The sequence below is a fragment of the Equus asinus genome, chromosome 22 (genome assembly GCF_041296235.1).
Source record: "Equus asinus isolate D_3611 breed Donkey chromosome 22, EquAss-T2T_v2, whole genome shotgun sequence".
Lineage (NCBI taxonomy): Eukaryota > Metazoa > Chordata > Mammalia > Perissodactyla > Equidae > Equus > Equus asinus.
The window spans coordinates 56,657,861-56,711,713 of record NC_091811.1 but is presented as its reverse complement, the minus strand read 5'-3'; the positions used below and the strand labels follow the sequence as shown (position 1 = coordinate 56,711,713).

Genomic DNA, 53,853 nt, shown 5'->3' with positions numbered 1-53,853 from the left:
GTTTGTTCTATACTAGATCTTATTTAATCTTCACAGCTTTATGGCAAATTAGACATGGTTATCTCTTTTTTTATAAATGTGTAAATTGATGCTTAGAAAAGTTGACTAACTTGCCCGAGGTGTTGAGTTATAATAGCCAGTATGATAGCCTGATCTGAAAAAATAAAACAAAGTAAACAAAAAACTTGTGTTTGCTTTATTTTATACATATTTGAAACTCTGCAAGGCCTGAAAATTCCACATAGTTTTTACTAAGGACTTGCACAATTTTATTGTTTTTTGTCACTCACATAATCCCATTTGGTCATGATTATATTATTATAGTCTAGTCACAGAAGGTACTAAATCCTAATATTATAATTGGCATATGAATTACAACATTAATCAATCAAAACAAGTAACTCTTCAACTGCCATTCCTGGTGAGCAAGAGTGAATAGGGAAAAAAAGTATAAACAGTGGTATGCTACCAAAAATTCTTATTGGAGGGCATATTAAAAATAATGGAGTTAACAAATGTACTTAGTACAATGTGATAGATAACCAGATTAAAAGATGAGATGGAGTACTGGGTAGAGATCTGCATCAGGAATTCAGACATTTGGTTACTAATCTCTGTCTGAAAAATAATGTTAAAGGAAACAAATTCCTCATTTAGTGTTGTTGTTTGCTTGTTGGTACTTTTTCGTTCTCATTGGACACTGTCTCCCAAGCTTCCTTTTCCAATTTCAATAGTACTGTGTATTATGTTTCATATTTCTTAGTGTTATGTGTACATTCCTGTTCTGGCAATTTCGATTCACTGAATTATTCCTCTTAAGCCAGCAGCAGAGAGAACAGACAAAAAAATTAACTGGTTGTGCTACATAAAATCTGTGTAGAAACCACACCAGAGAGTTTTTAAATGCCTCCCGGTATTTTTTTCTCTTTGATATATTTGCTCCTTTCTCACTCTCTGTAGTCAAAGAAATATATCCCATCTGGATAAAATAGAAAATTTAAGACAAAAACATTGACAATAGAGAACAAATTTGTTCAACGAGAGCAAATATTTTCAGAAATGCTGGTTTCCCTGGATTACAGCAATGGCCGTTGCTAAAATTTTTTATAGTCTAGTTATTCTGAGTGTTAGTGAACCTGTATGAAAATCAGAGGTAAGTCGGACATACAGATGGCAATGGAAGTCTTCCAAGCCTTATCATTGATTTACTACTTATCAGCTCAGCTTCAATCAATTAAATAGGATATATTGGAGTTGTATTTTACAAATGGACATATTAAAAATTATAAAAATAGGTGAATATATTTTGTTTTATCCTATCAACTTATTCATTCTCTGTTAAAGGCAGAAAACTACTATCTCTGTCTCTGCGTGTTTCTAATTGAATGTAGGCTATGTAGTTCTTGCTTAAAAGAATAGATTTCAGTTTCAGGTGGTCTGAGATTATATTCGACGTTTGCTAGTTATAGGAACATAACCAACTGTATAACCTCTCTGAACCTAACTCTTTGTTTGGGAATAAAGACAAAAATTTCATAGGTGTGTTAAGATGGCTAAATGAGATAAAATGTAAAAGTACTTAGCATTTCACTGGAATAAATAATGTCTTTGCTAAATCACAATTACTATGAATGTCCTTCCCTGAGTTAATTCCAACTGACAGAAAAAATAAAGTAAATAAAACAACTATTCATGAAAACTATTAAGTGCCACATGATTTATAGAGTATTTTCATTTATTGTATTGCTATTAATTCTCAAAAACACCCTTGAAATTTCAACTACATTTTAAACAGAGAAAACTGAAGCTTAGAGAAATTAGGTAACTCTTTCGAAGTCACAAATTCATTAAGTGACCCATTTGTATTTTTAACCCATGTTTCTCTAAGTGCAAAACCCATATACTTACTGTGATAATAATTTACCCTAGAATTTCATAATAAATTAATAGTGTTTTGATAAGATAATCTTATTTTTTTACTTTTCTTTAAATTATAGGTGGCTAGTGAAAGAACTAAAAGTATGAAGTTATGAGTTGATAATTGCCATAAACAGATATTAGTTTTACTACTTCTGAAATTATTATTAAATATTATTTGATGAGCTCTGTTTTACCTTGATTTTATTTTATGAACATTTCGTGAATGCTGAGAATTGAATCTGTCCATCATTACTGAAATGAAGATTATAAATTATTCAGATTTCTCAGGGCTATAGTCATCTAAAAGAATTGTGAGAATAAATTTAAAAGTACATAATTAAACAATCTGTACAATGACTCAGTGGGTTTTCCTAAGGAGTCTGGCCTCATTCAGGCCAAGGGAAGTTCTTAAATGAACTGTGTGCCATGGCCCAAACCCCAGAATAATTGAGGAGCGCCCAAAGTAAATGCAGAGTACTTAAGAAGCCAAACCAGTTTTACTTGGAACATTGAATTAAGTAATTCTCCCTTTCTCTAACATCGTATCTGTCACCCTGAACAACTCTTTAAACTCATAAAGTAGAAAGAAACTGAGTGATATAATCAATAAAGCACATTGCTTTGGAGATAGGATTTATGAAATTTTTCTAATGACCTCTAATGAGATTTAACTGAAGAAAAGAGAATTAGTATACATAGAAAATGTTGAAACAGTTAGACTTTCAAAGTTATTTCATTACTAATGGATATTTCCACACAGTGGAATATAGAATATTTAAAACTACAACAGAAAAACACCCAGAAAATTGAACCAATTGAACCAATCTAAGTCTCTTCTCTCAGTCTCTCCAAGGAACATCCTTTGGTCCTTCCAACTTAATGTATCCTTTAATATAGAGCCCCTTTCTCACCTTGGGCATCAAAGAAACCATCAATAGATAGTTTATCTGAAGGATTATTGTTAATATTAACTTTGTGGTAGGGATTTTGGAAGGGACTCCTTGAATATACTTTGTAGCCATCTTATTTAACAAATACGAGATGTTGTTAATTTTCAGTTTGAATATCTCAAAGAGTCTGTCTCAGGGATTCTTAGGAGGCAAGTAAGAATTGATTTTGATGAAATGGGTGGAAGGAAATATAAAGCTTAATAACCTCAATCATGTTCACCCAAGGGGAAATATGGATCACCATTCAGAAATAAAAAGCTGAAAAGCCAAGTTAAATGCTGGAGATATCATTCATACTCTGAATCAGTACATCCTTAGGATGGGTAAGGCTCTAGGAACCACATCACCTTGTTAAGCATTGAAGTTTATTTCCCTCAAAAGGCTGATTAGTGAATAAATGACTGCAGATAATATTTATGAGCCTTATTTGATGTTGGTAAATGAACAGAATCTGCTGAATTTTCATAAACATTTTTACATAAAAGCATAGTATACTGTCTCCAATTCTGTACTATTGGGTCATCACTTGCAAGAGTTTCTTCAAGCCTGTTTTCTCTGGTCCTAGAAGACTGGTTATGTAAACATTAATTTTCAGTGATGCACTCATGAAGCTTTCCAACATCTATTAATATCTTTCTTCACGGCTCCTCATACATTCCTTCACAGGCTTAATCAGTAGCCAAAAAGTATAAGTTATGGTATTATTATTCAGAAAAGTGTTAAAATTAAGGGGAAACTGAAGAGGAAATGCAAATATGCAAAAAAAAGTTGAAGATTAAAAATCTAGTGTAATGATACATTATTCACTATGGAATCACAATGGTATATTTTTTAAAAGACCTGGATGCCAATAAGTTATTGCAGAAATTTCAATCATGAGATTGAAACCAAATCTTGTGTATTTGATGAGAATGCATTTTGTGACTTCAAGGTGTTATGAAAAACTAGCTCTTTCAGTGAAAAGCAAACCCTGATGAAGCAACAGTAATATTACTGAGCAGGAGGAAAGTTATTTAAAAGGATGAATTGTAAAGAAATTTAAGAAAAGTAATTTTCAAATAATGTTTTATGAAATTTTCTTTTAAATTATATATTAAAAACTTGGGCTTCCTTTACATGTCTTTGCTATAAATTTACTTAATACAGGAAATTTACGCCAAGTAGATAAATATATCTCAAGAAGCAGGTAAAGTAGGAAAATACACCTTGTAAAACAAGAGAAAGTACATAATGTACAGCCTAGAATTTGGCATAAAATAGAGAATTGCACCTGATGGCAATGTTTGATTCAATGGCAAGCTCAACCTTATTCAAATAATTCATTAGATAAATGCTTATTTTAAACCTACTATGACTATACGAGGCACTGGATTATGTTGCATTAATTTTGAAGTTAAGAGTCTGTCCTAACTTTCAAAAACACACAGAGCAGTGGAGGAGTTCACAACAGATTTCAGCACAGGATGCGTGGTGGGCTGGGAAGAACAAGTATAAGATCTTATAGAGCTCCTACAACAAGTATTAAACCAAGTGTTGGAGGAATGATAAAAGCAGTGATTTTTGGGGTGTCATTGGAATCTGCTCCCCACATTGCCAGTTCCATACCTAAATTGTATTTAATGCAAGCTTCATAGTCTTTCTCAGGAAAGTTCTGTTACTAAGGAGTAGCAGAGAAATGAAGTGGCCATTGGTGGCAATGTTGACATGCTGCAAATATCTAACTTGCCTCAAATGTGCTGATCAAATCCTAGCTGAAGATGAGAGCAGTGGATTGAGTGTGTGGGTGTGTGGGTGGGATGGTGGGTGGTGATGGGGTGGAGAAGGCAGATACAGCATGGCGGGAGAGGTCACCATGCACACAAAGTGGAAGAACAAGGCTAAGATTCACTTGCCTAGAATGCCTGACAGGTACTGTACAACCAGGTGGTGCTACCTCATTTTTGTTGTTGCGATTATTTCTATGTGGTTCTCTTGGTGCTAAATTTGTTCATTACTATTTATCTTAGACATAGCTTTTTACACAGGACACCATCTTAATCCCAAGGTTTTCTGCTCGGTGATTAGGGAATGTTTTCTACATTGAACAAAGGCAGAAAGGCTTTTATTAAATGCTAAGCATTTTTCTAAACACTCCACATGTATTAACTTATTTAATACTCACAATAACCTTATGTGATAGGCTTGTCTACAGAGGAATAAAGTTTGCATTTATAGATGAAGCACAGAGGGACTCAGCGATTTTCAGACCTACTGAGTGGCTTGGATTCAAACTAGATGTCCTCACTCTTCCTTATGGAAATATCTATGGTAATACCATTTAAATTTTATTTTTAAAAAAGAAAACTTAAAACTTACTATTCTAAAAACACATACACATAAAAACAGGAAACTATTACCCTAGCTTTCTGGGAGGGCACTTATCTAACTCTTTAATGGGAAATTCTCCATTGTAATAATAATAATCATCATCATCATCATAATAGTTCCTTTAAATAGAAAGAGATAAGTAATATAAAAACGTCATAAAAATGACACAGAGGTAGGCTGATATGTCATAAAATATTGACAGGGTTTCAGATGTAAGCAACGTCAATTTTTTGTGTGTGTGAGGAAGGTTGGCCCTGAGCTAACATCTGTTGCCAATATTCCTCTTTTTTTTCCTCCTCAAAGCCCCAGTACATAGTTGTATGTCCTAGTTGTAAATCTTTCTAGTTCTTCTATGTTGGATGCTGCTACAGCATGGCTTGAGCAGTGTGTAAGTCCATGCCCAGGTTCCAAACTGGTGAACACTGGGCTGTGAAAGTAGAATGCAAAAACATAACCACTTGGCCATGGGGCCGGTCCCTTAACCTCAATTTTAAGCTCTCCAGCTTAAATTATTTTCCACCTCTTTCTCCTCTCTATCTCTACATCCGAAATTACGCATCGCAATGACTTTAGTATTTCTGACTTCCAAAAAGGTAGTAGCAGGAGTTGGAAAATCTGAGTGTTAGCAAAAGTGGATAGATGGCTGAGGACAAAACAGTCACTTAAACAATAAAGCATCTTTCCCACTTTTGAGAACTCTCAATGTAATTGAACTTTTATATCGACTGAGAAAGTTGTATAACAATTGGAGGAATAGCATAAAGGGGGATCTCATTGGGAAGGAATATCCTGGGCATGTCTCTGAGCATTCACAGGTAATATTTGGAGTTAGAAAAGTCTGGAACGAATTCTTGCCGAAACATTTCAAACTTTTTGATATTGATTTCTTTTAAGGCTGCCTCAACCAAAGGTTTTCACCTGTAAAACAGAGGAAATCAGAGGATCGTTGCCAGTGTCAACTTGTTTTAAATTTCCCCTGAAGGTGAAATGACATCCTATTTCAGCCATGTTACAGCTCCACACTTGGATATGTGTTACACCACTCTTCAGGTTTGTTCTTTGTGATTTTTCCCATACATCTGGCAGGAGAAAAAATAAACAACTGAAGAATGAGAAACTACACAGAAATAACAGAGTTTATCCTCCTGGGACTGTCAGATGACCCACAGCTCCAGGTGGTGATCTTTGTCTTTCTGCTCATCTCCTACATGCTCAGCATCACTGGGAACCTGACCATTATCACCCTCACCCTCCTGGATTCCCACCTCCAGACCCCCATGTATTTCTTCCTCAGAAATTTTTCTTTATTAGAGGTTTCATTCATGACTGTCAGTATACTCGAGTTCCTGGATACTATTATTTCAGGACATAAAACCATTTCCTTTAATGGTTGTATTGCTCAGTTATTTTTTTTTCTTTCTCTGGTGAGTCACTGAATTTTACCTTCTGGCTGCCGTGTCCTATGACTGTTATATTGCCATCTGCAAACCTCTGCATTACATGACCATCATGAATTGTGGAATCTGCACACTCCCTGCCTTTGCTTCTTGACTGGCTTCATTCTTAATCACATCCCCATTACTTATACTTTTCAGACAGCTCGATTAGTGTAAGTCCAATGTTATAGACCATTTTACTTGTGATTATTTCCCCTTACTATACTTTTCTTGTTCAGACACAAAACTCCTAGAGATAATGGGATTTTCCTGTGCTGTGTGTACTGTTCACATTGGCATTAATAATTCTCTCTTGCATATATATCATCAAAACAATTTTGAAAATTCCTTCTACTAGTCAGAGGACAAAGACATTTTCCACGTGTTCTTCCCACATGATTCTCATCTCCATCTCCTATGACACCTGCATGTTCATGTAAATTAATCCATCAGCAAAAGACAGAGTATCTTTGAGCAAGGGAGTTGCTGTGCTAAACACCTCAGTGGCCCCCATGCTGAACCCCTTTATTTACAGCCTACGGAATCAGAAAGTCAAGGGAGCCTTCATGGACATGGCGAGGAAGACTCTATCATTCACCAAGGAATGTAAATATGTAGTGTCATGAATTAGAGCCACACTGAAGGGAAATTTAAAATAAAGATATGAATTTTGAGTAACCCCTTCAAATCAGCATAGCCTCCCTGTCATCCTTGTTTATCTCTTTCTTTTTTCTAAGACTTTACAGGCATATTTGTTGAATATACTTCTCATTCCATTAAAATACATTCTTTGTGTCTTTGTGATTCTCCTTTCTTTGAACAATGTTTTATATTACAGCCTTTTCAATAATTATTTTGAAAGTGAAATTGTCCTTGAGTTTTTTTCAGGAAACTAAAATGATCCCCAGAAATGTTGGAATGTCTTTATAAATATTGATAAGATATTTCACTTGCTATACACAGAAAATATAATTTTATGATTTTCATTTATTTTTGATAGAAATTCCCTTCTCTATGTTACTGATGTTCCAGGAAATATATGAGAAGTTTCCTTATAATTTAAAGAAAATGTAAATTCATTCATTTTAAAGGCAAAAAGTATTTTCATTATTCATTTTAATTGGGTATGCCCATGGAATTTATCTATTTTAAAGAAGCATATACCGTTGTCGGTATACACCTTTTTAGGAATAGGTACTATTTATATTTCCATTTGTTGAATTCCATGATATCTGTCTATAAAGAACGATGATGACAGATAGATACATATGTACATGTATGCATACATACATAGATGTTGTCAAAAATAGTGAAGAAATATATGTTAGATACCTAAGATGCATTCATTTTCTGTAATTGAGTAGAAAATAAACTATTTTCTATCAATAGCTAAAAACTAAATACATAGGTCTCATTCTCAAGTTTTGCACTAGTTTGAAAAGAGCAATTATTTACACCTAAACAAAATGATTTAAGGTTAAGTTTTGTACAAAATAAATGCAAAAGTTTTCCAGTACATATAAAATTATGAGTTAATCTGTGAAAATTTACTTAGACCCATTCTACTTAGTGCTTTAATAAATGTCCAAAATATTTAAGCAAGATGTGTCTTGTGTGTGTGTGTTTTCCCATGAAGTCAAAAGATAAACAAGGTTTTATGATACTAAATAATATTCTAAATTTCATCAATGGAAAACAAACTATAATTTTTAGTAATAGAAAGAATATTATAATTTTAACCATTAGAGCAAAATTCTTAATGACCCTCATGCAATATATCCAATTGGGAGACTTAGCACAAGATTTACTGAGGAAAAAATGGTAGAAAATTCAAAATGTTATACGGAGGTTAAGAATTGTTTCTTAACTTCATCCTTTCCTAGTAAATTTAACATTTGAGTGCTAAAGAGGAAAAATGGTTGAAAACCTGAGATATATATACCCTTTGAACACACATTTCCTTATCTATAAACCAGGCATAACATCTTAAATAAGATACTGCAAGGGTGGAATGAAATCTGTAATGCACATAACATAATGAGCTATTAATAAATATTAATAATTATCATTATTTTTATGTATGCTAGTATCACTGTGAATATGTTCAGATTCAAAATTAAATGATAATATTTTCATTCCTTTAGAATTTCAAGTCTACTATAACTGACAGATACATTCATAAATATAAAAATGAAATAGATTTTTATCAGTATTGGAAAGGATACATAAATAAACTCGGTAACGGATGAGGAGGAAAAGAGTTACTCAATTGGGGATATTTATGGAAAGATGACAGAGAAGATTGTATATTGACACAGAATTGAGAAATGAATTACACATTATCAGACTTGGCATGGATAAGAATTCCGAGATGTGGGGAGTTTTTAAAAGCCAGAGAAGGTGGAGTATCCTCGGAATGTTGATAGTGATGAATATTACAGCATACAGCAGTATTGGGGAATAGGTTATACGTGGGTGATAAACCAGGAACAAATTATAGAAATCATTGAAAACTAACCTGAAACATTTCTATGGTCTATAATAATTGATTTAGAGCTGTTTTAGACTCTTTAGGAGATTTTTCTGATTTTAGTCTTGAGGGTGAAAGCAAGTTAGTTAGGAGAACTGCCAGTGCATTTTACTGTTTCTTCCTGAAAGGAATTTTCTGTAACTTCATGAGAAAAAAAGCACACTCTTACCTTTCCCTTCTAACCCAGGCCAGTGGGAAATCCTCAGAGGCCAACTTGATGCATTTTGAAAATTGTCGAGAGGCATTAATAAACAAACCATAAACCATTTATTTTACACCTGGCCATATAAAATATAGTCCGGCTCTAACTCATGTACAATATGACCTATTGATTCATCCAAACAGATGGGAAACTCTGATTAGTGTGAATTTGGCTAGCATCTGGCAGGAAAGCAATAATTTTACATTCTATCCTTCACAGTAGAAATTTGACTATCTAAAATATGGAGGAAGGAACTGTCATAATTCTGGCAAACCAAATCTACAGCATAGTATATCCAGCACAGCTGGGAATTAACTGAATAGTTTAGGACAAATGGAAGAGGTTTTCCTATACTTTTCTGAGATAGCAGTCTTATGTGAAAGATAAATGTGGGACAGAATTACAAAGGAATAAAACATTTTTTTCCCAAAGCTTCATAGCTCAGAAAGAAGGATGTCCAACTGGAAAATGCACTGGGCTACAATCTGGGTGACAGAGCTGCTAAGATCTGAGGCAACGAGTCTTCCAATTTGTGTTTCAGTGCAAAATGAAAAGTAGATAAACACCGTATGACCTTTCAAGCTCAGAAATAAAAATGTTTCCATATATACACTTCTAGCAAGTCATAGAAGATGTGAAATATGAATGGTTTTGATGGAATTGTAAGACAAACCAATAAGTGAGCATGTTCTCTATTTTTTAAATAAAATAGACTATTGGTTCTATCTTATAGCAAATGTATGTATATATTTGCATAGAATGTATATGTATAGAATATTCTCATATTATCTTGATAATTACACCCATGCATATTAATATTAAAAATAAAATTAATAATTAAAAGTGAAAGTTTATTTGCTGAGAAAAACCTTAATTGATTCTACATATCATAAAAAGTGTAATGAATTATTAATTTGGTCTTCTAAGTTTCACTTTTACCTTTGAGGGAAGTAAGATCATCCATTTCTGATTTTAGGTGGTGGTATCCTATAATAAATACATGACAGAAAAGAAAGAAAAATACATATTTCATATGATCATTTCAACAAAAATGTAATGATTTGCATAAATTGGACATAGCAAGAAGTATCAATTTTATTTACCACCTCTCAATGATGTGGCTTACTGGATGAAGATTTCCTAACTTCTCCAGATAGATTTAAAATAAGAAAACTAGTAAATACAATAGGACTCACAAAAATGTATTAAAACATAATGCAAACAAGATTGTGAAAAGGAAATAACATTGGCATGGATTGTAGAAAATGTTTTAGAATTGCATCAATGATAATGATATTGATCATGGTGAATCATATTTTCATCTCCTCCCTTTTGTACTCTTTCCACCTAAATATCTTTAAAAGAAGAAAAAAGGAGAGAGAGAGAGGGAAATGAACCACACAGTGATCACAGAGTTATCCTCCTAGGCCTTTCTGATGATCCTGACCTTCAGATTGTGATTTTCCTCTTTTTATTTATCATGTACATATTAAGTGTCACTGGAAACTTGACGGTCATCATCCTCACCTTGGTGGACTCCCGTTTACAGACACTGATGTATTTCTTCCTCCAGAACTTCTCTTTCTTAGAAATCTCATTTACAACTGTATGTGTCCCTAGATTTCTGTGGGCAATTATCATCAGGGATAAGACTATTTCCTATAACAACTGTGCAGCCCAACTATTTTTCTTTATTTTCACGGGGGTGACTGAATTTTACATCCTAACCGCCATATCCTATGACCGCTACGTTGCCATCTGCAAGCCCCTTCACTACACAACCATCACGAAAAGGAAACTCTGCAGCCTGCTTGTGCTCTGTGCGTGGCTGGGCGGGTTTCTGACCATTTTCCCACCTCGTATGCTGCTCCTCCAGCGGGATTACTGTGCTTCCAATGTCATTGATCACTTTGCATGTGACTATTTTCCCCTTTTACAACTGTCTTGCTCAGATATCTGGCTCTTAGAAGTAACTTGTTTTCATTTTGCTTTGGTGAATTTCCTTTTCACTTTGACGTTAGTGAGTTTATCTTACATGTATATTATCAGAACTATTTTGAGAATTCCATCTGCCAGTCAGGAAAAAAAGGCTTTCTCCACTTTTTTCTCTCAAATTATTATCATTTCCATGTCTTATGGAAGCTGTACATTCATGTGTGCTAATCCCACTGCGAAGAAAGAGGCATCATTGACAAAAGGAGTAGCTATTCTCAACACCTCTGTGGCCCCCATGCTCAATCCCTTCATTTACACCCTGAGACTCCAGCAATAAAACAAGCTTTCAAAGGTGTGGTCCATAAAGTTCTATTTTCTGCAATTAAATCAATTGTTTTTTTGTCAAAAATAAAGGACATTCTACAGAGAATTTAAGTAAAACCTTGAAACTCCTAAATATCTGTATAAATATGCTTGTTTTTTATAGTCTATGTATATGCCAAATTACAGTTAATTTAATATTTTTCCAGTTCATTTTTTTCACTTCCATACCAATGTCTCTTCAATGTATTGTTTATTGACTCATTCAAAAATATAGTAAAGTTTATTTACTATGAACTACAAAATTTTCTAGAAGTGATCTTTAAGACATACCCTATGTACAATGTAAAAAATGGTTTCAATTCTGTTAATATCAATGACTAAAAGGTACATAATAACACGTATTTAAAATGTAAAGTGTCAAAATTAGTGTGTAATTTCTTGTACATTTTCAAGATGAACATTGATAATTTTGTAATGTTTAAAGAATCTGCGTGGTCTGTATTATTGTGCTTTAAATTCAGTGCTTGGAGTGAATATGTTCTAGTGTATTGTACTTTAAATATAGAGCTTTATACTTCGTGAAGTTTACTTCATATTTTCAAGATAGATACTGATCATGATATTAAGTATTATTTATAGGAATTCCATGTTCTCCATCTTCTTTTAGAAAATATTTTTATTTTGAAAAATTCAAGATAAGTGCAATAAGCTAAAACACATGCCACTTTCCTGAACTCACTGAGCATCTTTATGACAGTTATTTTGAATTCTTTGTCAGCTGTTCGTATACCTCCATTTCTTTGGAGTCTGTTTATGGAGATTTATTTTTTTTCTCTAATTGGGCCATTTTTCTCTTTTTCTTCATGTTCCTTGTAACTTTGTGTTGATATCTACACATTTGAAAAAACAACCACCTCTCTCAGTCTTTCTAAAATTTTGAATTCATGAAGGTGAAAACAATCACCATTCAGTCTACCCAGAGATTTTGGGGGCCTCTCAAATCTTTTCTGAGGATGTATTTTCTGAGGCTTGTGTTTGGAGGTTCCTAATTTGAAATTTGTTCCATTGTTTAAGAAGAAACTAGTCATCTCTTGCTCCTTCTCTTTCTCTGTGCTTTAACTCCTTACAGGCAAAGCAACACTAAGAGGGAAGTATATAGAGACAAACATACAGTAATAAGACATTTTAACTCAATATATACAAAATATTATCATTTAAACATCTAATATACACTAAGAAATGAAATCTTTTACTATTTTTGTACTAAGTCTTTGAAATATGACGTGTATTTATCTTCACAGTACATCTCAATTTGGACTAGCCACATTTCAGTTTTAGTGGCTACCATATTGGGCAATGTAAACATAGTTAGATAATGTAAACAATTTCTAGTTTAGCTTCTTAGAAACTTCAGAACCAGTTCATAGTAAGTATTAAAAAAATAGGGAAATTAAACCACACACTCATAAACTACCAATGAGTAAAAGAAGAAATCACAAGGGAAATTTCATGCAGGAAAAAAAAGTACTTGCTCATGGATACGATTCTGCAAAAATGTATTTCTTTGGTTGTCAGAATATTTTAAAAATGAAAAAAATCACTGTTATCACTTGTTTCATCATCTTTATTGTGTAGTTTTGGTAAGATTTATAAAAGTGAAATAACGAATTAATGGAGATAGAGTTCGTTGGGCTTGGACTTACAGATGAAACTGCTGCAAACTGTTATTTTCCTGTTTCTGTTTCTCAAGTACATGGTTAAGCATGATGGAGAACTTACCCTCTTTACTTTGATGAATCCTTGCTTAAATATTTTAATGTAATTCTTCCTCCAAAATTTCTCCATCTTGGATATTTCATTCACAATAGTGTGTCTTCCAAACTTCCTCATAACTATGGTGACCAAGACTAACCATTGCCTAGAGGGTTGGTGCAGCTCGATTATTTCTTTTATTACCCTCTTGGAAGCTTCAGAATTTTCTGTTTCCATGTCCTGTGACTATTCTGTTGTGGTCTGCAAATCACTTCATTATCTGATCATTATGTGCAGCAAGATGTGTAACTATCCAAGAGATGGGTGGGTTAATTAGCTTGACTTTGGTGATTATTTCACAAAGTACATGTATATCAAATCACCAAATTGTACACCTTAAATATATAAATTCTTAATTGTCATATATCTCAATAAATAAATGAAGCTCGTTAAAAAAACAAAAATTAAATTAAAAAAGGATACTGATTCTTTCATGTTGCTCTTTCGAATCACTGCTCTTGGAGAGGACAACTGACACGTATGAGATCCTCAAGCAGCCTTATGCAGAGGAACTGAGTCAGAGTCAGTTCTATACCAATTTGGGAAAACCGTCTCGAAGCAAATCCTCCAGCCCAGCCTAGTCTTCAAGTGGCTGCAATCCTAGCTTTATTGAGCTTTGTTTATCCAGCTTTAATATATGATAAAATATGATATAATCAACATACAACGCTGTGTAAGGTGAAGGTATATAACGTGATGATTTGATACACATATTGTAATATGATTACATCAATAGGGTTAGTTAACATCTCCATCACCTCACATAATTACCGTTTTTGTGTTCATGTGGTGAGAACATTTAAGAGCTACTCTTTTAGCAACTTTCGAGCATATAATACTTGTATAACAAGTATAACAGTACAAATAATACAAGAATAACAATACAATACCTGTTGTTAATTATAATCACCATGCATGCATTAGATCCCCAGAACTTCTTCATCTTATAACTGGAAATTTGTACCCTTTGACCCACATCTGTCCATTTTCCCCAAGCCCAGCCCCTGGGAATCACCTTTCTACTCTCTGTTTCTGTGAGTTCAGCTGTTTTAGATTCCATAAATAAATGAAATCACATCTCTTTAGCTTTTTTGTTTTTTTGAGGAAGATTAGCCCTGAGCTAACTGCTGCCAATCCTCCTCTTTTTGCTGAGGAAGACTGGCCCTGAGCTAACATACATGCCCATCTTCCTCTACTTTATATGTGGGAGGCATAGCACAGCATGGCATGCCAAGCGGTACCATGTCTGCACCCGGGATCCAAACCGAGGAATCCCCAGCTGCTGAAGGGGACCGTGCGTGCTTAACCGTTGCGCCACTGGGCCGCCTGGAGATCATATCTTGACTGCAACCTCATTAAAGGCTCTGAGCCAAACCCCTCATAGAAACTGCTCCTCAATTCCAGAACCACAGAAATTGTGAGGAGATCAAGGTTTACTTTGTTTTAAGTACTGAGGTAATTTGTTACATAGCAATAGATAATTATGACACCTTCAATAGATTGTTTACTGAGAGTTTTTATAAAGACCGGCTGTGAAATAGATTCAAGCCCTGTGTGCACCTAATGAAGAGATAATATTATTTCCTATGTTTAACTTCTTAAAATGGTAAGTTTTATTGTCTATTGTGTAGTTTTCCAATGTCAAATTTGATCGTTATTTATTATCGTTTTTATACATGGCTGAATTATTTTTCCTAATATCTAATTTTGGATCTTTATGTTGGTGTTCAAGTGTAAAATTGGTAGGTGATTTTCCTTCCCAGTACAGAATTTATTGATTTGGTCTCAATAGTGATCAATAGTGATCCAGGTTGAGAAAATAAGTTTAGAATATTAACATCTACTATTTACACACAAAAAAAAAACAGTTTGTGAAAGACTGATTTTTTTTTTTTTTTGGTCCTTAGTTGTTTGGTAGAATTTTCTGGTGAAGACATGTAGGTCTATATTTCTTTGTGAAATTCTTTTGGACTACTGATTCATTTTTAAAAATTTCTTGTGTTAACTGATCCAGTTTTCTATTTCTTCTTGAGTCAGCTTTAGTAAATCTAGTTTTGTTCTTAAGGTTTTAAATTTTATTTATCTACATTGTTATGTTTAGTTGACTCATTCCTGTATATCTGGAACTCTTGAAGGGAGCTATGTTTTATTTATTATTTATTTTGGTTAATTGCTCCTCACTTTATTTTGCCAGAGCAAATATTGTCAAATTTTAATTATTTTCTAAAATCACTATTGGCTCCACTCATACTCTCTTCTGTATATACATTTTGTTTCATTAATTTCTGAAGTTTTCTTTGCAATGTATTTCCTTCCACTTTCATTTGGTTTGATTTGCTGTTGTTTTCTAAATTCTTGGGATGGATAGTTAAGTCACTATTTTGTGTCACTATTAAAAATAAGTACATAATTTCACTTTAAGTAGAAATTTCATGAATTCCAGATCGCTTTATTGATAAATCATTTGGCAGGAAGAACAGTGGCTTCCCAGAGATCTCCACATTCTAATCCCCAAAACCTGTGAATATGTTACCTTCCATGAGAAAATGGGATATTGCAGATGCAATTAATGCTGGAGTCCTTAAGATGGGGAGATTATCCTGAGCATTCTGAGTGGGCCCAATGTAATCACATCAGTCCTTAGAAATGTAAAACCTTTCTCAGCTGTGGTCAGAAAGCATCCTTAGAAATGTAAAACCTTTCTCAGCTGTGGTCAGAAAGAAACATGTCAATGGAAAAAGGGTCAGAGAGATGCAAACTTGAAGATGAAGGAAGGGGAGGTACAAGTGGAGGAATGTAAGTGGCTTCTTGAAGGTGGAAGAAGAGTCTCCTCTACCACCTCCAGGAACAAATGCAGCCTTGCAGCACCTTGATGTAGACCCTTGAGACCCATGTTGGACTTCTGACCCACAGAACAGTAAGAAAACAGCTTCTTGTGGTTTTAAGTGCCGTAGTTTGTAATAATTTATTTTTATGAAAGCTATAGAAAACTAATACAGATTTGGTCCCTGAAATTTGGGTGCTTCAATAGCAAATCCTGAAAAATGTTGAAATGGCTTTTGAATCAGGCAGTGGGCATTGACTGGAAGAATTTGAGGAGCATGATAGAAAAAGCCTACATTGTCTTGAGGAGACTGCTAACAGAAATGAAGGCTCAGGAGAAAGTGAAAGCATTGTAGAAAAACCTGAATCACCTTAGAAAACCAATAAATTGTCATGACCAGACTGTAGAAATAGAACAGGCTAGTAGAAATACAGATGTTAAAGGCACTGTCGAGGGCTTAGAGAGAAATGAAAAGAACATTATGGGAACCTGAGGGAAAGGGGATCCTTGTTAGATGGTGGCAGAAAGCTTAACAAATAACAGACATATATCTTGCAGTTATGTAGAAAGCAAAACTAGTAAATGGTGGACTTGGATATTTAGCTGAGATAATTTCCAAGCAAACAATAGAAATGTCTTGCTAATGACAGTAAATATGAGGGGAGAGAGATAAATCGAAGCAAGAACTGTTAAGTGAAAAGGAATCAGGACTTGATGATTTTGGAAACTATCATGCTATCAAATTAGGGTTAAAATAATTTATCCATTAAGGAAATGGGCTATGAAGTCAGAAAGTTTAAATATTTCCCCTGATTCTCAACTTAATAACTGTGATTTGGGGCAATAATTATGCTTCCTTTGTGTCCTTATCTTCATCTATAAAGTGGTGATATAAATAATTCATGTTTCTTTAAATTTTGGAACATTTAAAGGAATGAATAAATATAAAGCGTTTAAAATTCTGCTTGAGCCCAAAAATCCTATCTTCATTATCAAGAGCTTAGATTTTATTTATTATTATTAAGAATTCAGAAGAACTGGTGCTTATCTACTATATTTGTCTGTTTTGGAAGATACAAGAGTCTCTTCTTCCATGAGACCAGAACTGAACTATCAGAGGAAAATAAACCTAATATTTCTTGTTTGCAACGTGCTAGATTACTATAGTAGATGCTTTACCATAATTATTTATTTTAACCTTCAAAATTGTCCTGTTAGCCAAGATTATTCCCCATTTTGCTTAAAAAGAATAGAATGCTAAATTACCTTGTTTAAGATCATATATGTAGGGAATAAGTAAGAGAATATCAATGCACATCCAAGACAATAAAGTAAAAGATAATAAAACGAGGTATGCTTGTAGTATTTTTTTTTCTTTGGGTAAATATTCAGAAGAGGAATTGCTGGATTGTACGGTAGTTCTATTTTTAATTTTTTGAAGAAGTTCCAACTGTTTTCTGGAGCGGCTGGACCAATTTACCTTCAAGCCAACAGTGCAAGAAGGTTCTTCACATCCTCTGCAAGACTTAGTATTTGTTGTCTTTTTGCAAAGTGATATCTCATTGTGGTTTTAATTTGCATTTCCCTGATGATTAATGATGTTGAGCATCTTTTCATGTGCCTGTTGGCCATCTGTATATCTTCTTTGGAAAAACATCTATTCAGGTCCTCTGCCCATTTTTTAATCAGATTGTTTGGGGGTTTTTTGATATTGAGAAAAATATTCTGATATGTTAGAAGAGATGTTCACTCTTCTCATAAAATGGCTGTTCAAAATGTATTTCTAAAGCCTATATGAAAAATCTCAAAAGTTCATGCAGTTTTCTTTGATCTTATTTTTTTATTTTTAATTTTTCTGCTGAGGAAGATTTTCCCTGACCTAACTTTGATGTCAATCTTCCTCTCTTTTGTAGTATGTGGGCTTCCAGGACAGCATGGCTGCTAATAGAGTGGTATGGGTCCCACCTGGGAACTGAACTGGGGCTGCCAAAGTGGACTGCATTGAACTTTACCGCTAGGCAACCAGGGCTGGCCCTGATCTTATTTTTGAAAGAAATTTTCTAAATATTATTTTAATTCCCCAAAATGATGTGACTTCCAAAAAGTAACTTCCAGGTTAGTAGACAAGGGTGGTAAGTTTATTAAAAAATAACTTGGTTTAAAGTTCACAAATAGTATTTTATAGTACTTTAGATTTTCCGTATTTTTCATGTTTACATACCACTTTTGGACAAATTTAATTTGTGTTCACCGTTCTCAAAGAGCTTGAAATCCTCTGGATTAATTCACACATTTAAATTCTGAAACTGAAACCTACAGACCAGACCCTAGGCCAATGTAAGGTCATATTTTGTCTAGTTTCATGAGCCACTAAACAGCCTGTCTTACTGACATGTCTTCATTCTTTTTTGTGCTTGTGTGAGGAACATTGGCCCTGAGCTAACATTCGTGCCAATCTTCCTCTGCACTGTATGTGGGATGCCTCCACGGCATGGCTGATGAGTGGAGTATTTCTGCACCCAGGATCCAACCTGCAAACCCTGAGCCACTGAAGCGGAGCATGCAGAACTTTAACTACTTGGCCATTGGACCGGCCCCACATGTCTTCATTATTTACTCCCTCAAAATGAATTCATCAAATGAGAATTACAAACAATGTAATCTTTTTGAGATGGAGATGTGTGTCTATTTCAGCTTCCAAACCTGCTGCTTATTGCAGTGCATGCCACTTAGTAGGTGAAGCCAGAAATCTGTAGGGAAAGAATCATTAATTTGTTTGCAGGCAAATGCAAAATTATAATGACATGAAAAATTTTTGGCTAAAAATAATTAAGATGAGCTACCCACAAGTAGGCAATAATAAATAGTCAGTGAATGCATTGTGTAATATGACTGTAGGAATTGCTTGATAAGGAGATGGACTACTCCAGAGTGGCAATCAGACACCACTCAGTGAGCTGTCTTTTATCTGATTTTTCTTGGTGGTGGTGGAAGGGGAGGTGGTGTTCATTTAGGAACAGATAATGCAGAAATAACTCCATTGACTTTTACCTCACCTTCAGATAAGGGATGTTTCCTGTTGAGATCTTATAAAACTTTTATTTAAAATTCTTGAAAACAAAAGCCTAATACATGATTCAGTAATGTAGTGTTTTTTCACTTGATTTTTCCTGTCCAATGTTACAAAGAAATCCTTCAGTATGATGCTTAGTTATTTATTTGGTACTGGTATGAATTAAGATAGATGAACTATATTTACAACTTTTCCTTTGAAATGGTTACAGGTTTGTTTTACTTATTGTAAATATTCATGTATCCAATTGAAGATTAAAAAAAAGATTTTTAACTACTTTAACATTGTTATTTAGCTTACTTGGCAAATAAGGATTAACGAATTTTCCTTTAATTTCCATAAATGTGGAAGCTTGCCTGTTTTTTTTTCCAGAAAGAGGTAAATTAGGAAGTCATGAGGTTTCCTATTTAGCTATTTATTCTGTCTCCTGTTCAGACTTAGGTTAACCTTAAACTCCTGGGGCCTTTTCAAGGCTTTATGCCCTCCAAAGATTTCATTAGAATTTTTTGGAATCATTCCCACTTTGCAAATTTGTAATTTTTTGAGTTTGTATTTCTTTATGCATTGGTTCTACAGCAAATATATTACAATAAAATAGAGACAGTGATTTCCACAGTTTTCTTAGCTCATTACAAAGCACTTCGAAGAATAATGTTATATCTCTACCTTCTAAATTAAAATAGTCTCAGAAAGTCTAAGGATAGAACAAACTAAGGATTTAAAAAAAAGAAAAATTGCTCAGTTCTTTATGGCATTGACCACGTCATATATAAGATACTGCTTCCGTCAATGAATATATGAATCCTGGGACTGCTTACAGTGTTCTCATAGTAAAACAAATCACTCTCCAAACTATTTAAGTATAGGACAACAATAAAATACAGCCACCTATCAGCTTAACTCGATGTGTTTAATCATTTACAAAAGATTGTTATTAGGAAAATAGATGTTTAAAATGATAAAATTTTAAAAATAAATAAAAAATGAGATGTAAAATCATATGTTTCAAAGGCACGGTATACATTTCTCTTATCTGTATTGTACCAAAAACTATCCCACGGATACAAAAATTTTACAAGGGAAAACTAAAATTTCTATTCCTCAAATAGTCTTGATATATTAATGATTGTAACCCCAAGAGACTTGACCAGTGTGCCCAATCAACCCACCTCAAAATATGTATTATTGAGAAATTCATCTTGAATTTTAGTCATTATGATTTATAGAAAATATACCAGTTTCATGAAAATTCTATATTCTCCCCTATGAGATTAAGAAAATTGTTTAATTAACAGTAGTCTCTTCTAATGCCCAAGGGATCATTTCCCCAAGGCCAGTCACACTTTTAAATATTACTACTAAAGTATATGAAACATTTGTGCCAGTGCAAAGCATGTTAGTCTGCCTAAGGTATTTGCTTAATTGTGAAGATCTGAGACAATCAACAGATTTCAAGATCAGTTAACAATTCTCACAGACTACTACTTCTTTTTTTAAAAAATTCATTACACTTCTGATTAAAAAAGAAATACAAGGTTTTATTTGGTAAGATATATTAAGGTATTTTCTTTAAGATTTATTTTCTTCCTCAATTTTTTTAAAAAAATAGTTTTATCTGTGTACCTATGTAACGAAAACATTTTAAGAAAAATGTATTGGACCTTGTTTATGGAAAAGGGAATAACCTTATGCTTTATTAAAATAGAAGGAAACAAAAACAATAGGGCCCTGTTCTGGCTAGAAAGTTATAGAATGCAAAGGAAAAGAGTATTAAGAAAACAATAACTGTAGATTTAAGAAATGCTGTGGATTATAACACTACAGAGTACTTTCAATTCAGATAATGAGGTTAATTACTCTCCAATTTTTACCGATTTATAATTATGGTTGTTAGAAGTGCTGTTCCAGTTAGAGAAATTTAATGATGATCTCAGCTTCAGGTTGTGCTCCAAATGCTGATGATATAATTGCATTGAACCATAATCATTTTCATGAAAACCATATATTTGTGAGAAAGTTGGCAGAATGAGAGATAAGGTCTATTTTCCCAGAAAAGGTTGAACTTGGTCTATTTAATGAGAAGTGAAAAATCTCTTTGGCCTCATTAAGATATAGCTGATTAAATTAGTGGACTTAAGTAAATGCCATTAAATTACCAAAATGCCATGCAACAAGTAAAACAATACATTCTCTAGAGCTATGTAGTACTCATGGCAACTCAATCACAATTTGCAAGTTTTTAAAAAAGACATCGGTGTAAATCTTGCACATCACTGCTGGTGAATCTCGTTCAGAGGATACATGCAATGTAATAGTAGGTATTTTACTACATAGAAAGACTAGGGGATTTTGTTTCTTTGTTCTGTTTTTTGGTGAGGAAGATTGATTCTGAGCTAACATCTACTGCCAGTCTTTCTCTTTTTGCTGAGGAAGATTGGCTCTGAGCTAACATCTGTGCCCGCCTTCCTCTATTTTGTATAGACGCCAAAGTGTTTGGGATGGCGCCAAAGCATGGCTTGATGAGAGGTATGTAGGTCCACCTGGGATCTGAACTTGCGAACCCTAGGCCACTGAAGTGGAGCATGCGAACTTAAGAACTACACCACTGGGCCAACTCCTGAGAGGCATCTTTGGAGGTACATTATGTAACACTATAAACCTCTAGTTCTCCAAAATTGTGTTGAATTTAAATGTGCCTGTTTTTCTGAGAAAATATTGGAATAATTAACATTAATATACGTGGTGTCAGGCAAGCAAATAGTGACTCTCTGGATGAAGTTCAAATTGCATCCAATATTTTTTCATATTTCTATTTTGTATATAGAAAGTTTTTATTGATTTCATTTTGAGGCATGGATATATTTAGCATATATACATATGCTTTATCTTTATATATATGTATCTATATATCTAAACAATGAATATTTATATATTATGCATTTTATTTATTTTTATATATTTATTTACACGGTGTTTATCTTATAGACCAGATGAGTTTTTAAAACACAGGGGCTGGCCTGATGGCGCAGTGGTGAAGTTCACATGTTCTGCTTCTCGGCGGCCCAGTGTTCACTGGTTCGTATCCTGGGTACGGACATGGCACCGCTTGGCAAAAGCCATGTTGTGCTGGGTGTCCCACATATAAAATAGAGGAAGATGGGCATGGATGTTAGCTCAGGGCCAGTCTTCCTCAGCAAAAAGAGAAAGATTGGCAGCAGTTAGCTCAGGGCTAATCTTCGTCAAAAAAATAAATAAATAAAAATTAAAAATTAAAAAAAACCCATATATTTGGTTGAATATATTTCTCATCAATAAATTGAATTTATGCTGAAGATTTATACATGTATATTAGAGATTAGAAGAATCATCTATGTAATTCTTCAATTAGAATTAATCTATATAATTTTTAAAAATAGAACTGAGTTAAGAAAATAATGTAAAGATGACACTTTATTTAACTGTATAATCTTGACATTCCATTTCATGTTTTTTGCATTTAATTTGCTTGTAAAAGCTATTAACTATTTTGTTTGTGATATTTCCATATTTATCCACATAATTTATGTAATTTAATGAGGAATATCAATCAGAAGATTTTTCAGGAAAAGAGTACAAATTTCCTTTAGTGTCATCCCTGAGTGGGAAATGTTATAGTGAAATCTAATTCCTAACCGATCAGTTACGAAGGGCTTTCAGATCAATGTATTTAAAATACTTGATATAAATCAAATATTACTTTGGAGTTTCATAAAACGGTTTTTGGCTTGTGACCATTATCTTTTTCTGTATTTAGGTATTTTGGGGTTGCTTTGAAGAACAGGAATAGTTCATTCAAAGACTGTTTTTGATCTATAAAAGATTAAGGCAAGATATACTGGAATAGCTCAAGCTTAGAAAAAATTGATATAAAATAAGAATCAGGTAAAAAAAGATTCAATTAATATATATTTATAGGATTCCAAATATGTGCTAGTCACTTTCATGAGTCCCAGAGATCCAGCATTAAATTAAGTCCTTCACTCAATGGAGCTTACAATTTAGTGAAGATGATAGACAATAAACACACAAGCAAATAGGGAAATAATAGAATTTAAGAGTGATATGAACAATAAAAAAATCTACTATGTATAGAATATCAAGCAAGCGAAGGTGTTAGACAGTGATTGAGTAGTGGCTGTGTTGGATAGCATGATCAGAGAAACTTCCACTGGAGCAAGCCCAGTTCTGAGATCTGAATGACAAGAGGGCGCTAGCTACATGATGTCTGGAGGAAGAACATCACAGAAACATGGAACAGCAGGTACAGAGGCTTTGAGTTGGCAATGGGCTTGGATGACCAAGGAATAGCAAGATATCCATTCACTTAGAGCAAAATGAATATGAAAAACAGTGATGGATAAATTCTAAGAACAAAGGACTGGTAAAGAAAGCCTGGCAGGGGATTGCAAGCTGCTTACATAGTCTAAAACAGGCTGCGTTTTGTTTTCTTCATACCTACTAATTTGACCCATCTTTGTTGGAACAGAAAGCAAGGCGTTCCTCAGCATTTTGAAGCAGACAAATTCTCCTGGCACAGGGACCGTTTCTCAGTGAGTGCTAAACATTTATATGCTCCAATTCAGCCACAAAAGGGGCTGATTTGGAACTAAGGCAGAACTGATTCACCTGTTTGAGGTAGGAGAGTTGGCTACATTTAACTAGAGACATATAGTCTCTTTATTGTTTTGTTTGTGTACCTTTCATGTTTGCTTGTTGACATAACTGTACATACATTTTTTCAAAAAAAAATTGAAGTGATTTAAGGAAACAGGTAAAAAACAAAACATAACATTTTAGCACATATATATATTTTTTTGGGGGCAGAAAATATTACACTGTGCTCACAGAATTAAGCTTACTAGTGGTAAAATATATCAATTGACAAATTTGCTGTTTTTCCAATAAGCCTGTTCTTCTTCCCACAGATTAAGTTTTCCTAACTTTGTTCTTAGATGTAATCTAGAGCAATGTTCCATAAACTGATAGATATTTCTTAAAGCTTTGGGGTCCGCCACAGAAGGAGACAGAAGCTAAACATGAGTTACATATACCTCGTCATGAAGATGACTTTCCTTTGAGAGTGGGAATTTACAACTAAAGTTATCCAGAAAATATTGAGGAATTTTTTCCACACCCTTGTAACTACACATAAACTGATCTTTTTTTTTTGTTATCAGTGACCTAGCAGTAAAGCTTTTGCAGACAATGTATTTTTTTGCCAAATAAATTTTGTTGGGATCAGGTATTTATTACACCACCACCTGCATACACATATGATTTTATATAAACACACACATATAAATATATATAGCACCAATCTTTACTATAAAGGATTATCATCTTTTATTAGGATGAAAGAACTATGTTTGATATAAATTTTTCTTCTTATATAAAAATTATCATTTTGTTCATCTTTTGTTTAATATATCATGAGATCACTTACTAATACAAAAATGTTTTTTCTCTCATTTTTGAACACGCATTTATTTATTCACTCAGTAAAGTGTTTCTATTATGTGAGAATCAATTACAAAGTTTTGTTTTGTCAAAGAAATTACTATTTAAGCAGTGGAAATTTCAAACCATTAATGTCCTTTAGTGAATGCGATTGCTTGATTAATTACTTTCTAAGAATTTTGTCTTAATTGATATCTAGGATCTAAAAATAGAAGATTACATTGATATCTTCAAGCTATCTGATACACTAGTTATTTTTATGTAGAAACAGAAAATGATTACCAGTTATTCCCATACCTAAGATTTATTTTAACTGACTGCAGCAATATTACAATTTTAATGAACTGTTTTGTCATAGTGGAAGCAGTGTCCTAATATTTCTCTGAATATAAAATATTTTTATGTAACATTATTTGTACACTTTTTGATTTCCCACACCTGTTTCTCTGTACTCATTATAAAATAGTCAAGATAACATATTCAGACATAGGTAGCCAAAACTCCAATTGACGCTTAAATTTATATTATCGGTACATTAATGTAACTATTCATTAAGATAACAGAATTTTTAATATAATAGTGCATAGCTGCATAGCATATTATAGTCTTTAAATATACAATTTTCTACAAAGGGCAAATTTGCTAAAGTTATAATATTAGTAACTCTGAAATTTTCCAGATACAATTTTACTAGACAATGCCTTCCTAACTTGACAAAACTGCCCTTTTTCTGTATTAAATATTTCCTAAATTTTTACCTTGATAAAGATATTGCGAACTTATTACATATTATAATAGCAAAATACACCAACTTATCTAGTGAACGAACTGCTAAAATGAAAAATATTTTATGATTTTTGACTAGGAAAAAGCATTCTCTTAGTAATATTTCTTCACATCTGATGATGGAAAATATTTAAAGAAAATTCTGGGGAATTATATGCATAAACTTATTTAGAGCATCTCTGCATAAAAACTCTAAATCGTTCAATAAAATAGGGCTGAGTTTAAAGATAAGTCAAAAATATATTTTGCATTAAAATTTTTACCAAATATGTACAATTTTCTGGCCTCTGTGTAAAAAAATTAGGGAAGAATAGGAGCCTACTCTTGTGGGCAATTCATTTATGTTATAATTAGAAAGATAAAGTGTACATACTGATATAACTAGAAAATAACTTGATTTATGACCCAGTGTTATGGTAAATTTTTATAAGAAGGAGAAACAATTATTGTCGATTGGGATTGTTAGATAAAATTGTATGGAAAACTGAGCTTGAACTGACTTCTTAAGGAACTATATTGTGTTGATAGAAAGATCCTGCATGCAGCAAGAAAATGCAATCAGTAAGATTATTATGATTTACTATTACACCAAGGACTAATCCTTATCTATATTAAATGGTGATGGTATTTCTTGAGCATCTGACGTGAATGAGGAAGTGTAAGTGATATGAATTCCAAACACTTTATTAAGAATTAAGGGAAAAATCTATCCAGGCTTTGAGCTTCAGTAAGTACACAGAATTGTTATTCGAAAGGAGAAAGTTGAAATAAGCAAAAAATACAAAACAGCAAGAAGAAAACAAGCAGTCACAATGTTATTCCTATAGCTCATACCTGCATTATATTGACTTTGTTGACTAATAAACAGAGAGTTAAAAGGCTAATTTAAGAAATCTCAGATAAAACCTACTCTCTTAAATGTGCCTTAGATTTGTGTGTGCATATGTGACAGTATATAATAATGAAGAGAGGAAAATCAGGATAGAAATAAACAAAAATATAAAGAAGTGGGAAAATGATGAGAAATAAATATTGATGCTATTCAGAAGAAATGATTGAAAATGTCCCTAAGAAGTGGACCTTTGTTATTTATGAAATTAGGAAAATATGTTAAATTTTCATTAAAAGATATGTCATGTTTAAAATAAGGGGTAGAAGAATTTCCAGAGTTTTGAATTTTATGTTTAATTGCCATTGATTTTGATTTTATATTTCAATAAATATCTGAAGCCTCTTGTTTTACTCCAATCTTTATCATTATTACTATTTTCTACCTTAATTTGTCTGAAGTTCATGATGGGAAACCAAACATCAGTGATAGAGTTCATCCTTCTTGGTTTGACAAATGATGCTAAGCTTCAAGCTGTGCTTTTCCTCTTTCTGCTGCTAACTTACGTCTTAAGCGTCATGGGGAACTTGACCATCATCATTCTGACCCTGATGGATTTTCGCCTCCAGACTCCTATGTATTTCTTCCTCCGGAATTTTTCCATTCTGGAGATATCTTTTACCTCTGTCTTTGTTCCAAAAATGCTGGTCAACATAGGGACTGGAGACAAGACTATCACCTTTGCTGGTTGTTTCACTCAGTACTTTTTTACCGTCCTTGTGGGAGCAACCGAATTTTACCTTTTAGCTGCCATGTCCTATGATCGCTACATTGCCCTTTGCAAACCCCTACATTACACAACTATAATGAGCAAGAGATTCTGCATTCAACTTGTCCTGTGTTGCTGGTTTTCCGGTTTCTTAGTTGTCATTGTGCCATATATAATGACTCTGCAGCTGCCTTTCTGTGCATCCAACATCATCAACCATTATTGCTGTGACTATATTATCTTACTGCACTTAGCTTGTTCAGACACACATTTCATAGAAGTGATTGAGTTTGCCGCTGCTGCAGCTACCCTCATCTTCACGTTGATGCTTGTGATCCTTTCCTATGTATACATTATCAGGACAATTCTGAGAATCCCCTCTGTTCAACAAAGAAAAAAAGCCTTTTCTACATGTTTCTCTCACATGATCGTGGTCTCACTTTCTTATGGAAGCTGTATCTTTATGTTTGCAAATCCCTCGGTTAAGGATGCAGAAAGTTTTAATAAGGAAGTGGCTGTTTTAAACACTTCAGTTGCCCCCCTGTTGAACCCTTTCATCTACACCCTAAGGAACAAGCAAGTCAAAATAGCCTTCAAAGATATGGTCAGGAAGATAACAACTTTTTCAAGAAAGTGAAACTGAGATTCATTATTAAAATAAATAATAAATGTTTGGAAGTCTGTAAATGTACATTAGTGTAATTTAAAAATATTTCTATATTATGCCATTAATATTACTATCTGAACACGGAGATAGTAAAACTACTTAAGTAAGCTGATTTTATCGTCATTTTATTGTTCATAAAAATTTAGAGGGGTGTGTTTGTGTGTATGTATGTATGTGTGTGTACTCTTAACAGTTTCATACTATTTTTCTTCATTTGTACCTTACTTTTAAAGAAAGGATTTGAGGGATAGTCCGAATTGGAAATATGACTTCTATTAGTTTTGTACAGCTTAAATTTTATCATCTTATCCATTGACATACGTTCTTCAATCTCTATACTTGTAACAGAACAATTAAATACACACCCCAAATAAATTTACTTTAGCTTGTTAATAATAGCTTAAGTAACATATTAGTGAATTGATGCAAAGTTGGTTACTCTCAGATTATGATATTCTGATTTAAGCTTAGTCTTTCCACAATGATCACTTAATGAGAACCTGGGCATACTCAGTGTTTGAGGTAAGAAAGTTCTGAAGAAGAGAAAATCAATATATGTTTCTTTAATTATTGATAGGAAAATCCTTCATTATAGTGTAGATACAGATTAAACTCTGAATGAATCTATGAAAGAGGTAAAGTGATGATTCAAATTTAATCTAATTAGAAATATGTCATTATAGTAAATTGAATATAATTTAATGTTGTGCCTAATGATTATTCTGGTTCTGATTTACAAGAATATGAAGTAAATCTATATTAACATTATCCTTGGCGTTATTGATATTGTAGCCTTAAATCATATTCTTTCTAAACTTCATGCTAAACTTTGTGTTTATAATTTGATATCCTTCGGCAGGTTCTCCATCACAAGTAAAAGCTGACATTTTCTGAACATTTCTTGTCCATATTAATTTTTCAAAGTGAATGGACCAGATTCATAGAAATGGTAATTTTAAAATTTAAATAAGCTATAGATATATCTACTCCAATCCCTTCCAGATACAGATGAAGAAAACTGAGTCCTAAAGAGGTTACCAAGCTTCTACTAAAACATAGTTAATTAGTGCCCAATTTGTACTCTTGCATTCTTTTTTATTCATCTAATGATCGAGAATCAGCTAAGTAGCAAAGATCTTCAAAGAGTACCCTGGGAAAGCATGGAGGGGAAAAATGATTGAACTTGTTGCTTCCTCTGCACCTAGCCATAATTACTTCAAAAACCACCAAAGACCTAACACATAACTGATGTTAACAAGAGAGTTAGTTGCTTACTTTGTTAGTTATTTAGATCAACAGGTAATTAATTCATTAGTTCATTAGTTTGAACTAAAATAGCCGACAATCTGGAGCGCGGAGAAAAAAAGTTAAAGTCAACTAAGGGTCAGGGTTGGGGAATCCTAGGATATCAAAAGGACTAATAAGAGGGAAAAATAATTGAGTCTTTAATTCAACTAGATTGTGAGTTGAGTTCAGGGTGGGTTGCAGGTTTTTCACTGTTGTCTTGTTTTGTTTGTTTGTTTCACACTTTTGTTGAGTTATGATTCATGCACAAAAAAATCCAACTATTAAAGTTTACAATTTGAGGAGATTTGACATATGTATACACCTGTGAAACGACTACAAAATTCAAGATAATAAACTCAGAAGTTTCCTTAGGCACTCTGGCAATACATTTTAGGAGGTTTTTTAGTGTTTCAACATGGCTAAGCTGAAGTATTTTTCTAGGATTTCCCTTCCTTCTATGTTTCCTGCTAGGGTGAACCATGAGGGAGATTATTTGGGATATTTGGAGGGTGGAGTGAAGCGGAAGTCATTTTGTCACTCGCACAGGTTGTTGCTCATCTGCTGGTTATTTTGTTAGTCTCAGGCTGCTGCCAGGCTTGCAATTATTCTGTTTTTGCCTGGATCTTTTTTCAGCTTCTCCAACTCCAGATCCAGGCATGTATGTTGAGGTCCATGACAAAGTGCCCTGGCTTCCGTAGGATACCAGGAAACCTGAGTGCAGAGGCAGCAAGAGCTAACACAGGTTTCAGTCCTTCCTCATGTGGTTCTGCCCATGCGAGCCACAGACATTACACTCCTCACAAAACTGGACTCAGAATGGATCACAGACCTAAGTGTACAGTGCAAAACTTGAAAACTCCTAAAAGACATCATAGCAGAAAACCTAGATGAGTTCGGGTTTGGTGATGATCTTTTACATACAACACCAAAGGCACAATTCATGAAAGAAATAATGGATAAGCTGGACTTCATTAAAATTAAAAACTTATGCTCTGCAAAAGACAATGTCAAGAGAACGAGAAGATAAATCACAGACTTGGAAAAAATATTTGCAAAAGACACATCTGATAAATGACTTTTACCTCAGATACATGAAAAAAAAACTCTTGAAATTGAACAATATGAAAACAATCAGCCTAGTTAAAAAATGGGCTAAAGGTCTTAACAGACACTTGATCAAATATATTTATGCAGATGGAAAATAAGCACATGAAAATTTGATCCATCATGTATCATCAGGGAAACGTAAATTAAAATAACAATGGGAAACCACTACACGCATGTTAGAATGACTGTAATCCACAACGCTGACAACACCAAATGCTGGTGAGGATGCAGAACAACAGGAACACTGATTTCTTACTGGTAGGATGCAAAATAGTGCAGTCACTTTTGAAGACAGTTTGGTGGTTTCTTATAAAATTAAGCACCCTTACCATAGGATTCAGCAATCGCTCATCTTGGTATTTACCCAAACAAGTTGAAAACTTACATCCACACAAAACACAGCAGCTTTATTCTTAATTGAAAAAATTTGAAGGCAACCAAAATTTCCTTCAATATGTGAACAGATAAATAAATTGTGGTACATCCAGACAATGCAGAAGTTTTCAACGTTAAAAAGAAATGAGCTATCAAGCTGTGAAAACACATAGAGGAACCATAAATGTATGTTACTAAGTGACAGAAACCAATTTGAAAAGGCTACCTGTTGTATGATTCCAAGTTCATGCCATTCTGGAAAAGGAAAAACTATGAAGACAGAAAAAAGATTGGCAGTGGCAAGAGGGTTGTGGGCTGAGGGAAGGGATCAATAGGCAGAGCACAGAAAGTTTTTAGGGCAGTGAAATTACTCTATATAACACAATAACTATGGATACATGCCATTGTATATTTCTCCAAACCCATAGAATATACAATATGAAGAGTGAACCCTAAAGTAAAGTGTGGATTTTTGATGACCATGCATTGTCATTATAGGTACATCAACTGGAAAAAATATACAAATCTTGTGGTGAATGTTGACAATAGGGGAAGCCATGCAAGTATGGAGGTAGAGGGTACAAGGGATCTCTATACCTTCTTTTCAATTTTATTGTGAACTTTAAACTCCTCTAAAAAATTAAGGTCTTAATTAAAAAAAAAAAAAAGAAAAAACAAGATACTCCTACACACCTATTAGAATGGCCTAAATCTAAAAAGAAGACCTCACCAGATGTTGGCAAGGACGTGGAGCATCAGGAATTCTCATGCATTGCTAGTGTGAATGTAAAATGGTACAGCCCTTTGGAAGACAGTTTGGTGGTTTCCTATAATTCTAAAGGTGCTTTTACTATCTGATGCAGCAGTTGTGCTCCTTGATATTTACTCAAAGCAGATGAAAATTTATGTCTACACTAAAATCTGCATATTGATATTTAGAGCAACTTTATCCATAATTTCCATAACTTGGAAGTAACCAAGATTGCCTTCAGTAGGTCAATGCATAAACAAACTGTGGTACATCCAGACAATGGAATAATATTCAGGAATAAAAAGAAATGAGCTATCCAACTGGGGAAAGAAATGGAGGAACTGTAAATATGTATTATTAAGTGAAAGAAATCAATCTGAAAAGGTACACACTGTATGATTCCGACTGTATGACATTTCTTCAGTTAATGTACCTTTGAAAAACAGAATCATTTTTTAAAGTAATTTCTGTATTTTCTTGCTTGCTTGTTCATTTTTTAGTGACTTTGCTGGACTATTTTATTGAATTCTCTTTGCTCTAGAAGCCTCTGTTTCACTTCTCAGAGGTGTAACCTTAGGCTCGTGTATAGTGACTCTTGGATGACTGGTTTCGTCAGGGCTGCCTGTGGCTGTGTCTTCCCCTAGTCATTCTGTGGAACGTTGCGCTTCTTTAGGTTTCCTACCCCTCAGGGAGCCTCGGCTAATTCTTCTTGTTTTGTTGTTTTGAAAACCTCTGGGACATATATTGCTTCATAGCCTGATCCAATTAGATTTCGTCGCCTTCGTAAGGATAGTCTTTGAGGCCAGTCTTTCAGGTTTGTTCCGGCTGCAGACAGGCCCTTCTTAGCTGTATCCAAAGAGACAACCTGAAGACTGCATGTTTCCCTTGATGAATATATCTCTTAATTTCTTTTTAATCTAGAATAATGTCCCCCAGCATCTATTTTTTTTTCCTATGCTTTTGGTTTGTGGAAGTAATTGGGTTATTTTAGTATAGAATATGCCACATTCTAAATTGGATAGTTTGGCTCCTTATGATATCATTTAACATACTCATCTACACCATGTCTTTCCTATAAAATGGTGGTTACATATAGATATCTCATTTTTAAATAGTTTTAGAATGTACAACTTTAATATTTCCACAAGCTTTTTTAAACTAAACTTTACTCACCTATCATCACACTCTCATTACTAATACTTGGTAGAATAAAATAAACTGGTTTGATTTTTTGGTTTCTGTTCTGAGTATTTTGCTAGAACTAGATTATATGCTTCTAAAGGCAAAGATTTATGTAATCTATTTTGTTGGTGTTGTTTTCCTAATAGGAGATGTTAAATATATGCAGTAACATAAATAGATTCATAATTAAAATTACTCTTTCATATTTTCTAGCTTAGTCTTAAAAACATCTCAGAGTAAAATAACTGGTTATAGATACAGAATTTGAGAAACACAGTTAGTTCTAGGATGAATAATGAATACGTGGAAAGGTATCAAATGCGAGCTCTCCAGGCTGCACTTTATTCCTAATCAAAGTGATCTAGATTTAGTACATACATTCAATCCAGTATTTATTTACTCATATAGAATAAAACAGACCATTAATATAATATACCATGTGATTTTTTTATTACACTAGCATGGCGTGAATTTTTTTAATTCTGAAGACAAAGAGTGACATTGATATTTTCATATCAATTTTCCACTTTTAAATATCTTTATTTAAAACAATAGAGAATGTGTATCAGGACATAAAAAGGCAGGGAAAAACAAAATCCCAAGGAAGCCACATCATTTAATTGTTTTGAACTTATTAAGATTTTACAGAAAATCAACTATAAGAACAAAATACACTGCACATATATGGATATAATTAACAGTCTCCATGAATCGATACATAAAGTTTATTAAAATAACCTTTCAAATCTTTCATACATTTAAATGAAAGAGGAGAGGAACAGAATAAATTTGAGAATGCTTATAGTGGAGGAGAAAAATAAAGTTTTGAGATTTTGAAAGAGAAGGCATTATTGAGAAACAATAGCTAAGGTAAACATCAAGAGACTTCAGAAAGAAGTGAAAGGACAAACAGGATTATCTATTAGAGAGTGCAATAGGAAAGTTGGGACCTAATCCAAGCACTTCCCTTGCAAAATTCCTTAATAGTTAATTTCCTTCACAGAATTTATTATGATTCTACTTGGATAAAGACCGATCTCTTTGTAGCAAGTTCTTAAATGCTTGCTTCACCTGCTGGTTCCTTAGACTATAAATGGAAGGGTTCTAAAGTGGCGCAGCATATGTGTTGAGAATCACAATTCCCTTCATTAAGAATGTCCTCTGTTTGACCAAGGGTTTAATGTACATAGAGATGCAGCTGCCATTTTAGAAGGAGATGACAGTCATGTGAGAAGAACAAGTGGAAAAAGCCTTTTCTCTCTGGTTGGAGGAAGGCATTTTTAAGTTGTCAAGGCATGCATGTTTATGAATGTTTATGGCAGAATCACTAACACTAAAGTGAGCAAGAGAGTTACCAAAACTAGAGGAAGCTCCTCCTGTCCCATCAATGTGTTTCTGTGCAGGAGATTCTCAGGAGAGGAGCAGTGTCACAGTAGAAATGATCAATGACATTGGAGTCACAGAAGCTTGATTTTTTCCATTAAATCCACAGTCACTAAAAATATATCAATAAATTCACTCTGATGCAAAATTATGTTTACTTTCTTTCTGGAATATTACCCTCAGAATCTATTCTCACATATATTCCCCAGGCTTTTGTCAATATAAGTTAGTGAATTAGTGCTATGGTCTGAATGTGCCCCCCCCAAAATTCATATATTGAAATTCTAACCCCCAAATATGATGGTATTAGTAGATTGGGCTCTCGTGAGGTGACTGGGTCATGAAGGTGGACACTCGTGAGTGAGATTAGTGCCCTTATAAAAGAGGCTCCAGAAATATCCATGTGTGTATAAGATGAGAAATACGCAATCCAGAAGGCCCTCACCTAACCATGATGGCACCCTGGTCTCTGTTTATAGCCTCCAGAACTGTGAGAAATACATTTCTTGGTGTATAAGCACATGGTCATGGCTATTTTGTTATAGCAGCCCAAACAAACTAAATCACTCACCACAATACTTTTGACATATAAGTCTTTCCTCTGAGATTTGATATTTAATTGACCCCCTCAACCGTGCTGGGTATGATTAGTTTTTAATATGGAGGCAATGAATTTTGGTAGGCATGGGTCGAAAAGACTCCTGGAATCCATTTTAAAGCTTGAAGTTTTCAGAAGTTTGCTGAAAGTGTTTATTCCCACTATATAGGGGACTGAGATGTTTTGAGAAGTTTACGTTCATTTTTGAAGGTGGAGAGGCCTCAGCTAAATGTGACTTAGAGAATAATAAAGTCCACGTTAAAGAGTGAGAAAGACAAAGGAAGAAATGTTTGGCAAAGACCAATGAATCTTATTCCTCTGTAAAATGAGGATAATGAAACTTTATCTCCCTCAAAGCAAATGGCTTTCCAAAGATCTCTTGAGGTCCTGTGTAGCCTAAGATCTACGACCCAAGGAAAGTGTTTCATTACTTTGCATTTTCCTCATAAACATATGAATGATTATTTCAACAAAAGCAAAAAAACGGAAGAAGAAGAAGAATTGGTCACCAGGTGACGTAAAATATTTTAATGTGAACTAAACAGATTGGGAAAAATTGCAAATACAGAAGATAAAAGTCAAATTATGAAAGTATTTCTGCTTCTTTGTGTTTACTTGTATATAATATTATCAGTGCAATAGGCTATCCTTTTGAAATGTCTGGATTCACATCACTTGAGAAAAGATAACAAAAGAAGAATTCCACTAAGTTAATGAAATTTGGAGAAGAATTTAAATGAGTGAATTTTTATAGATGTTACTGCTGAATAGCAGAATATTGAGAAGTTGGGTGTGGGTAACAGTGTGTTTATGGAAGATCTCAAGATAGTGAGTATTGCATGCAAACTTTCCCCGTTAATTCTATTTTTTTTCCTATTTTTTATTTTATTATTTTTTTGAAGTCAGCTATGAAAAACCACACGATAGTGACAACCTTTATTCTTCTTGGACTCACTGATGATCTACAATTCCATTGGTCATTTTTCTTCTCCTTCTTTTCACCTACATTCTGAGAGTCACTGAGAATCTGACCATCACCCCCCTCACTCTACTGGATTCAAATCTAAAGATGCCCATGTATTTCTTCCTCTCAAATTTCTCATTTTTAGAAATCTTGTTCACAACTGTCTGCATCCCCAAATTTCTTGTCAGTATAGCAACAGGTGATATGACCATTTCTTACAATAGTTGTGGAACACAGGTGCTTTTTACTATTCTCTTGGGACCAACCGATTTTTTTCTGCTAGCTGCTGTGTTCTCTGACCTCTATGTGGCCATCTGCAAACCCCTGCATTGCACCACCATCATGAGTGGCAGAATCTGCAGCTTGTTAGTCTTTGCTTCATGGTTGGCTGGTTTCATAAATTTTCCCACCACTCCTTATGGGTCTCCAGCTTGATTTCTGTGAAGTCAACACTTTAGATTATTTCTTCTGTGATTTTTCTCCTTATACTGCAGCTCTCTTGCACAGACACAGATTAAATAGAATTAATGGTGCTTCTCTCAGCCATTTCGACACTCCTTGTTACACTGGTGTCAGTGGTTCTCTCCTACACAAACATCATCAGGACTGTACTGAAGATTCCATCTTTCCCACAGATGAAGAGAGCCTTTTCTGCATGTTCTTCTCACATAGTTGTTGTGTCCTCTTCTTGTGATGGCTGCATCTTCATGTATGTGAAACCCTCTGCAAAGGAGAGAGTGTCTTTAAATAAAGCGATAGCTCTGTTCAGTACTTCTGTTGCCCCCATGTTGAATCCCTTCATTTATACCCTGAGAAAGAAACAAGTGAAAGATGTTTTTAAGCATATGATCAAAATGAAAGAATCTTTCTCAATTAAGTGAACCACTTTAGTGATATTACTGGGGTTATGAGTAAAATAAAACAAGAAGAGTGGAGTGTGTCACAGAGCTCTTCAACATTTGTATTCAAATGATGTTACCTATCTTGCGACTTATAATTTCCATTGTGGCTTACCTAATCTTCAAAGTCTAAACTCACTGCTAATTTTCCCTCATGCTGAGAGCACATATAAAAGGTAACTCTTGTTTATTTTCAAATTCATTTGTCATTTTATTTGGTGCCTCTATAGATTTTCTTTCAAAATTGTCTCAGAGAGAGACAAAGTGGGACTTCATTTTCTCCACTTTCCTTTCCACTGTTCTGGAATTCAGAGGTTCAACTTGGTATGTATTTTATATAAAACAATTCACAAACTAGATTTGATCGCCTAATCAGGTTTTTATTGTTGGATTCAGAATTTGACATCTGATTTCTTACTGTACTTAATAGAAACTTGGAGCAAATTTATTTAATGGCATTTCTTACATTACACATCTTGATAGTTTCAAATATTCGATCAAGCTTAGAGTTATAGCGTATTTTTAGAAACAGAGTTATAGCGTATTTTTAGAAACAAATCCAGAGAGGTTAAAGTTCTACTTCCCTTGCAGTAATCAGATAGAAATTATAGCTAACATTTATTGATTGCTTACAATGGCCAGGATTTAGCTCCAATCTTCAAAACTGTCTAAGACAGGCATCAATATGCTCATTTATGCATAAAAATCTAAGGCATATTTCGAGCTTAAATAACTTGCTGATGGCAAAAAAAGGAAACCCACAACTCACTGATGACAAAATACAGTTTCTTGATATCCATGCATCTTTCATACCTCGTTAGGAAAATAAAGTGGAAATCCCTTTGTTCATATGTCATTTAGGAGACGAAAACATAGTGAGATCTTTATAGAGCATTCCAAAGAGTTTAAGGAATGGCAAAGATAAAATTAAGCCCTTATGAGTTCTAATGGAGTACTTTCTTTCTTTCATTTTTTGCTGAGGAAGATTCACCCTGAGCTAACATTTATTGCCAATCTTCTTTCTCTCTCTCTCTTTTTTTTTTTTTTTTTTGCTTGAGGAAGATTAGCCTTGAGCCAGCATCTATGCCAATCTTCCTCTATTTTTATGTGGGTCACCACTATATCATGGCTTATGGGTGGTGTAGGTCCACACTCGAGATCCAAATCCACAAACCCAGGACACTGAAGCAGGGTAAACCAAATTTAACCACTATGCCATGGGACCAGCATCTAGATTACTTTATTTTTCAAAGTAAGTGATTTGAGCATTAACAATTAGATATAATTACTAATCATGTGAAAAGCAAAATATCCTTCTACTCTATCCTCCATTAACCTTCCTGTCTCACCTAAGATGAGGAAAAAAACCAATCAACATGTGTCATGTCATTAAAGAAAATGACTGGGTATACTATAGCCAAGGAAGAGAGTAGAGGCCAGTGAGGAAAAAAGATATGCCATAGGAGAAAAAATTTTGAAGAGCACAACCCAGGGACAAAGGCCTAATAAAAGGCTGAGATTTAGTTAGAAGATTATGGAATGCTCTGACTCCTCTCACATAGCATCCACAAATATAGCGATCCAGTTTAATAATAGTGATTATAGTTGAAAGAGCTGTAAGAGGCAGGCTCCATCTACAGGTGGAGTTCTTAGGAAAATACAAAGTCAAGAGGAGAAAGAAAAATAAGGACACAAGAGGAACTAGAAGCTTCTGGCACCATAGCTACAGGAAATATTAAACATAGCCCACTCCTAGAGAAATTAATATAAACCCTCATGCTAAAGGCCTATTTACCTCCATTCCTATTACATGATACAGTATGTCCAGCTTTCAACAAGAATTACAAACATGACAAAAGCCAAGAAAAGTAGTCTGGAGAGAGAAAGGAATTGTCAAAACCAGACTCAGAAAGGACACAGATGTTGGCATTATCAGCTAGAGAATTTGAAATAAATATGCTATTACGTTAAGAGCTCTAAGCAAAAGCATACGCAATATTGAAGAACAGATAGGAAAGTAAGCACAAAGATGGAAACTCTATGAAGAATCAAAAGTAATGTGAGAAATGAAAATCATTTGACAGAAAGAAAGAATGCCATCGATGGGACCATGGTCAGTCAGCTGGACATGTCTGATGAAAGAATCAGTGCACTTGTAGGTAGGTCAGTGACAAATTTCTAAACCAAAACACTGAAACACAAAGATTAAAAAAAAGAAAGAAAGAAAAAGAGAACGTCCAACCACTATTGGTTTATTTACAGAGTAAAACACGCACACAATTGAAAGAACAGAGGAAGAAGAAAAAAGAAGAAATAACCAAAGTAATAGTGGTTAAGACCTTTCAAAATTAATGACAGAGAATAAACCATAGATCTAAGATGTTCGGAGAACACCACATAAGATATATAGCAAAATAAACAAACAAACAAAAAGCCACAGGTAGGCATAAAATATTCAAACAGCAGCAAATGGAAGATCAAAAAGGAAATCTTAAAAAGAGTCGGGGAAATTAACACGTGACCTGTAGAAGAATTTTCTGAGATCTCATCAGAAATCATGCAAACAGAAGGGTAATGTAGTGAAATATTTAAAGCGCTGGAAGTAAAAAAATAAAAACTATCAACAAAGAATTCTATACTTAGTGAAATTATCCTTCAAGTGAAAGGAAAATCAAGAAAATAAATAAAAAAATAGAATTAACAATTTACCCCTGGCACATATGTTGTGTAAGAAATGTTTGAAAAGAGAAATTCTTCAGGGAGAATGAAAATAATAGAATAAATGACAATATATATATAGTTATAGTAGCAATATTAGTAAAAATCCAGCCCTTAGGAACGTAGGGAAGTGAAAAAGTCTTTTCCTTCCTGAAATATGGCAGTCAGATGTCTTAAAAAAACTTCCTGATACAGAAAGCCTAAAAGTTCTTAAATAAATTGGAAAGAAAATGAAAAGGTGAATGGCTGAGCTGGGGGGAAAGTAAGTGAAATTTGAAATATCTAGAAAGATGGAAAGAGTGAACAAGTCCTGAAATGGGTCATTACAGGTAAGATTGAGGGAACAAGTGATGGCCTAGGTGTTGGATGTTACTGAACTTCAAAAAATGGGGTCATGAAGCAAAGTCTGGGCTCCTGATACAATGGTTAGTTGTGCTGCATGCAGTTACGTTAGCTGGAGCAAGGGAAAGCTACCTTCCTTGAAACCTGAATAAGAAATATAAAATCTTCACCAAAAAGAGATAAATGCGGACACTCGTCCCCCTTGACCTCAGATATGGGTGGAAGGAAAAGAAAGCTTCCTTTAGAACTTCTTTCTCATCCCTACAGATAGACATATTTCAAAGTAGACTGAATACTCCCTCAAAATTTGAATGCCACCAACACAAAATTTATCTAACAGAGGTCCCAGTGATTAGCATCCAAACACAAAAGAGCCGCAAGTGCCAATCATTTTTCTGGGACCCAAATATTCATACGGATACCATTCTAAAGAATGTGACTTCACAATAAAATATCTAATAATATTTGCATGGCAGGTCTTCACAAGTAATCACAAGCAGGAACAATATACTACTGAAACACTAAGGTCATGAAAATTGTAGAAGTTTCAAGACTCATACAAAGCCTGTCAAATAGTGTATAACAGCTTAAAGTAATAAAAGAGAGTAAAGCAATTTTGTGTAGGGGTAAGAGACTGTTGAAGAGAAAGTTTTGGAAAAAGTAGAACTTATTTAAATGAAAATAAAAATAATAGAAATAAAAATTTATATATAGGTTAAACAGTCAATTGACATATTTATGAAGTCTGTCAACAAGAACATACTTCTCAATAAATTATTTAGAATACCATGTAGAAAGACAAGATAATATAAATATGAAAGACTTCACAAAATAGAAATAGCCCTGAGAGTTAGTTTTTCAAAAACATCAGAAAATGAGAAAAATATAAACCACAAATTGAGAGGCAATATTTGCCTATCCAGAATGATTAGTGTCTGTAATATATGAAAGCACGTTTGTGAAACCATAGGGAATAGATAAACAGCTTACATAAAACTGGCTTAACTTCACAGGGCATGAAATACCCGAAGATGAGTTTCAACCTCTTTTCTTTAGAAAAATGTTGTTCACATCACTATGAAGAAAGTAATCTCAGAGAACTTTGAATACATATCAACCTTCAGATGGAAAACAGCTGGAAAGACTGGGAAATATGAGAATCATGTGCTAGATATAAATCGGAGAGATAACAAGATAGGGAAGAGTTATCAGGCCAGAATACAGGGTTTGACCTCCAAAACATATAAAGAACTCATACAACTCAACAAAAAGAGAAAAAAAAAACACAACCAGATCAATAAATGGGTAGAGGATATGAGCAGACATCTTTCCAAAGAAGATATACAGATGGCCACGAAACGATGTTCAACATCACTAATTAGGGAAATGCAAATCAAAACTACAATGAGATATCACCTTACACCCATCAGAATGGCTATAATTACCAAGACAAAAAACAACAAATGTTGGAGAGGATGTGGATAAAAGGAAGGCTCCTTTGCTGCTGGTGGGAATGCAAACTGTTGCAGCCTCTATGGAAAACAGTTTGGAGATTTCACAAAAAATTAAAAATAGGAATACCTTATGATCCAGCTATCCCACTACTGGGTATTTATACAAAAAACTTTAAATCAATGAACCAAAGAAATTTATGGGAGGATCAGTGTTACTTTTTATGTTTGTTTTATTTTCCAAGTCACACAGAATTCAGGCATTGTTAATGATTTACTGGGAAGTTATCCAAGTGTTGAACCTAAAGCACATTGATAACACACATGAATAGGCAAGCAAATGGAGTTAGAAAATCTTAAGCAATGTAATAAAAAAAAAGAAAAGGAAATATAATGTGAAAATTGGTAATGAATGAGAACATATCTCAATTAACAAATTACATGCTATAGCTAAATTCAGATATAGGAAACATAAAATCTTTAAATAGTCTATTGGGGTAAAGTTTTTGAAATATGGATTGTGTATTGACACTAATCAAATTGTGGAACTAAATTTCAAGAGCTGATAAGCCTCTTGTTGAGTGGTAAGCAGCATTTATTCACCAAGGGAAGAATATCTCAACATTCTTGCAAAGATGACTGAAGAATCAGAGAATACATTCATTTTGATAAACTCTAAGTAAATTTGTGAAAATACTTGCACATAAAGCCTCTTAATATGGAATATTCTGTGGTTGAGAACGCAGAAAAATATTTTTATGAACAATAACTTGTGCTGCCGACTTGTAGTTAGCCCTTGGGTAACTGGCTTCCTAACGATGTTTCCCTCTTTGGTCCTGGGCCTCAAGCTGGATTTCTGTGCTTCCAAAACTATTGACCACTTCCTCTGTGACACTTCTTCTATCCTGCTGATCTCTTACTTCATTGAATTGACAGCTTTTGTCTTAGCTGTGGTGACGCCTGTTGTCACTGGGTTGTTAGTGGGCCTCTCCTACAGGGACATCATCAAGACCATTCTAAAATTCCCTTCTGTTCAACAATGAGAAAAGTCCTTTTCCACCTGTTCCTCACACATAGTTGTTGTCTCTCATTACTTGTGAGACCTGTATCTTTATGTATATGAAACTATCAGCAAATGAAAGTGTGACTTTAACTAAAGGTGTAGCTGTGCTCAACACCTGTGTTGCTCCTTTACTAAACCCCTTGTGGGGGACTGGAATTGGCCACCCCAAGATATGTCTTTTGGGCGTCAGGATTATTTGAGGCTGATTGCTTTTGATAAGCTGGGACAGGGAAGAAGGTTCTGAGGAATGGAGCTTGCCCTTTGTTAGGACACATTTACATTTGTAAGGTAAATCTCTATCTGTAAAAGGTGCCTCCCTCTCTGTACCAGGAAGAAGAAAGGAGATGACCTTCTCTCTAGAAACTCCTAATCAATGCCAAAGGCAAGGACTTAAATCTGTATTTTATTGTGCTTGTCTGGTAACCTCCTGTAACTGACTTCCCTTCCCCTCCCAACGTTGGCATTTCCTTCAGGATTAAGCATCTTTCCTTAGGCTAGGAACTGATTGCTGCGCTCACCTGTCACCACCCAGCTCAAGACAATAGACTTGCCTCCTGCTATGCCCTCCGAGATAGCAGACCACTACCTGCTGTGTCCATCAAGCGCTGTGCCTCCAGGGACAGGGCAATCTTGTGACTATTGTGGGAGGGCCATTTCAATCATATGTGAAATATCCTGTTTGGGGGTATATAACCACTCTGTGCACCCCACTTCTTCGGTGCCCTTTCTTCCTTCGGGGAGAAAGGCCCCAGGCCATGGTTCCTCATAAAGCTTTGTTTAATTTTCTCTTGCTATTCTGTCTCATGTGAATTTAACTCATTCTCCAGCCAGACGAACCCACATTTAGGCAGAGGAAAAGTCTTCCTTCCCTACACCCTTCATTTACACCCTAAGGAATCGACAGGTGGAAGAAGCTCTCAAGGATATGCTGGCATTTCTTGTAAAAGAAACTGAAAACCATGAACTTTAAAAGACTGACTTCTCTTGCTCAGCATATGTTTCTGAGTCACCCAGGCTATTGAATGCATCCTTAGCTCATTCCTTCTTGCTAAAGTGATTTAGCCAATCTAAATTTAGCATATTTGATTTAGCACGTGTAATTATTTAGAATTTCTGGCGTCCTTTTCTCATAGTCAGCTTTCCCTCTCCTGTTCCCACACCTTGATATTCTGATTCTCCGTGATATCTCTTCACAAGACTGAACTGTTTACTTTGACCAATGTGAAAAGTCAGTACATACAATAGTCCAAAATGTCAAACCTTGTAAGCCTCTATCCTCCCATTATGACCTTTTGAAATAAGCTGTAGACCAAAAGGAAATTAACTGGAAGGAATTATTCTCCTATGCCTTGATGACTCTACTCCTTAATTCTTATCCTCCGAGGCAGTTGGAATTACAGCAATTGTCTTTAGAGGGAAATAAGAAGGATATGTGTAGAGCAACACCATTTACCACTCTGTTGCTCTTTTTCTGAGTTTCGACTCACCTCCAAACGAATTCCATGGAGCCTTTTTTTGATATAGCAGTTTGGAACATTCAATCTGCTTTTCTCTTTTGTGCTATCAGCTAATTTGAACTTTTGGAGTTTTCATTCATAAGGACTTGCGGTACAATAGTACACTGTCTTACTTTCTGTCTTTGCTAACCATGAATCAGTATATCTGGTATAAAGTTTACTGTCAAATATATATGGGATCACAAAATATTGCGACCATGGGAATTACAAATTTGATGATTCTGACAGCATGGATTTTACATCAGTCAGGGTTTAATAGAAAGTAGAATTTCTGTTTGTATTCAGAAAATAAAGCAGATAATAGGAAAATTACAGCTTTTAAAAATAATGGGAGAGATCGAGGAGCAAAAATTTGAACACTGGATAGAATGTTGAGGAAACCAATACCACAGATCCCAGGTTGAAGCCCTGTACAGAATGGTTCGAGAAAATTTAGTGGGAAATCCCAGTGACTCTGGGTAATCTCTGAGAAAGCATCCACCAATAGTCTTAGCAGTAAAGTGGGTAGTTCTCACTTACTGAGAATCCACTATGGTTCTCGCCTCTGCTTTCCAGTCTGAGCACCAACTCCTCTGGAGAGTAAGAGCCTCTGCTTCTCTTCCAACTTCTAAATTGTGCACAAAGTCCTCTAAATGACAATCTATAAATTAGAACCATACAGGGAAAGGGACTCCAGGAAATGTCATCCACATAGGTATGAGCTCCGGGAAAATATTCCTCAAGCAAAAACAGGAAGATTGGCAACAGATGTTAGCTCAGGGTGAAAGAATGAAGAAAAAGTTTGGTAAAGGTAGGGAAACAAATCATATTACTATTACAGTACTTTAATTTTCTCATGAGACCTACAAGTTTATATATTAGACTCTAGAATTGTGTCCCAGGGAGAATAAGACCTCTGCTACAATGTCTTCTAGGATAAATTCTTTGCACTCAATGAACCCTAGACCCTAGAAAGAAAACTATGTTTGTTCACTTGTTAATAAATTCATTCATGTATTCATTCATTCAATATTCTATCCTTATTTTTAAACCTGTGCAGATTGCATGAAGTGGGTTTGTTTTTTTAAAGTGAGCATCGGGGTGATTTTTCAGAAGGAAGATTTATGGTTAAAAAATTAGCACAAATATATATCTCAGAGTCATTTTATCAAAGAATAGTTAATACATGTTTGTGCTAATTTTTGACTTGGATATTTATTTTCCTACTCACAAATAACTTGAAGCTCGTCATATCCTATATTTCTTTGTTATACTGAAGGCATGTGTTATGTCTCATTTTATATACTCTCCTTGTTTACCTACATTATTTTAAAAAATATGTAAAAGAGGAAGATTTAGGGAGCTACCAATACCCTTATGTCTCCTGGCAGTTTGATAGGAATTTCGTAAATAATAATATCTCTCCTATAGAGAGCATTTATTTTGTGCCATATGCTGAACTAAGTATGTTCTATACTAGGTCTTATTTAATCTTCATAACTCTGGCAAATTAGACATGATTATCTCTTTCTTATGAATGTGTAAATTGTTGCTCAGAAAGGTAAAGTAACTTGCCTGAGGTCTTGAGCTATAATACCCAATATGATAGTTTGATTTAAGAAAAACAAAATAAACAGAAAAAACTTGTGTTTGGTCTATTTTATACATACTTGAATCTCTGTAAGGACCTGAAATATTAGCATAGCTTTTATTAAGGGCTTGCACAATTTTACTGTTTTTCTTTTCACTCACACTATCTCATTTGGGCATGATTATATTACTATAGACTAGTGAGGGAAGATACTAACTCCAAATATCATAATTGGCATATAAATTACAACATTAATCAATCAAAACAAGAAACTCCTCAGTTGCCATTCTTGCTGAGGAAGAGTCAGCAGGAAAAAAAGTACTATGTATTAATTGTATTATGCTACCAAAATTTCTTATTGGAAGGAAGATTAAAAATAATGGAATTAATTAACGTACTTAGTACAATGTGGTAGATTACCAGCTTAAAAAAATGGCATGGAGCATTGAGTAGATATCTGCATCAAGAATTAAGATATTTGGTTGCTAAACTCTGTCTGAAAAATAACGCTAAGGGAAACACAAGTCACACTTAGTGTCATTGTTTGCTTGTTGTTACTTTTTCCTGTCTCGTTGGACACTCGCTCCAAAGCTGCCTTCACCAATATCAGTACTAACGTGTATCATGTTTTGTATTCCTCAGTGTTTTGTGTACATTCCTGTTGTAGCAATTTTGATTCATTGAATTAGTCCCTTTGAGCCAGCGGCAGAGAGAAGAGATAAAAAAAATTAACTGACTCCTGCTACATAAAATCTATTTAGAAACCATATCAGAGAGTTTTAAAACACCCTCTGATATTTTTTTCTCTTTTATATATTTACTCCTTTCTCATGCCCTGTAGTCAAAGAGATACATCCCCTCTGGATAAAATGGAAAATTTAAGACAAAAATATTGACAATAGAAGGCAAATTTGTTCAATGGGAGAAAATGTTTTCAGAAATCCTGGTTTCCATGGATTACAAAAATGGCAGTTGCTAATATTTTTTATATTCCAGTCATTCTGAGTGTTAGTGAGCTGGTATAAAAATCAGAGGTAAATCTCCTAAACATTACCATGGATTCATTACTTGTCAGCTCAACTTTTAATCAATTGAATAGGATATAATGACATTATATATTGCAAGTGGATAAGTTAAAAAGTGCAAAAAGAGGTGAGTATGTATTTTTATTTTATCAGTTTTTTCATTCTCCATTAAGTAAAGGCAGGAAACTACTGTCCCCGTATCTGTGTGTTTCTAATAGAATATAGACTATGTTTTACTTTAAGATTTTAATTTAGGTAGTCTGTGATTATAATTGAAATTTACTAACTGTACGGATATATGTAAGGTGCATAACTTCTCTGAGCTGAGTTCTTTATATAGGAATAAAGATAGACGTTTCATAGATCTGCTAAAAGGGCTAAATGAGATAAAATATAAACATTCATAGTATTTCTCTGGAATAAATAGTGCTTTTGCTAAGTCACAATTTCTATGAATATACTTCCCAACAGTTTAATTGAAACTAAAAGAAAAATAAAGATAATAAAACAGCTATTCTTAAAGAATGTTAAGTCCCACATGATTTATAGAGTACTTTCATTTATATTATTTCAATTAATTCTCAAAACACTCTTGAAATATCAACTCCATTTTAAACAGAGAAAACTGAAACTCAAAGAAATTAAGTAGCTCATCCAAAGTCACAAATCCATTAAGTGGCCCATTTGTATTTTAATCCGTGTTTCTCTAACTGCAAAGCCAAAAACTTTCTGTGACAAGAATTTATCCTACAATGTCCTAAATAAGAAATAAATAGTGTGTTGATACCACAATCCTATTTTTACTTCTGCTTCCTTGTTTAAATTATAAAGAACTTGCTAATGAACTGAAGGTGTGAGGTTATGGGCTGATACTCACCATAAACCCCTACAGATATGAATGTTTCTATTTCTGAAATTGTTATTAAATATGACTGGATGATCTCTCTTTTCCTTTGATTTGATTCTATGAAACCTGTTATGAATGCTGAGAATTGAATCTGCCCATCATTATTGAAATTTATAAATACAAATTCTCCTGAATTCTCCAGGGAATTAGTCATCTAAATTAATTGTGAGAAAAAAGAGTAAAAACCACCTAATAAAACTGTCCTTCCAACCACTGGATTGGTCCTCCTGAGGAGTCTGTTTCATTCAGGCCAAGAGAAGTTCTTAAAGAAACCCTGTGTCACAGCCCAAAACCCAGAATGATTGAGCAGTGCCCCACATAAATTTAGAGTAATCATGAAAGTGAACTAGATGTTATCCACAGCATTGAATTAAGCAATCTTCCTTTTCTCTAATGTATTATCCTAAACCCTGAACAATTCATCAAATGCAATAAGAAGAAAGAAACAGTGATATAATCAATAAAGTACATTGCTCTGGAGATATGATTTGTGAAATTTGTCTCATGACCTCTAATGAGGTTCAACTGGACAAAAGAAAATTTACTAAACATAGAAAGAGTTGAAGCAAGCAGACTTTCAAAGTTATTGCATTACTAAAGGTTAATTCCACACAGTGCAACACAAAATTTCATTAAAAACAACAACAAAACACACCAGAAGTAAAATGGAACCATTCTAAGACTCTTCTCTCAGTCTCTCAAAGAAACATCTTTTGGTCCTTGGAACTTAATGTATCCTTTAATATAGTGTCCTTTTTTCACTTTAGGTATCAAAGAAAACATCAATATTGAGTTTCTAGAGGGTTACTGCTGACATGAACTTGATGGTAGGGATTTGGGAAGGGCAAGATTTTAAGGTGTTTTCAGAATAATGCCTTGAAGATGCTTTTTAAACAACTTATTTAAAAAAATATTAAATATTGTTGATTTTCATTTTGAACAGCTCAAAGAACCTGTCTCAGAAATTCTTAGAAGGCAAGTGAGAATTGATTTTGATGAAATGGGTGGAAGGAAATATAAAGCTAATAATCTAAACCATGTTCCTCCAGGGAGAAACATGGATCCACATTCAGAAATAAAAAGCTGAAAAGATGAGTTAAGTGCTCGGAGATATCCTTCACACTCTGCATGTCTACATCTTTGGGATGGCTGAAAACTCTAGGAATCATATGCACCTTGTTAAACGTTGAAGTTTATTTCTCTCAAAAGGCGACGAATGAATGAATGCAGATAATTCTTATCAGACTTATTTGATGTTGGGAAATGAATACAATCCACTGAATTTTAATAAACATTTTCCCATAAAAAAGTATAATATCCTATCTGCAATTCTGTGTTATTGGGTATCTCTTGCTAGAGTTTCTTTAAGCCTGTTTTCTCTGCTCCTTGAAGACTGGCTATATAAATATTAATTTTCAGTGAAGCTGCCATGAACCCTGACTATTAACACCTTTCTTCACAGCTCTTCATACACTCCTTCACAGGGTTAATCAGTAGCCAAAAGGCGTAAGTCATTGTATTATTATTCAGAAAAGTGTTAAAATTAACAGGAAACTTAAGGGGAAAAATAAATATGTGAAAAAGTTGAAATAAGGTTAAAAATAGAGTGCAATGATACATTATTGACTATGGAATTTTAATAATATAAAATATATATTTTTTAAAATTTAGATCTCTAATGTCAATAAGTTATTGCTTAAATTTCAATCTTGAGATTGAAACCAAATCTTGTCTGTTTGAGGACAGTGAATTTTGTGACTTCAAGGTGTTATGAAAAACTAGCTCTTTCAATGAAAAGCAAACCCTGATGAAGGAAGAGTGATGGCACTGAGTAAGAGTAAAGTTAATTAAAAGGATGAATTGTAAGGGAATTTAAGGAAAATAACTTTGAAATAATATTTTATGATATATAATTTTAAATTATGTATCAAAAATATTAACTTCCTTTACATATCCTTTGTTATAAATTAACTTACTACAGGGAATTTAGGCCAAGTAGATAAATACATCTTGACAAGTAGGTAAAGTATGAAGATACATCTTGTAAAACAAAGATGCAACCTACATAACGTACAGCCTAGAATTTGGCATAAAATAGAGAACCGCACCTTATGGCAGGAGGAGATTCAACAACAAACTCAACAGTAATTAATTAATTACGCAAGTGTTTCTTTTGAAACGACCATGACTATACCAGGCACTGGATTAGGTTGCAATAGCTTTGAAGGTGAGACTCTGTCCCAACTTTCAGAAATGCCAGAGCAGTGGACCAGTTCACTGGAGATTTCAGCATAGGATGTGTGGTGGGCTGGGAAGAATGATTATAAGATTTTTATGAACTCAAACAATGATAATCAAACCCAGTACTGTGGGAATAAGGAAAGAGGTGGATTTGAGTATCATTAAAATCTGCTACTTACAATGCCAGCTGGATATATGTATTTTATTTAATGCAAGCTTCACAATCATTCTCATAAAATTTACTATTGCTAATCAGGGGCTGAGAAATAAAGTGGCCATTGGTAGCAATGTTGGCGTGCTACAAACACCTAACATGCCTCAAATGTGCTGATCAAATCCTAGCTGAAGATGAGAGCAGTGGATTGTGTCTGGGGGTTGGATGGGGTTGGTGATGGGGTGGAGAAGGCAGATGTACCATGGTGGGAGAGGTCACCATGCACACAAAGTGGAAGAACAAGGCTAGGATTCACTTGCCTAGAATGCCTGACAGGTACTGTACGACCAGGTGATTCGACCTCAATTTTGTTGTCATTGTTTCTATGTGATTCTCTTGGTGCTAAATTTATTCATTATTATTTATCTTAGACGCAGCTTTTTATGCAGGACACCATCTTAATCTCAAGGTTTTCAGCTTAGTGGTTAGGGAACATTTTCTCCATTGAACAGAGCCTTGCAGGGCTTTTATTAAATGCTAAGCATCTTTATAAAAGCCTCACATATATTAACTTATTTAATGCTCACAATAACCTTAGAAGATAGGCTTGTATACAGAGCAATAAACTGTGTATTTATAGATGAAGCACAGATCGATTTTCAGACCTAGTCAGTGTCTTGGATTCAAACCTAGATATCCTCAGTCTTCCTTATGGAAATATCTACGGTAATGCCATTTAAATTTTATTTAAAAGGAGAAAAATTAAAATTTACTATTTTAAAAGCACATACAAATAAAGAAATTTAACTATTAACACTAGATTTCTTCTTTTTTTTTTTTTTTAAGGAAGATTAATGCCGAGTTAACATCTGCCTCCAATTGTCCTCTTTTTGCTGAGGAAGATTGGCCTTCAGCTAACATCTGTGCCCATTTTCCTCTAATTTTTATATGTGAGATGCTTGCCACAGGTTAGCTTTATAAGCGGTGCCTAGGTCCGCACCCGGGAACTGAGCCAGTGAACCTCAGGCTGCCAAAGGAGAGCATGCAAACCTAACCGCTACACAACTAGGCCAGCTTCAACCCTAGCTTTCTTGGAGATGACTCATCTAGCTCTTTAACTGCGGAAAATTCTTCAATATAATAATGATAATAATAATAGTTATTTCAAATAGAAAGGAAAATAAGTTGTATAGGAATAAAAGTCATAAAAATGATACATAAGTAGGCTGAAATGGCATAAAATATCGCCATGGATTTGGATGCAAACAACCCCAATTTAAGACCTTCCAGCTTAATTTATTTTGCGCCTCTTTCTCCCCTATGTCTCTACATCTGAAGATGCTCATGGCAATGACTTTAGTGTTTCTGACTTCCAACACGGTAGTAGTAGGAGTTGGAAAAGCTGAGTGTGAGCGAAAGTTGATAGATGGCTGAAGACAAAAGTCACTTAAAAATTAATAAAGTAAATTTCCCATTTTTGAGGATTCTTGATGTAATGAAACTTTTAACTTAGACTGAGAAACCTGTATAGGGATTGGAGCAATGGCACAAAGGGGTTCTCATTGGGCAGGAACCTCACAGGCACATCTCTGAGAGTTCACAGCTGGCATTTGGAGTCAGAAAAGTCTGGGAACAAATCCCTGCCCAACTGCTGTAAGCCTGGTGATACTTTTTTTCTTAAGTCAGCCTCAACCAAAGAGTTTTCACCTGTAAAACAGAGGAAATTAAAGGATCACTGTTATCAATTTGCTTTAAATTTCCCCTGAGGTGAAATGGCATACTATTTCAGCCAAATTCCAGCTCCACTCTTGGATATATGTTAAGCCACTCTTCAGGTTTGTTCTTTGTGCTTCCTTCCATAGGTCTGGCAGGAAAAAAACAAATAAGCAATTGAAGAATGAGAAACCAGACAGAAATAACAGGGTTCATCCTCCTGGGACTGTCAGATGACCCACAGCTCCAGGTGGTGATCCTTGTCTTTCTGCTCATCTCCTACATGCTCAGCATCACTGGGAACCTGACCATCATCACCCTCACCCTGCTGGATTCCCCCCTCCAGACCCCCATGTATTTCCTCCTTAGAAATTTCTCTTTATTAGAAGTTTCATTCACAACTGTCAGTATACCCAAGTTCCTAAGTACCATTATTTCAGGAAATAAAACCATTTCCTTCAATGATTGCATTGCTCAGTTATTTTTTCTCATTCTCTTGGGAGTCACTGAATTTTACCCTCTGGTTGCCATGTCCTGTGACCGTTATATCGCCATCTGCAAACCTCTTCATTACATGACCATCATGAATCAGAGAGTTTGCACACTCTTTGTCTTTGCTTACTGGCTTGCTTCATTCTTAATCATATTCCCTGTACTCATTTTGCTTTTAAAACTTGATTACTGTAGGTCTAATATTATTGACCATTTTACCTGTGACTTTTAAACTGTCATATACTCTTCTCCATGTGGATGAAATACTCAATAGTTCCTGATTAGATACAACTAAGTATGAGAAGACTAAAGTACTTGAAACTCCCACAAAATAATAATTAACTGAAACGAGAAAAAAAAACAATGGAGAAGTGCTGCAATGGAACAAAATAATTAATGCCATATACTGGTGTGTTTCAATCAGAGAGAACATACATAATTTCTATCTGTACTATATATTGAAAAAGTACTTTGATGAGCTAAGAATTTTTGAATAAACATTGCAAACTGATACTGGTATACTTGTCTAGATGTTATGAGAACTTTACCAGTAATATATGAAATATGCATAGAAAATACATTTCAAGTAATTCTTATGTTCTCTCTACTTAGAACATTTAAACAGAATTTAGCTCATTTAGAAATAATCAGCTACAAATGAAGTTATCTTTCAAGTTCAAATGGGGAAAAAGAAAGTATCTAGTAGTGTTGAAGGGTAGCTGTGGCTTAAATGGAACAGAGTTTGATCTGTTTGATCTGCTTAGTTTGATCTGTGCTGTAATTCTAGATAGCTTCTGTCTTGTCAAATTGGATCAACATTTTGAACTTGTTTACATTTCTGAATATGTTTTTTTTAATATCTGTAGCTTTTAAAAAATCTGGTTATTTCCACTTTTGGAGTTGTTATCCTATGTCTGTTTAATGGGATTCAAATCTGAAATGAAGAACCAGTCAAGAGAGAGAGAATTCATTCTCCTGGGACTGACTGATGACCCATACTTGCGAACTGTGATTTTTATATTTCTCTTTCTAAATTATATGTTGAGTAGGATGGAGGATTTATCCATTACCCTCTTCACCTTGCTGGATACCTGGCTCAAGACTCCCACATGTTTTTTCTTCTCAAATTTCTCCTTCTTGGACGTTTTATTGACAACAGTCTGTATTCCCAGATTCCTGACCACCATTTTAACTAAAAACAAAATAATTTCCCACAATGATTGTTTTTCTCACTTATTCTTTTCACCCTTATTAGCAGTTACAGAGTATTACCTACTGGCTGCCATGTCTTTTGACTGTTACATGGCAACCTGCAAACCTCTACACAACCCCATCCTTATGAACAGCAAATGTGCTACCAACTGGTACTCAGTTCATGGACAGCTGGATTTTTGATTGCCTTTCCACCATTGGTCTTGGGACCGAAACTAGAATTCTGTGCTTCCAAAGTAATTGATCATCTCGTATATGACACTTCCCCTATGCTGCGGATTTCTTGCACAGACACTCATTTTCTAGAATTGATTTCATTTGTGTTAGCTGGTGGAACACTCATGGTCACGTTGCTGTTAGTAGTTTTTTCTACACATATATTATCCAGACCATTCTAAAAAACCCCTCTGCTCAGAAAAACTTGTTCTTCCCATATAAATGTAGTTTTCCTACTTATGTGAGCTGTATCTTTATTCACACGGAGCCATCAGCAAAGGAAAGGGCGACTTTATCCAAAGATGTAGCTGTTATCTACGCCTCAGTCCCCCCTTTATTAAACCTTTTCATTTATACTCGAAGGAACCAGCAAGTGAAACAAGCCTTCAAGGATACTCTCCAAAAGATTTCTTTTTCATAAATAAAGAAAAAATTATTTTAAACTTGGAGAAAAAGTAAATAAAAGATTTTACTCATTTTTTAAGTTTACTAAATCTGTCCTTCAGTTCGTTAACCTTCTCCTAACATTTTAACCAAACCTTTCAGCACAATGTGGCTTTTCCCTCCTACTTCTCTTTATGATTAGCATTCCTTTCTGTGCTATTGGAAGAGTTCCCTCTTCTGGTTATCAACATAAATGCTAAGTTTCAATTACTCTATGAGACATGATACTGACCTCCTCAAAAAACGCAATTTTAACTCCATATTAATCACAATACAATTTTATAGACATAAATATTACAACATGCACTACCACTAGGGCTCT

The 53,853-nt window shown here is 34.3% G+C and overlaps 2 protein-coding genes and 2 pseudogenes across 2 annotated transcripts; all 4 read left to right on the top strand.

Annotated features, from left to right (window-relative positions):
* The first annotated feature begins 6,346 nt into the window (after window positions 1-6,346).
* LOC106842355 (olfactory receptor 6C1-like) lies at window positions 6,347-7,299 on the top strand (annotated as a pseudogene).
* A 3,586-nt stretch (window positions 7,300-10,885) lies between these two features.
* LOC106842354 (olfactory receptor 6C3-like) lies at window positions 10,886-11,677 on the top strand. The gene has a single exon (XM_014858825.2). The coding sequence runs from the start codon at window positions 10,886-10,888 to the stop codon at window positions 11,675-11,677; it is 792 nt and encodes a 263-aa protein (XP_014714311.2).
* A 15,274-nt stretch (window positions 11,678-26,951) lies between these two features.
* LOC106842353 (olfactory receptor 6C4-like) lies at window positions 26,952-27,890 on the top strand. Its single transcript, XM_014858824.3, has one exon. It carries the CDS (start codon window positions 26,952-26,954, stop codon window positions 27,888-27,890), a length of 939 nt encoding a protein of 312 aa, XP_014714310.3.
* A 7,621-nt stretch (window positions 27,891-35,511) lies between these two features.
* Window positions 35,512-36,448, top strand: LOC106842361 (olfactory receptor 6C74-like; annotated as a pseudogene).
* The last annotated feature ends 17,405 nt before the right edge of the window (window positions 36,449-53,853 follow it).

Coding starts and splice junctions, on each gene's coding strand:
- LOC106842354 (XM_014858825.2), top strand. CDS start 10,886: ATGTACATATTAAGTGTCACTGGAAACTTGACGGTCATCATCCTCACC.
- LOC106842353 (XM_014858824.3), top strand. CDS start 26,952: ATGGGAAACCAAACATCAGTGATAGAGTTCATCCTTCTTGGTTTGACA.